The 72,089-nt window shown below is 41.6% G+C and overlaps 1 protein-coding gene across 2 annotated transcripts; it reads right to left on the bottom strand.

Annotated features, from left to right (window-relative positions):
- Nucleotides 1-22,912: 22,912 nt before the first annotated feature.
- LOC101677732 (solute carrier family 22 member 9) lies at nucleotides 22,913-56,690 on the bottom strand. 2 transcript variants are annotated; one of them, XM_004770235.2, is made up of 11 exons: nucleotides 56,528-56,690; nucleotides 55,983-56,389; nucleotides 55,170-55,273; nucleotides 44,639-44,793; nucleotides 44,372-44,540; nucleotides 43,291-43,414; nucleotides 29,991-30,106; nucleotides 28,659-28,873; nucleotides 27,165-27,273; nucleotides 26,262-26,465; nucleotides 22,913-23,857 (listed from the first exon to the last, which is right to left on the bottom strand). In XM_004770235.2, the coding sequence occupies exons 2-11, from the start codon at nucleotides 56,382-56,384 to the stop codon at nucleotides 23,797-23,799; spliced, it is 1,659 nt and encodes a 552-aa protein (XP_004770292.1). In that variant the 5' UTR covers nucleotides 56,385-56,389; nucleotides 56,528-56,690; the 3' UTR covers nucleotides 22,913-23,796. The 2 variants fall into 2 exon arrangements, with proteins under 2 accessions (XP_004770292.1, XP_004770291.1); XM_004770234.2 differs by having other exon boundaries at nucleotides 55,983-56,688.
- Nucleotides 56,691-72,089: the final 15,399 nt, after the last annotated feature.

Raw genomic sequence — 72,089 nt, 5'->3', positions numbered from 1 at the left:
CCCAGCGCAAGTGAAGCCATCCGTCAGTTAGGCAGAGCCTGTAATGAGAAGACAACTGGGCCCCATGGCTTCTCCCCGGCGCAGAAGAAGTGGTTTTGGTTTCGGGTTTGTTTTTTGTTTTTTGTTTTTGTTTTTGTTTTTGTTTTTGCTTTTTTATGGTGGGTATTTTTTAATCTTTTGGTTGACTCAAATTGTTCAGCTTGCTAGGTTTAATGTAAAAGATTTTTATATTTGCTTTCAGACAGATATGCTTAAAGTTCAACCCCAGGGTAAAGCATATCTGAGTCTGTGGCCACGTGGGGGATGCTTTGTGAATGAATACTTTTGGGTACTTCTGCTTCTGCTTCAAAAGAAACGCTTTCCAGGAAATCAGGAGAGGCCACATACCCTTGTTTTCTCGCCTCGATGAAAGATGGTTTCCTTCACCTTTCCCAGAACCTCAGAGCAGGGGTTAGGGTGGCAGTAAGGAGTCGTGAGTCAGAAAAGTCCACTGTGGCTCCCATGTCACAGCCCAGAACCTTCTCTTCAGGCATGATGTCATCAAGCTGCTGGTGTTTACCAGGAATAGAAATGGGGCAGCTCTGGGTGAGGCGGGGAGAGCTCTCTATAGGCAGCAGGGGACAGGAGGTGGAGGGCAGCATCTGTTGGGTGGGAAGCCTCTCAGACGTGCTCTGCCAACCATTGGTAAGAATTCCACACTAGGGACAGACAACAGTAGTAATAGTGGCATTCACGGAGCGTGCACACCGTTCTATTTTAAATGCTTTAGGACCTCCCTTGACCGTATGTTTCTTACCTTCTCTGCAGACCCTGTGGCCCCTCAAACAGCTGCCCCCGCTCGACCCACTTAATCCAGGGCTTTACGTGGGTACATGTTCATAGCAGTAATGACTCTGCTTGGTGAAGTAAGGACATTGAGTGGCTTTACTTTATTTTTTTTTAAGAGCTGCTTGATAATGAACCCAGAGATAACTAGGGGAAGAGAGTACTTAAGGCTCAAAGATGCAGGACAGTGTGGGCAGAACCAAGGAGTGCATTCTCCGCAGGGCCCACCAAGCAGAGGCAAGGTCCGCACATGAACCCAACGGCGGGTCTCTGGCTCCTGGCTGAGCAGGAGTAGAGATTAGTCGGGAGGATGAACTTTTGAGGCTGATCTGTGCCACCTTTGGGATGGACGTGTTCTGCAGGATTCCGGCACTGAGCTGTGTTTGCCCACACACAGTCACGATCCACAGAGCCGAAGCAACACGGTGCCATCATCTTTATGGGAGGTGGAGAAAAACTCAGTCTGGGGAGGGACGAAGGAGTCACAGGACATCAGGGTCTCTTTGATACGAATCAACATTTCAGGACTGATATGGCAAAGAGCATCAACTGGAAGATTAGTCTGTAAGGTTGGGCTTGGAAGGGGTGGGGTGGGCGGGGCGGGAAGGCTTACCCACCCTTGTCACTCAAGATCTCTCTCTCTTTTTTTTTTTTTAATGACTATCATCTTTTTTAAAAAAATATTTTATTTATTTGAGAGAGAGAGAGAGAGAGAGATCACAAGTCGGCAGAGAGGCAGGCAGAGAGAGAGAGGGGGGAAGCAGGCTCCCCGCTGAGCAGAGAGCCCGATGCGGGGCTCGATATCATGACCTGAGCCGAAGGCAGAGGCTTTAACCCACTGAGCCACCCGGGCGCCCCGTCACTCAAGATCTTATACCCACATGGCAAGCATGAGGATCCTGGCAGATCCATAAGAAAAATGTGGGAAGATACGTATGTATCATGACTGATCTGTCATTCTCCAAATATGGGGAATTATTCTGGGAGACACTTCTTGAATTCTTCTTGTCTAGATATTCCCAGAGTTGCAGGCGGACCTGTCTTAGGGCCCTCTTAGTTGCAAAGGTTGGAAAATTCAACAAAATAACAAAGTGAGGAATTTATTGGTGTAAGTGACTGTCAAATCCCGGAGTAGATGAGGACCGCTGCATTGAGGGCTTCATGACATCTGCTTGAAAATAACGTAATGGGCCGGTTTTGCAGAACCATGTGATTCTTGTGGATTAGGAAGTCAAGGACTGGGAGAGACAGAAAGAGCAAAGGACTGCAGGACGTCTTGGCTTGTTTTCTTCCTGTTGGACCAAGAACATGTTCTGATGCCCAAAAGGTGATCCTTCCGTCCAGACTCATGGGACAGACGCCGGGACCCAGAGTCTGAGACAGAGATTTGCTGTAGGAAGTTCACTGGGGGAGGAGGAGGCAGCAGGACCAGGCAGAGAGAGTCTGGCAAAAGCCTGAGCCAACCTACAGGCGACCTCGGGAGACTCAATGGACCCTCCGGGCTGTCCTTCAATAGTGGGCCTCTCTACTTATCCGCTGGTGGCTGCAGGCTGTCGAGGATGAGGGGGACTCTCCCAGAGAGCGTCTCAGTTGGGAGCTGGGAGCCATCAACACTGTCAGCAGGTGGGAACGTGGGAAATTCATCCTTCGGTCCTGAAGCAGGTGGCGAATGGACAGGACACCACATGCGTAGGCCACCCACAACAGTTTCTACTATACTTAACATTTTCTGGGCACCCTGATGGTTTCTGGGGAGTCGACAATTTAAAAAGGCCCCCTGAGAAGTTCCGCGAGTGGAGGAGATGTCCACGGCCGGGGGGGGGGGGTGTAGGGGGGATGGGGGAGTTGGGGAGCGGGGGTGGGGGGACCGCCCTGTTGCCTGCCCTTTGCTATCGATGCGGTTCTGTCTGCAAATACGAAAACCATCTCTGTTTGGGGGATGTTTGGATTTTACTCAACACCGGTGTCAGAGTTGCAGATCAGATTTCCTCTAAAGCCACGTAACTAGGCTCTGCGCAAATATAACTTCGAAAAAAAAGAACGTTCCGTCTGTTTAAAGTCCCAGCTCCGCCTGATGGCGGACTTACTCAGCCATTTCAGGTTTAAACCGAGCCATTTCCCTGTATTTTCTTTTCTTTCTTTTGCCCACGGATGATACTGAGGTGACACGGAAGAGGGTCGAGTGCGGTCTCTTTCCTCTCCCGCATGGCTCGCATCTGCGGTGGGTGAACTGTTCCACCCGCGGTGCGACCATCCCCAACGCCTGGCGGAGCATTTCCCGTGGGTGCAGTTCACACCGCTGTCCACCGGGGGGAACCGCCCTCCAGCTATCAGTTAGCTCCGGCTGTTCTCGCCGCCGGGCCGCGGCGCCACTTCCTGGCGTGCAGCCAGCCATCCATACTCCGCTGCTTCCTTGCCTTTGTGGCAGGGAAACTTCTAGAGTGTTGTCAAGTGACAGGAGTTTCCTCTGGGAGTTGGACACGAGTTCATCTATTCTCAGTAACCCTATTGCGGGGGCAGGGAAGGGGCAGCACCTTGCATAATCGTCACCGGGAATAGCTCATACTTTAAGCCCTCCATCCTCTATATGGCAAAATTGTTTTCAGTAATAATCATGAAATAAGCAAATAATACTCACAGCCGGAATAGACAGGGAAAATTTTTAAATTGAATTTCGAATATATAACCAAGCAAGTAAAACAATCAGATAAAAGAAAACAACTAACACAAGTACCACTACTGCAATGCACCTCCTTATACCTTTGCTCCACAGTTTTTATTCTGCCTTGTCGTTTGAATTTGACCCTCTGGTTACAGCCTGATATGATATTTTTTGTAAATAATTGTCCAGTAAGTAAATTAAAACAAAAACCACACACAACAGGATGGAGACCTCAGCAAAAGGTACAATAGAAGCGACCACTACTGTACCTAATGCTTTGTTTTCCTGTTTTGTTCTTTAGTTTTAAAAGAGGTGTGCGCTTCAAAAAATGTAGATTCCAGCTGGAAAATGCTAGTCAAGTTCAATGCAATATTTCGTTACATGAAATCAAACGTTCACCTGCCAAACAAAAAAGTGTGGCATCTCACGATTGGCACTATGTTTTACTGGTGTAAATTTTAAACACTGATAAGACTCCAGATGGCAACGGAAAATGACATAATTTAAGTAATTCAAGTTCAAGTTTGTTTTCTTTCCAATCACTGCACTTTCATCATTTGTTTGAAACCACTAAGGGAAGGCAGGAATATGTCACACCACAGGATTGAAGACACACACGTTAGTGCCCAGAGTGAGCTGGTGTGATTCTGAATCCTCAAGGACTTCTTCTTGAATGAGAAGTGAGTGAGTCCACAGTGCGTGTGTGTGTCTGAGTGTGAGTGTGGCTGGGTCCACAGATACCTAGAATAAACTGCGGAACAGGCAGTGCCCCCAAATCAATGTCCATGTGGATACAATATTGATAAGTAACAAAACTGTACTCACTTAAAGCTTACAGATATATTATTAAAATTTAGCAGTCATCACATCAATTATTTTGAACTTGGACTGACAAAGTATTTTTGGGATGGGTGGGAAGAGTTTATCACTTATATTATTTTGAATGGCTGATGGATGGTGATAATAAAACAGAGATTGACTTGGAAAGTTTTATTGATTGTTTTCAAATTCTCTCCATGAATGCATCTCCTTATACCCTTGACTTCCTGCTAAGTGGGAGAGCTCATTCTTTCTATTTTGGATGGTGGGGCATATACTCTGACCAGAGTCCTGGATAAGCTCCTATTCTCCTGTTGCTTCCTCTCAGACAGTCCTTCCCCAGCTCAGAAGGTCTTTACTAATCTTTGGGATGAAGGGGTGGTATGGAGGACAAGACTAACTAAATAAGTTGTCTCCCTAACTCTTTCCTATACTTGGACGAAGATTTCTGAACCCAAGGTAAATAATTTGCTTGTTTATCTTAACACGTTCCCTGCCATGACATGGTAATTCATGTCTAGTTTAATGACTCATTTCTAGCTGTTTGACCTGAAAAAAAAAAAAAGGTCTTAGGTAGGATGATCATAAAAACAAAACTGAGGCACTTTTGGAAGTAAAAGGGGACACTGAGTAATTACGCCAGGATAACAGGTGTGAGTTGGACAAACCAGGATGTACGATCACTCTAGTGCATGCATGAAGATGTTAACTGAAGATTGGTGTGTGTGTGTGTGTGTGTGTGTAGAAAAAATAGAACATGAGTTATTACTTAAAAATAATATCTTATGTTGCATAAAAATATAACACTGGTTAAATACCCCAGGCCTTTTAAAGATTTTATTTATTTATTTGACAGAATGAGAGAGAGTGAGAACATGAGACGGAAGAAGGTCAGAGGGAGCAGGATTCGATCCCGGGACTCCAGGATCAGGACCCGAGCCGAAGGCAGCCACCCAACCAACTGAGCCACCCAAGCGCCCCCTGCCCCAGGCCTTTTAAATACATTTTTGATGATATAGTTCTAGCATTCCATGTATTTTTTATTTAAAAAATTTTTTATTTTAGAGAAAGAGAGAGTATAGGGGGGGAGAGGCAGAGGGGGAGGGAGAGAGAATCTCAACCAGACTTCCTGCTGAGCATGGAGCCTGATGTGGGGCTCAATCCCACCACCCTGAGATCATGACCTGAGCCAAAATCAAGAGCTGGTTGCTCAACTGAATGTGCCACCCAGATGCCCCTTAAAGTCTTTATCTAGTAAGTTCATCCTCTGGGCTTAGGACTGGCTTTTGTTGATTTATATTATTCCTTGAATGGGTCAAACTTTCCTGTTTCTTTGTGTCTCTTGTGATTTTTTTTTTCTGTAAATCTAACATTTGAATCTTAATATGGTAACGCTAGAAGTCAGATTTTCTGTCTTAAAAAAAAAAAAAAAGAACAAAAACTGTTATGGGGTGTTTCTGATAGAGATCAGTCCAAGGTGAAATTTTAAGGTCTTTTTGGTTCTTTTCTGAGCTTGAAATTTACTTGGGCATGAGTGGTGATGTCTAGATTTCTCTGTATATTTGGTGGGTTTTCTTAAAATAAGATTTAAAACATTTTTTTAAAAAGTAATCTCTACAGCCAACGTGGGACTCAAACTCACAAACCATGACCAAGAGTCGCACGCCCTACTGACTGAGCCAGCTGGGAACCCTTATGTGGTTGCTTTTGATTGTCCTAGTTCTTAAATGTATAGCTCCCAAAAGGGGCAAATGGGGAAAAAGAAAAAAGAGAAAAATAATAGGTTCTCTCTCTTTAAATCTCTTGGGAGCTGTTTCAGGCTGTAGGGTCTGTGCTGATGGCAGCCTGCCTCTATGTATGCACCTTTTTGATCAGACGTAGCAAGGGAACACAGATCCTTGATGTCTGAAGGACCAGGTCCTCTTTGCCCATCCTGGCTCCTGTAGCCTGTTCCAGAAATGTGAGCATGGCTGCCTACCAGGATGGGTGTTCTGGATGGTGGCCAATGCTGTGCTAGTGACTGAAATTGACTAAAATGAAAAACAATTGATCAACCAAGACTTCATCTGGAAGCCATAAACTTTGAATAGACTCTATACTTTCTATAGATTTTATTTATTTGAGAGAGTGGGGGGAACAAGTGGTGGGGAGGGGCAGAGGGAGGGCGAGAGAGAGAAGCAGACTCCCCACTGAACAGGAAACATGATTTGGGGATCAATCCCAGGACCCAGAGATCACGATCTGAGCCAGTACTTTTGTTGTCCAGATGAAAAGATGGATTCCTAGTGCTTCCTCCTCTCCCATCTTTCACAGTGCCACTTCCTACCTAATTCTTCTTTTTTTTAAAATTTTTTAAAAAAATTTATTTGACAGACAGAGATCACAAGCAGGCAGAGAGAGGAGGAAACAGTCTCCCCACTGAGCAGAGCCCCGACACGGGGCTCGATCCCAGGACCCTGGGATCATGACCTGAGCTGAAAGCAAGGCCTTAACCCACTGAGCCACCCAGGCGCCCCCCTAGTTCTTTTTCAATCTTTGTACCACTGACAAATGCTCATGAAGAATGGGAGGGCACTCTCCTTTGGAAACCTCAGAACCCATGGACTGGCCATCATCCTTCAAGGTGAACAGCAATAGGTTCTGTATGTTTTTTCTCACAATAGGACCCCAAACATCTCATTAGGAGGCAGGATGTAGCTGGATAAGCCAATAATATTAAGGATGATTTCTTTGGAATTTCCTTTGTGTCTTTCCCACATTCCTATGGCTTATCCTATCTGTGCTTTTTCTGTTTTGTTTTGTCTCTCGGAAGGCATTTTCCAGATGAAAAATGGAAGAAGCTTGTTAAGACTGGTTGGCTTTGCTTTCAAAACCTAAAGTCCCCAAGGAACACTAGAGATTCTCTGGAAGAGATCAGGAGAGAGAGGAAAGAAGTTGAGTGCTTGGGAAGGGTGGAAAGTGGGGCAGGGTCTGCAGGTTGTGGGGGGCAAGGATTCAGTCCTGAGGTCTGGTAGCACCCCCAGGGAAGCAGCAGGCCCATAACAGAGTGGCTCTTAGGAAGGGGAGCAGCCAGACTGGAAGCCCTATTTCCAAGGCCTTGTGTGGTGGTGAATGTCAACATCGTAGCAGCCAAGAGTGTCCAGGGCCAGTAGTAACCTGGTGGTCTTTTTAAACAGATAACTAATAATCCCTGGCTTTTCCCCACCCCATCCCTGTAGTATACCACCCATGTCCATGGGTTGCAGATAGCTCTGGTAGGGAAGCGTCATAAAAAGAATCCACAAAACTAACCAACCTGTGATTTACTGCCAACTTGGAGGAAATGGGGACTTAAATTAAAATTATGTTGCCATAGAGAAAATCGAACTATGAGACTGCACCTGCCTGTACTTATGCACTGAGCTATATACCATTCCCTCTGTTGAGGCCTCTGTTTTCATCCATCTTCGTCTGGGGAGTGCTTACCCCTCTGCTTGGTAGTCACTATGTGCTCTGTGAATGGCTGCTGGATTATGAAGACTCATTTCAAAGTTCTCGATAATGACGCCAAATTGCGTTTTTAGCAGCCTTCTAGCAGAAACTCTCTTACGATTCTGCTATTGGTTCATGAATTTCTATTTAACTGCCCTCTCACTGGCCTTGATAATGAGCACTCTTTAATTTTTGGTCTTTTGCTTTTATTTATTTATTTATTTATTTTTCTAGTTTTATTTGTACATGAACAGTGAATATTGGAACACTGCATCAAAAACTAGTGATGTGCTTTGGTGAGTGCTGTGAAGTGTGTAAACCTGGTGATTCACAGACCTGTACCCCTGGGGATAAAAATAAATGTTTATAAAAAATAAAAAATTTAAAAAAAATGTCTACATTGGGGTGCCTGGGTGGCTCAGAGGGTGATCTGCCTTCAGCTTGGATCAGGGTCTCAGGGTCCTGGGATCGGGCCCCGCATTGGGCTCTCTGCTCAGTGGGGAGCCTGCTTCTCCCTCTCTCTCTCTGCCTGCCTCTTTGCCTACTTGTGATCTCTCTTTCTGTGTCAAATAAACAAATAAAATCTTTTAAAAAAAAGTCAACATTTAGAACTCTTTCCCCTCTTTTCTCAACAGTTGCATTCCCAGCGGAAACCAGCTGGTCTGGCTCTCACAGGCAGCCCAATGGGACTCTTCCCCTGAGATGCGCTGTCATCTGGGGGACAGGCTCCTGTCCTCTTTCTTCAGTGACCAAGCCAGTCCTTACATCTCATGGTGCTTGATTTTATACATCAATCTGGCTAGGCTATGGTATTCAGGTGTTGGATAAAACACCAATCTAGATGTTTTTGTGAAGGTAGTTTTTAGATATTATTAATACATAAACCAGTCGATTTGGGGCAAAGCACATTACCCTCCATAACGTGTATGTGTGTGTATGTGGGGGGGAAGCTTATCCAGTCCATTGAAGACCTCAAAGGAAAAAGACAGGTTCCCTTGGAAGAAGAAGGAACTTGGCCTCCAGACTGCCTTCAGACCGAGAAACTCATCTCTTCTTTCAACTCCTCTCTGGGTCTCCAGGCTGCTCCCCATTCACAGATTTCAAATGTGCCAGCCGCCACAGTCTCATGAGCCAATGCCTTAAAATAAATGTCTCTCTGTATATGTACACATCCTACTGGTTCTCTTTCTCTGGAAAATTGGAATCAGAGTCATGCAGGCTCACAGGAATCCGCAGCCCCATAAGGCTGATTTCACTCCCTGAGCTGGGGGCTGCCAGGGTCTGAGGGATGAGAGCCTGGTGTTTGGATCTGGGAGTGTTTGTGAAATACCTTCAAGGTGTGTTTGTCACCCTAAGGCACCCAATTTTGACCTCATCACCCCTAAATCTATGGTGCAGGCTGGGAAGAGGTAGTCTGCGTGACCTGGGGAGTCTGAGGTCAGTGTGCGGAGAGATGAGATTGTGGCTAAATCAAAGACAATGACCACATGGAATAGTCTGGCTCGGAGACTGGGGTGGGTGGTCTCAACTCATGTTTTGTCTTCCTCATCAGAGATCAGACCAGGGCAGCCAGGAGGTCTGCTCATTCCTTCTCCGCATCCTAGATGGAGTCAACCAGAGGCTGATTCCTGGTTTCAGCAAAGAGTTGGACGGCAAGACCAGGGAGTCTGGGGATGCCTCCATGCACAATCCAGGCCGGGCGGGGAGAACACACAGTTAGGATCATCTAGAGGGGAGCCCGGGCCGTTCCAGTATTAGCAGCAATTCCCAAGATTCCTGTGGCTATTGCTCTTGGGGGTACAAACAATAATATAAAATAACAAGTGAATTTCCACACATATAATTTGTAGTTTATTCTTTGCTTTGTTTATGGAAGATGGCATATCAGTATGTTTAGATGCATGGGAGGTTGATGACATCCTCTTTCTTTGGAAATCTCTCTTCTTTGCTAACCATGTTTTTTTTTTTTCAAGTTTAATTGAGCATTAAGAAAATTCGATCATTAAAAAAATACTGTTAATCATAGTGTCTACCCTTTGTGGGATTCAGAAGATCACACGGGATGTTACATTAAACAGCTTAATCCAGGGCCAGGCAAAACCTCAGCTTTCAATAAAATTTAGGTATAATTTTTATTGTCATCACTATTAATCACTATTATAATCACTATTATCATCACTATATGATGCTTTTGGCAACCAACTCATCCTGGTTCTCTTATCCTAGTAAGTGTCAATTCACTGGGAAATGTCTGTTTTGATCAAGAAAGAGCATCATGAGATTTAGACCCAATTATGGAGGGCATGAATTCACTTCCATGAGTGGAAACAGTGGTGACAGCGGTGGGAGAAACTCCTCACCAAAGCTACCCAAACCCCGCCTCAGAATCTGCATTTCTGGAGAGAAGGAGACCCGTGAGACTCAAAACACCTGAGCTGGAAGAATCAGAATCCATCACATTACAAGCCAAAAAGGTCTTTTTTGGAGATGCTTTTGCGCTTCTAAAATACACTGTAGAGAAATCGTGCAGAGGAGAGCATGTGTGGTGGCTAGTCTGCTGAGTAGCGCGATTGACCTTCATAATCTGGCTGCAGTGAATAAAAGGGTCTGCGTTATTTCATCCACTCTTCTTGTGTATCTGAGATTTGCCAGAAAAGGAGGGAGGGGAAGCTGAGTCCGACAGGAGCTGCTTTCATTATTCTGTCCAGGGTCTCCTCTGCCCTTCCTGTAGACTGTAGGAGTCCGTATGAACCTAGGAGCTTATGCAGTGTTGGCATGGGACTAGCACTGCAGAAGAGAGAATAATAAAATAGCAACTCCTGGGAGCCTGGGTAGCTCAGACGGTTGAGTGTCTGACTCTTGATTTCGGTTCAGGTTATGATCTACAGGCTCTCTCTACCTCTCTCTCTCTCTCTCTTTTTAAAATATTTTACTTATTTATTTTGACAGAGAGAGGGAGAGAGATCACAAGTAGGCAGAACAGCAGGCAGAGAGAGAGAGAGGGTGAAGCAGGCTCCCTGCTGAGCAGAGAGTCTGATGCGGGACTGGATCCCAGGACCTGGAGATCATGACCTGAGCCGAAAGCAGAGGCTTAAGCCACTGAGCCACCCAGGCATGCATGATCTAGGCTCTTAAGACTGAGTCCCATGATGGGCTCTGCACTGGGTGTGGAGGCTGCTTAAGAGTCTCCCTCTCCCTCTGTCTCTCCCCTCAGCTCTGTCTCTCAATCTCTAAATATAAAAGAGAGTGTTGCAACATTGGAGTGGGCTGTGTTGTAAGACAGCAAGCTTGCATCATTGCTGACATTCAGGAGGAGACGTGGAACCACCGATCAGGGATCCTATGAAATGCACAACTGTCCTGGGAGTTAGGTGGAGCCTGGGGACCACCCTGGTTGCCCCACTTATTACATATAATCATTCCACTTAGTAAGAGACCTAAGGGATCTTCTTAACGACTCGATGCCTTGTTCCTACCGTGCACTCCTCTCCTGGAAGACAAGGAATTTTTATTTTCTTGCTGTCAGGATGACATCCCTAAACCAGAGTTGCAGTTAAGGTGACGTGAATGGCTACGGACTTACCAGAGGGTATATGTTTTCCAAAGCTGTAGTAATAAAAAAAAGAGCCCAGACAGAGGAAGTGAGGGTATTGTGTTCTCACATGGGATACGATGACAAGACCCATATCTTCCACGTTTACTATAGAGAGTTACCAGCCAAAACACAAGTGATCAATTTCTGTCCTAGAGAACCTGCTAGCAAGGGGTGGCACCAGTTTCCGGATACTTCCAGGATGTGATGAAGGCAATCATATATCTGAGCTGACCTTTGCTCACCTGTGGTTCCCTTCCCAGCAATGTAATGGCAGAAACTGTGCTCACCCCAAGAAGGGTTCCAGGAAATCCTTGGAACACCATCTTCCCTTTCCTTCTGGCTTCAGACCAGAAGGTCAGACCAGTGATCCACACAATCCTGGAGGAACACGGAGAAGCTATTTTCCACCCTGTGCTTTTTTCTCACCTGGAGGCACAAATGTGATGGCTAAAACGGAGAGATTCCCAGCAGGAACTTAAAAGTCATCTGGCTCACTCAGCCCGGGGGACTCATTGCCAAAAATCCAGCCCAGTTGCCTGGAAGGTTGACGAAGCCAAGGAGAATCTGGGCCCAGAAAATCATTTCCCCCGTGGGCTGGAGGTGGAGAGTCAGGCCATAAGCAACTGTGAGGCTGTGGTGAACAAAAGAGGAAAGACTAAGGCCGTAAGGGTTAGATTCTCTGTCCTAAACATGATGATTCGAGCCAGGAAGCCGAGGTTGGTGTTAAAATATAAAGGTACGATTTGATTTGTAGAATATTTATGTTGACTATCTTTTCCTATTTTCCATATTTTTGAAACTCTGACATTTAGGCTCTTGACCTTGGAGAGATTGCCTCTCCCAGGGTTAGCTAAGTCATAGGCATAAAACTCCCCGTAAGTGTGCCTTTGACACACAAACCACCAACCCAGAGTTCCAACCCCAACCATTTCCTTTATCAAGCTTACATACCACACGAACATTCCTGAACCCTTGCCTAAACCACCCCAGGGCCAGGTTCTGGACAACTAGGGGTCACTGCTATAGCCCAGAGCCTATACTGACCTTACTGGGGGACCTACCCTCTCCTGTTCCCACCAAAACTGCAAAAAAAAAAAAAAAAGGTGCTGGGCTATGCTTTCTTCTCTCTGCCTCCGGACTGACCCTGGTGCTCTCCACATAGCCCTCTCCGGCATGCCATGCCTTCTCTTTCTAAGGATCCGTGAGTATAAACCTCCTTCATGATAATTATCTCCAAGTGTGCATGTCTTGCAACACCTGATTAAAGCTAATCTCTGGGTACGTTTTAAACACAGTTTCTTTGCAAGGTAATGATTTAAAAGTTATCCTAAATAATGATATGATCATGGAGGTTATAATCATTGTTAAGTTTATTGGGGGGTGGAAGACACATAATGGGACCTTCTAGAGTTTGAGAGTTTTCCCCTATATCTTTATCTGGGTGGTGGTTATATATTCACACATAGAAATATTGATTGAGCTGCACTTTACTGTTTATACTTTTACCTCAGTTGAAATAGAAAACAAACAAGTAAAGGAACTTAAAGCGAAGCCTGTCCATGATTGAAGATGTCAGCATCATCTCCAGTGATGAGCCTTGTGGGGCCATGTGATAAAACTCCTCATGACACAATTTGTTTTGCTTTGGTTTTTTCATCTCTTCCAAACAGCAATTATCTTTGTAGCTTCCTCAGATTTTATTTCAAATCTATCTCTAAAGCGTGTTGTATCCTCTGAAATAACAAACAGAAAAATATCCCTAGTATTTTAATATTTTTCATGAACTGTGTGTAAAGTCTACCTCACAAAGGACAGAGCACAGATTCCTTTATGCAGGTTGGGCATGCAGACTGAGTCACACACAGAAGGGTTTTTTTCTGTGCTGCTTCCAGCTCCTCCTGCATCTCACAACCTTCAACAACAACAGCAAGAAATCGCTGAGTTTCCCCAAAATGTAGGCATCGTATGGTCCATAATGGAGGACGAGATAGATGGCTTGTTTTTCTGTATACTGGAAAATACAGCCATTAAAGATGCATTGGCAAGTGTAGAAGTACCATGTGAATTGGGGGGCTAGGGGGACTGAGGGAAATTACGTAGCGACAATGACATTTTAATGTGAGACTCAACTGGGTTGCAGGGTCTCAGAAGGGGTGCGTAGTCTAGAGATTTAGATTTGGATGGGGACTAAATGAAGAGTAACTAGAGTTATGTTCCAATGCTTCATTTTTATCTGATGGGAATGACAGTTTTGGCAATTGAGCTTGGTTCCTAGTTGGCCCCTCTTAGTTAAAAAAAAAAAATGTTTATTTTGGGAAAGAGGATAATTTCCTGAGAGCCTATATTATGGTTCTTGGATTTACCTCTTTCAGAAAAATCTTGGCATGCTGTGCTGCATGAATGAGATGGTTCTCAATCTGAGAATGAGATCAGGGGAGAGCTTGGTGTAGTATGATTTACACCCAGATTTTATAACCTGGCCTTATATGATGGCTCTGCAACATGCTAGGTATATACCTTGAGGAAAGTAACAGGACATCTCTAAGCCTCAATCTCTTTGTCACTAAAGAGATGAAAGAATGGTTTCATATCCCCCAAATCAATCAGCATGACACATCACTTTAACAAAGTGAAGGATACAAACCATGTGATCATCTCAGTAGATGCAGAAAAAACATTTGACAAAATTCAACATTCATTCATGACAAAAAGTCATAGCAAAAAATTCACAGCTGGGGCGCCTGGGTGGCTCGGTGGGTTAAAGCCTCTGCCTTCAGCTCAGGTCGTGATCCCAGGGTTCTGGGATTGAGCCCGGCATTGGGCTCTCTGCTCAGCAGGGAGCCTGCTTCCTCTTCTCTGCCTGATTCCTCCTCTCTGCCTTCTTGTGATCTCCGTCTGTCAAATAAATACATAAAAAATCTAAAAAAAAAATTCACAGCTAACATCTGTTGCATTTCTGTACCCTAATAATGAAGTAGCAGAAAGAGATATTTAAAAAACAATCCATTTACAATTGCACCAAAAGGAACAAAATACCTTGGGATAAATTTGATAAAGGAAGTGAAAAACCTATATTCTGAAATCTATAGGATATTGATGAAAGAAATTGAAGATGACACAAATGGCAGGATGTATCATGTTCACAGATTGGAAGAATTAATATTATTAAAATGTCCATACTACCCAAAGCAATCTACAGATTCAATGCAGACCCTATCAAAATACCAGCCATTTTTCACAGAACTAGGACAAATAATCCTAAAACTCATATAGAACCACAAAAGATCCTAAATAGCCAAAGCAATCTTGAGAAAGAAGAACAAAGCTGGAGGTATCACAATCTCAGATTTTTCAAGATATATTACAAAGATATATTAACCTGGCTGCTTCTGGCTTTTTTCTCATAGTAGGCCCTCAATAAATGTTTGTTGAGTGAAAAAACCAAAAAACAAACAAACAAACAAACAAAAACGGTATAGCACAAAAATAGATACATAGATCAGTAGAACAAAATAGAGAGCGAGAAATAAACCTATGCTTGTCTGGTGAATTAATCTATGATAGATGAGGCAAGAATATACAGTGGGGAAAAGAGAGTCTTTTCAATAAATGGTGTTGGGAAAATATATATAGGATTCCTACAACTCAACATCAAAAAAGCCCCACAAATAATCCAATTAAAAATGGGTAGAAGACATGAACAGATATGTCTCCAAAGAAGACATCCAAACGGCCAAAAGACACATGACAAGATGTTCAACATCACTTATCACCAGGGAAATGCAAATCAAAATCACAGTGAGATACCAGCTCACACCAGTCAGAATCGCTGGTATCAAAAAGATAAGAAATAACAAGTGTTGGCTAGGATGTAGAGAAAACAGAACCCCATGCAGTCTTGGTGGGAATGTAAATTGGTGCAACTACTGAGGGAGACAGTGTGGAGTTTCCTCAAAAAATGACAAATAGAAATACCGTATGATCCAGTAATTCCACTACTGGGTATTTACCCAAAGAAAGCAAAAGCACTAATCTGAAAAAATATATGTGCTCCTATGCTCATTGAAGCATTATTTACAACAGGCTAGATATGGAAGCAGCCCAAGTGTCCATTGATAGATGAATGGATAAAGAAGATGTGGTATATATGAATAATGGAATATTACATATTTCCAGAGATAGAACAAAACCTGCCACAGGTAGACGCTCACTACATCCCCCATAAATGAATGCGTGTGGATGAATGAATGAATAGGAAACTCTTCTTATGCTGTCTTCTACACGGTCACTAATTTTTCTACTTGCTTTACTCTTCTGAAAAATGGCTGCCATAAAATTCGCTGGACAGGCATAGATTAGTTTTTATTACTTTTCCTTAGACAGAGTGAGACCAGTACACACTTTTTACAATTGTTAATACTCAGTGCTTCCTGCCTCCATTGAGCAAAATATGAGTTTAATACTTTTAACAACAACATATTCCCTTCTAACTTGGCCCAAATGATCTTGAAACCCATTAAGAACCAGGAAAGTGAGCTCGGAAGACCTGTAATCTTACCTTCCATTCCTGTTATGGATACTAACTAATAAAGATATCAGATTATGTCTTCCCCATGTCCCTATCCGGCTCCCTTCCTCCTCACTCTCATGGCTAGGGCATCGCCAACATTCTTTCTGTTCCCGTGTGCAGCCTTTCTAAGCTTAAGTCCTCCTCAAGTTCATTGGTGATAATCAGCCACAGAGTAGACTCTGTCATCCACCTGATCAAAGAAGACAGAGGTGCAGCCAAGTCTCATGTGCCCATATTTCATGCATTCTTTGTCTTGAGATGTGGAGATGCTCAGAAGGTACCTCCCCAAATAGGCTGTTCTGCCCTACTGATTATTTTGAGCTGAAGGCACGTGAGAAACAGCAGATGCAGGAAGAGTTCCAACCTGTCTTTCTACCTGAAAGTAGGTAATGAAATTTCCTATGACAAAGATGTCTTTTCTGTGCCAGGAAGAGAACATTCTTTTTTTTTTTTATCTTTATTTTTTTTTAATTTTTTTTATAAACATATAAGGTATTTTTATCCCCAGGGGTACAGGTCTGTGAATTGCCAGGAAGAGAACATTCCTATCAGTAGAGACTGGGAGTTGATGCCAAAAAGGACTTATACAAACTTAAAAAAAAAAAAACCCTCATAATAAAATAACTTTTACCCTTAATTTCCCCACATATTTTCTACTCACTGTCTCACAAATTACCACCCCCAGCCCCAGTCTCTTTGTTTCATCTCATTGCCATGATTTACTGCTTGTGTGTGTGCGTGTGTAGTCAAAAGGTATATATGCCTTTAGGGCTATTGGATTTTTGAAGCTTCATTTTCCTTCCCCTTTGCTTTTTTCTCCTTTTCCCCTCTTTTCTCTTAATTTTCTTTCCTGTTTTTCCCATTCTTCTTCTGAAGACTCCCATGTACCTATAAAAATATAGATAAATTTGTGTGTATTTCTCCTACTACTCTGTCTTATGTCAGTTTAATTCTCAGGCCACCCACAGAATCTAAAAAGGTACAAGGAAGTTTTCTTTCCCAGCAGCTACATGTTTTTCCTCTCCATCGAATACCCACCCCTTTTCAGTTATGCTGGAAAATATTTGATTTACTTCTTGCTGTACCATAACTAGAAAAATATGACAACGACCCCTCCATGCAGTGCAACTTCACTGCTTAGGATAAAGACTTGGAGTTGTATTGGCTCCCCTTTTATTCAGGGGAGGTGTCAATTTTAGTGAAAATAAGTGCAGTGTGCCTAGTTAAATTTGTGTTCAAATGAACAGTGAATAACTTTAGTAAAACTATTTTCTATGCACTACTTTGGACATACTTATACTAAAATATTATTTGTTGTGTACCAGAAATTTGAATTGAATGGGACATCTTGTATTTTATCCAGGTAGAACACAAGAATACAGAACCTCAAACAAATAGAAATGTCACACAAGCAAAGAATAATTTTCAGAGTATCTATGTGCCATGAAACATTTGAGGTATTATTATTTTAGAAAATTGTTGTTTGTCTGAAATTCAAATTTAATTTAGTGTCCAACCTGACAACCTTGTCTGTTCAGCTTTTCAAATCACAGATTAGTAAAGAACATGCTCAAGTATTTATCAAACAGAATCCACATACGCTGATTCCATGCATCTTTCATTCCAGGATCCTCTAAGACTAAGAGAAAGCTTATTCCTTAAAGACAGAAAGATGACAAATAATGGCACAGAAACCACCAGCTGGAAAGTACACCAACCTTGAATGGCAAAAGCCAGACCTCGTAAGATTTTACATCCAAAACTACTGATGCAGATTACCAGAGTCACTTCCGTGCTTGGAACAGGGGCACTGTCCATTCTGTAACCGAAATAAAACAGACAGGGTTTGAAGTTCAAGCAAAGGCGGGATGTCAAAGTCAGAGTCAAGGCTTGGAAAGTGCCCAAGGCCAAAAGTATTGACTTACTGAGCATAACACTGTTTGCAAAGATGGTCATGATAGAAAGTCCAGCCAAGAACCACAGTGAGCAGGAAACGAGGCAGCCGAGCTGGCAGAAACACTTGTTTTGTGTCCTAATATATGGTCTATGCTGAAGAGCATTCCATATGTGCTTGAGAAGAATATATTTTCTGCTGCTGTTGATGGGATGTTCCCCACATGTCTATAGAACACTTAGGTCCATTTAGCATAAAGTATACTCTGAATTCATTATTTCTGTATTGATTTTCTGTTTGGATGATCAATCCATTGTTGAAAACGGGGTATTTAAATCCCCTACTATTGGGGCGCCTGGTGGCTCAGTGGGTTAAAGCCTCTGCCTTCGGCTCAGGTCCTGATCCTAGGGTCCTGGGATCGAGCCCCACATCGGGCTCTCTGCTTAGCGGGGAGCCTGCTTCCTCCTCTCTCTCTGCCTACTTGTGATATCTGTCTGTCAAAATGAATAAATAAAATCTTTAAAAAAATTATTAAAAAAATAAATAAAAAATAAAAAATAAATAAATCCCCTACTATTATTGTTTTGCTGTCTATTTCTCCCTTTATATCTGTTATATTTGCTTAATTTATTTAGGTACTATGATGATGGATGCATATTTTTTCATAATTTTATTGAGATATAATTGGCACACAGCACTCTGTAAGTTTAAGACATATAACATAGAGACTTGAATTACATGTATTGTGAAATTACCGCAATAAATTTAGTTAACGGCAGTCGCTTCATAGAGACACAAAAAGAAAAAAAAATTTCTTGTGATGAAGACTATTTTCTTAGCAATTTTTAAATATATCATACAGCAGAATTAACTATAGCCACCCTGTTGTATTTATTTATCCCCGGTATTTATTTATCTTACAACTGGAAATTATTGCATTTGACCACCTCCATCCAATCCCTCCCACTGCCCCACATCTGGTAACCATAAATGTGATTTCTTTTTCTATGTGTGTTTTTTGTTTTGTTTTGAGTCTACATTAAGTGAGATCATACAGTATTTGTCTTTCCCTGTCTGACTTAGTTCACTCAGCACAATGTTCTCAACATCCATTTATGTTGTTGCCAATGGTGGGGTTTCCTTCTTTTTTTCTGGCTGAATGGTATTTCATGCTACTTCTTTATCCATTCATCCGACGATAGACACTTAGGTTGTTTCCATGTTTTGGCTGTTGTAAATAATGCTGTAGTAAACGTGCAGGTACAGATGCCTCTTCAACACAGTGTTCCTTGTTTCCTTTAGGTATATATCCAGAAGTAGAATTTTTGTATTGTATAGTAGTTTTATTTTTAATTTTTTGAGGAATCTCTTCTGCCTCTCCATATAAACTTCAGAATTAATTGTTGATATTTACAAAATAATCTGCATAGATTTTGATTTTGATGCATTGGATCTATAGATCAAGTTGGGAAGAACTGACGTCTTGAGAGTCCTTTTAATATTGTGTAGGAATAAGGACGGTATCATGCAGAGTCTCCAGGAAGCAGTTTCTAATCTGTGACAGTGAGCACGGCTCATTATTTTCTTCTTTTTACCCAATCATTTATTGCTTCTATGATCCCAAAGGAGGCTTGGGCGATAATAATCTGGATGACATTGTATATGACTCAAGGTCAGTGTCTCAGATCAGGGTTCATGATAAAATTTTTAATCATCATCAAAAGGCTTGAATGCATTACCAATGATTTCCTTTCTCCAAACTCTTAGATGTAGTCTCTTTCCAGTCAGGAATATGTAGAGTGACCCTAAAGTTTTCATACTCAGTGGGATACTTTTGACATCAAAAGTGGATGTTATTATTAGGCAAATAGTTAGGCAAACAGGATTACTGGTTACTCAAGGAATAAAGGAATTTGAGCTATTGCATTAGATATGCAAAGAGAAAGGATTCAAGGAACCAATGCTGAGCAGGTTTGTCTAGGCTTGGACTGGTGTTTAAATGGCAAAACTGTGATCACTGTGGTAGTTGTCTGAGTCCCAGAAGCCCATGTCCACACCCTGAGTCACCCCCCACCAGGGTGTTTTAAAACTTATTTCTACAAGGGCACCAGCATGGGTGTTGTACCAGCAGTGGACTGAAGTTGGGGTCTGGTTTGTTCAAGAGATTTAAAGCATGAAATTTTTAATTGCCTTGTTTATATCTATACATTTAGATATTCAACATTTTAAAGAAATGAGAAAAATATGAGACTACACATCTTTGAATATTGGATGAAAGGGATGTAGTCTGCTGCTGTTGGGTGGAATGCTCTGGTCTACTAAGTCCATTTGTTGTAGAGTGCATTTCAATTTCAGTATTTTCTTATTGATTGGCTGGCTGGCTGTTCTATCCATTGCTGATAGTAAGTCATTAAAATCTCTTATTGTTATTGTATTGTCTGTTTCTCCCTTAAGTTCTGGGTTTTTTTTTTTTAATTTGTCAGAGAGAGAGAGTGAATGAGTGCACAGGCAGAGAGAGTGGCAGAGGGAGAAGCAGACTCCCCGCTGAGCAAGAGCCGGATGTGGGACTCCATCCCAGGATGCTGGGATCATGACCTGAGCCAAAGGCAACCACTTAACCAACTGAGACACCCAGGTGTCCCCCTTTAAGTTCTGTTATTAATTGCTTAATATATTTCAATGCTTAGGTATTAGAAGCATATATATTTGTGATAACTATATCTTCTTGATGTATTGATCTCTTTGATATCATATAATAACCTTTCTTTGGTCTTCTTTTACCCTTTTTGGCTTGAGGTCTATCTTATCTGATGTAAGTGAGGCTATGCCTGCCTTGTCGTTTCCACTTGCTTGGAATTTATTCTTCCATGCTTTCACTGTCTTGCAAGCAGTATATATTCAGGTAATTTTTAAGTCATTCAGCCACTCTGTGCCTTTTGATTTGTGAGTTCAAGCCATTTCATCTAGGGTAATTATTAATATGTAAGAATTTACTACTGCTATTCCATCTTTTGCTTTCTGTTAACTTTGTTTTTCCCATGTTTCTCTTTCTTGTTTTTTGTCTAGTTTAGTAAATTGGTGGTTTTCCATGGTGATTTTCTCAGTCTCCCCCTTTATTATGTTTTGTGTCTCTGCTCTAGATTTTTGCCTGGTGGTTACAATGAGGTCTACAGAAAACATCTCATGAAATAATCCTTTTTCCGCTGATAGCAATTTATCTTCATTCACTTATCAAGTATCCTTCCTTTTACCCTTCCCCTTTTATATCTTTGATGTCATGATCTTTTTTTTTTTTTTTTTTTTTTTTTTTGAGAAGGGGAGGGGAAGAGGGAGAGAATCTTAAGCAGGCTCCATGTCCATCATGGAGTCTGATGCTGGGTTCGATCTCATGACCTGAAGATCATCACTTGAGCTGAAAAAGAGTCTGACGCTTAACCGACTGAGCTACCCAGGCACCCCTCATTTCCTCTTTGTATCCAAGGTTCCCAGCATACTGCTTGATGACTATTATATGCCAAACAAATGATTGCTGGATTAATTAAAGATTTTTAGAGTTCTATATAATGACACTATCCAGTGTTTTAAGCAGTTCCATAGTAAGTGTTATTTTATAATCCTGCCATCAATTAACAAATTTCTATTTACAAATCTTTGGTCTTTTGGAAAATAAAAGTTGTTTTTTTAAATTTAATTTTATTTTTTCAGTGTTCCAAGATTCACTGTTTATGCACCACACCCAGTGCTTCATGCAATACGTGCCCTCATTAATACCCACCACCAGGCTCAGCCATACCCCACTCCCCTGCCCTCCAAAACCCTCAGTTTGTTTCTCAGAGTCCACAGTCTCTCTTGGTTCTTCAGTGTTTTATTTTCGCTTGAACGTCTTTAAATTCCAGTGGTTTTGTACAGGTTTGCATTATTATGAGACCTTTTTCTTTTTTTTTTTTTAATTATGTTCAGCTAGCCACTGTATAACACATCATTAGTTTTTGATGTAGTGTTCAATGATCCATTAGTTGCAAGACTTTTTTCTTTGAAAATTATATGCTTTGGGTTTTTAAAAAAATATTTTATTTACTTATTTGACAGAGAGAGAGCGATCACAAGTAGGCAGAGAGGCAGGCAGAGAGAGAGGGGGAAGCAGGTTCCCCACTGAGCAGAGAGCCCAATGTGGGGCTCGATCCCAGGACCCTGAGATCATGATCTGAGCTGAAGGCAGAGACTTAACCCACTGAACCACCCAGGCACCCCTGCTTTTTCTTTTTTGACTATTTAATCTTGAATTGTGTACTTTTCATGAATATTTATTAGATATACATATTAATATAGAACCATTTTGAAAATTTTTAATTTGTCTTTTGCAATTTTTTAGTGGGGGGAGCAGAAGGAGAAGGAGAATGTTAAGAAGCCTCCACACCTAGCTTGGAGCTTGACCCAGGGCTCAATCTCACAACCTTGAGATCATGGCCTGAGCTGAAATCAAAAGTCGGACACTTAAGTGACTGAGCCACACAGGTGCCTCTGAAATTTATTTTTGATAATTCCTTATAATATTTTTAAATGGTGCATTATCCTTTTTAAACTTAGAATACAGAGACTTACAAAAAAAGAAAATAAAAATCTCATAAAGGTACACCACTAGAGATTTACAGCTTTTTATAATTTTTATGAGTATTATTCTAGATTTCTCTTATATCTCTAGGGCTGGACCAACAGAGGTTTTAAACGAGTATTTAGGCATTTAGATTTCTGGCATTTGCTTTACTATGCAGAACACTTTTGTAACCCCAAGATTTTGTAGCCAGGTTTTGTATTGAATAACATGGTTTAATTGTTCTATATATCTTTTTAATCACATGGAGTATTCTTTTGGTTTAGGGAATGAAGTTTAAAAATTAGGCATTTATTTATTTATTTTTAATTTATTTTTAAAATTTTATTTATTTATTTGACAGAGAGAGACACAGCAAGAGAGGGAACATAAGCAGACGGAGAGGGAGAGGGAGAAGCAGGTTCCTCGCTGAGCAAGGAGCCTGATGCAGGGCTTGATCCCAGGACCCTGGGATCATGACCTGAGCCGAAGGCAGATGCTTAACAACTGAGCCACCCAGGCGCCCCAGGCATTTATTTATAAAATCATATAATGGTAATTATTATGTAATTACTTATTTCTGTCAGTGATTTATGATACCCTTAATCATCATAAATCATTGATAATGATTTGTTGATAATGATAATGATCAATGAATCATTGATAATGAAATCACTGATAATGATCAAACTTCAAGTGTCAACTATGCTACCTTATCATTCTGGACTTCTTTGGATTTGTAAAGGCATCTGCTATTGTGTTTTTGACCTATTGCGTCTCATTCCAGCATATGTTGCCCCCAAAACCTACCTCATCCTCCCTCCATGAGCCTCATTTTTCTGAATCATTTTGCCTATTATTGATTTGTAGATACATATGGAACTCTTTTTGGAGTTGTCCCCAAAGATGGAGTTTTCCATTGTAATTACTCCAGCAATTACTCTACCAATTAACTGGGGCAAAATCTAAGTTTTTAAATTCTATTCTACCTCTCTGTCCAGAAAGATGCTGGATGTCTATAATTTTGCACATATTTTACTATGATTCCTTTAAAAGATATTATGACTTTGAATGTATAGAATTGTCAAATCACTAAGTGGTGTACCTGAAACTAATAGAACATTGTATATCTACGAGACATCAAGAATAAAAAAACCTTTTCAAGTATTAGGGCTTTCCCCAAACTTCTCATTATGATTAACTGTAGCTATTGCATAGTTACTTAGTTCTGCAATTATAAAAGGGATCCATGTTTCCTTTATAGCTTTTTGTTTTGTTTATTTTACAGATCTTTCCAGTATCTGGGGATGATCTTGACTTTCCTTCCTCTGTCTTGTTCCTTTATTAAGCAGTTCATTACTGGAACTCCTTAAAACTGTGTCACTTTCATGAAGGTATCTTCCTTCTTTGTTTTTCTTAGGCCTTCTCTCCTGGTAAAAATACAATGAAACCAACAAAGAAGCACAAAAATGAGAAGACATCAAGTCAACATATAGGTCCTGCATTCTTTAAAGCAAACTGATTCTTGATCCATCAATTTTGATTAAAACCAGGACCCCTGCCCAAAGGATCTGAGTAAATTCTGGGAAGGCAGCTTCCATAGTTTCAACTCCCACTCTCACCTTTGGAGGCCAAGGGATCTGGAGGCCAAAGGGATTTGAAAGAGGTAAGGGCGATATACAAAAGTTTAAAAATCCTTTCCGATTTTTTTTTTTTTTAAGATTTGATTTATTTATTTGACAGACAGAGATCATAAGCAGGCGGCGAGGCAGGCAGATAGAGAGGAGGAAGCAGGCTCCCTGCTGAGCAGAGAGCCCGATGTGGGGCACAATCCCAGGACCCTGGGACCATGACCTGAGTTGAAGGCAGAGGCTTTAACCCACGGAGCCACCCAGGCGCCCGTTTTCCAATTCTTGATCATTTAAAAAATTTTTAATTTTTTAAACTTTTAAAAATTTTTAAAAATTTAAAAAATTCTGGGCGCCTGGGTGGCTCAGTGGGTTAAGCCGCTGCCTTCGGCTCAGGTCACGATCTCAGGGTCCTGGGATCGAGTCCCGCATTGGGCTCTCTGCTCAGCAGGGAGCCTGCTTCCTCCTCTCCTCTCTCTGCCTGCCTCTCTGCCTACTTGTGATCTCTCTCTGTCAAATAAATAAATAAATAATCTTAAAAAAATTTTTTTTTAAATTCTTCAAAATTTTAAAAGTTTAAAAATTTTTGATCAATTAAAATGCCTATATTTTATTTTATTTTTGAGTAGGCTCCATGCACAGCATGGAGCCCATTTAAGCCCATGGGCTAAACTCATGATCCTGAAATCAAGACCTGACCTGAGATTGAGAGTCAGATATGTAACTAACTAAGCCACTCAGGCACCCCTTTCTTCCTTCTTTCCTTCCTTCCTTTTTTAGTGGGCCCCATGACCAAAAAAATGCCTATATTTTAAGTTGGGTTTTCTTCAGTATCCCAAAAGGATAAGGACCCAAAAAGAAATATATCTCGCATGTGCCATATCTCCAAATATGTTTTTGAGAGCATCTGAAATTTTGTTTGTACATGTATCTTAGTCATTTGTGAAGCTACTACGATCCATAAAGCAAGAAAATTCATGGTCTTACCATTTTTAAAAACTCAAAAATTAAGATGCCCATATGAAAATTTCAAAGTTAGATAGTACCATGTATATGAAAGAACAAAGAAAACAAAATCTAATACTAACAATTTTTTTCACTCTGTTTTCCATTTAACCTTACAGGTCAAAGACTTTGGTTGAACTTCATAACAACTGTTAAAGTAAAAATGTCAAGTAAAAAGGAAGCCCTCCATCTGAAAGAAGACGGAACAATTATGCCTTCAACCTTTAAAGGGTTGAAACCTTCCCAGAAATCTGCCATGGTATATGAGGTTTCCCTCTGATTAATTAAACTTGTTATTTGTTTGAATGCACCAGCATTCAAGATAATAAAATTTCTTGTTCTGTGTAAAACCAACCAACCAACCAACCAACCAACCAATATTTACTCCTCCTTTCCCACTTTTCTCAACAGTTGCATTCCCAGCAGAAACCAGCAGCTGGTCTGGATCTCACAGGCAGCCCAACAAGACTCTTTCCCTGAGGTAGATTCAGATTCTTCAGTGACCAGGGCAGTCCTCAGACACTCGGGGGAGCTCACTGCACTCCCCCAGCTGGGGGCTGCTGGGGTCTGAGGGATGAGATCCTGGTGTCTGGATCTGTGTGTGTCTATGAAATACCTTCAGGGTGTGTTTGTCACCCTAAGGCACCTAATTTTGGCCTCTGGGCAGAGCCAGTCTGTGTGACCTGGGGAGCCACGGGGTGTCTAAAGTCAGTGTGAAGAGGTATGGAGCTGTAGCTAAACCAAAGGCACTGACCAGATGACATATGTCTAGGTCTAAATCTTTCCCTGGGAGGGGCAGCTGGTTGGATCAGTTGCTGGGCAGGTGACTTGGTCTTGGGATCATGAGTTCAAGTCCCATTTGGGCATATAGCTCACTAAAAATAAAATAAAATAAAACTCATAGGGGCACCTGGGTGGCTCAGATGGTTGGGTGTCTGCTTTCAGCTCAGGTCATGATCTTGGAATCTTGGGATCAAGCCCTACGATGGGCTCCCAGCTGGGCAGGGAGTCTGCTTCTCCTTCTCCCTCTGCCTCTCCCACTGCTTGTGCTCTTTCTCTCTTTAATGAATAAATCAAAAAGATTTTTTTTTAATTCATAAATCTTTCCCAGGGGACAGTGATCCTGAATGGTGTCTTGCCTTCCTCGTCACAGACCTAGAGCACACGGTTTCCCTAAGTGGCAGCCAGGGGGTCTACTCACTCCTTTTCCACATCCTGGATGAAGTCAGGCAGAGGCCGATTCCTGGTTTCAGGAAGGAGGAGAACAGCAAGTCCAGAGAGGATGGGGAAGACTCCATACATGATCCAGGGCAGGTGGGGAGAATACACAGTTAGGATCATCAAGAGGGGAGCCATGGCTGCTCCAAAGTTAGAAGCAATTCCCAGGATTCCTGTCGCTGTTGCCCTTGGAGTGCAAACAATACAAACACAGGTATAAATCCACGCAGGTAATTTGTGATTTATTATTTTGTCTAAATTATGGGAGATATCATAATAGTGTTTAGATACATGAAGGTTGACGATATACTCTTATATTTCAAATATGCTGTCATGTTTGCTAGCAATTTTTTTCAAGTGCATAAGTGCATTAGCACATACTTTCATCATTTAAAAAATACTCTTATCCATACCATCTACCATTGAGTGGTTCTGTAGATTATTTGGGATGGTATGTTAAAAAAGAACACAGTGCCTTGCCAAAGTCAAATTTTAATAAATTTTAGTTTAAATTTAGGTTGTAATTTTTGTTACTATTAATACTATTATGGTCGCTTGGGTAGTTCAGTTGTTAAGTGTCTGCCTTGAGCTCAGGTCATGATCCCAGGGTCCTGGAATCGAATTCTACATCAGGCTCCCAGCTCAGCAGGAAACCTGCTTCTCCATCTCCCTCTCCCACTACCCCCGCTTGTATTTCTCCTCTCTCTCTCTCTCCCTCTCTCTCTGTCAAATAAATAAATAAATAAATAAATAAATATAATCTTTTTTAAAAAAAGCTATTATAATTGATGCTTCTGATAACTCACCAGTGTTCTTTCCACTATAAATGTTAATTAGCTGGGGAAGGTCTGTTTTGACCCTGCTAGAGCTTCCATGAGATTTGTACCTGATTATGGTAGGGATTAGTTCATTTCCATGGGCAGAAGAACTCATGAGAGCTGCAGAAGAAACTCCTACTCCCAAAGTTGACAAAGTAACACGCAGAGTCTGCATTTCTGGAGAGGAAGACCAGCGAGACTCAGGAAATCAGAGCTAAAAGAGTCACCATCCACCAAATAACAAATGAAAAAGATAATTGGACATGTTTGCATGTGTTAAATACATTGTAGAAAAAGTGCACAGAGGCAGAGAACGTGGAGTGACTAGTAGCTGAGAAATGTGACTTATCTGTATGTTACAACTTAAACAGAGAATAAAAAACCCGAGTTATTTTATTACCTCTCCCTTACACATCAGAGATTTGCCAAAGATGGAGAGGGGAACATGAGTTCACTTTCATTTATTTTGTCCAGTGTCTTCTCTGCCTTTCATGTATAAAGTGGGTCTCCATATGAACAATTACTGAGGAACGTAAAACTCATCAATGCCCTTGAGGAGTTTAAAACCTGGGTGCACACATGATATTAACGTGGGGCTAGTATTGCGGCAGAGAGTAATAAGACATTTGTATCATGTTCTGGATAAGCTGGAGACTAGCTTGATCTAGAGCAATATTTGAAGATTTAAGAATAAAGACCTGTGTTAGGGGAACAATTGTTGGACTTTGGAAACCTCTGAAAGGAAATCTCAGAGTCCATTTTCTACTCAATAATTTAAAAAGATATATCATGAGAGTGTTACAACATTGGAGTACACTTGTGGTCAAGCAGCAAACATGCATCAGTGCACACATCCAAGATGAGGGTAGAGCTACCAGTCTGGGATCCTGTAACATACACAGTTATGCTGGGAATTAGGCAAAGCACGGGACCACCACCGTTCCTCTATTCATTACATAAGATCATTTAATTTAGTAAAATAGATTCTAAGAGAGGCTTTAACTGCTTCACTCCTTGTTCCTAAAGCCTGCTTCTCTGCTTGAAAACAAGATACTTTTATTTTCTTGAAATCAAAAGTCTTCCCTAAACCATGATTGCAGTGATGGTGACCTAATACAAGACACACAAGTGAATATAGGTAGACATCAGGGAGTAAATTGTCACCGAAGCTGTAGTAATAAGAAAATAACCAGACAGCAGAAATGAGGGTATTGTGTGCTCATATGAGATAAAATTAATATATATTGGACATGATACTGTCATTTACAATTACAAGTGTGATCGGTCAAAGCCAAAAGGGCAAGTGATTAATTGGTCTCCTAGAGAAACTTTAAGGAAGATACAGTACCAGATACTTCTCAAATGTGATAAGGATAGCCATACGTCTGCACCAGCTCTTACTGAGCTATGACTCTTTCCCAGCTGCATAATGGTAGAATCTGTCCTAAATCCTCAGATCAGTTTTGGGGAATCATTAGAGCCATATTCTCCCTTTCCTTGTGTGAGTCTAGTCCCTAAGTCCCTGAGATATTTCTTTTCTCCAACCTGTGCTCTTTTCTCACCTTCAGGCAGAAACGTGGTGGTTAGAATGAAGATTCCAAGTAAGAACCCGAAAATCATCTGGCTTACTCGACGGCCCATATGATTCAGGGCCAAAAGGGCAATGTAATTGGCAGGGAGGCTGACCATGCCAAAGAGAACCTGGAACAGGAAAACATTGTTCCCAATGTGCTGGAGGTGGAGAATCAGGCCATAAAAGGGCATGTAGGTTGCAAATCTGCAGGGAACAAAAGAAGAAAGATAGATGTCATTACGTTTAGACCCTAGGTTCTACAGACCACAATCATAAATATCATCAGACAGGCAGCCAGTGGTTGGTATTCAAGCACAAAGGTACGGTCTGTTTTGTAGAATATTCTACGTGGTGGTGATTTTAAAACTATCACAAAATATTGCATAAATTGGAGGTCATAATGGTTACTTTTTGGTAACAATTGGTGGGTGAGGGTATTCTTAAGAATATACAATGAGGGAAGCCCCTGGGTAGTTCAGTCAGTTAAGCATCTGCCTTTGGCTCAGGTCATGATCTAGGAGTCCTGCTCAGCAGGGAGTCTGCTTCTCCTTCTGCCCCTCACCCTGTTTGTATTCTCTCTCTCTCTCAAATAAATAAATAAAATCTTTTTTTTTTTTTTAAAGAAAGAATACTGGGGCGCCTGGATGGTTCAGTGGGTTAAAGCCTCTGCCTTCGGTTCAGGTCATGATCCCAGAGTCCTGGGATCAAGCTCCACATAGGGCTCTCTGCTCAGCGGGAAGCCTGCTTCCTCCTCTCTCTCCCTACCTGCCTCTATGCCTACTTGTGATCTCTGTCTGTCAAATAAATAAATAAAATCTTAAAAAAAAAAAAGAAAGAATACATAATTCTTATGAGGCACTCAAGGGTTTTAGAGTTTTTTCTATATCCTAATTTGAGTGATGGTTGCACATTTACATATTCAAATATCCATCAAGCTATATACATTGGTGCACTGAAGAATTTTTTTAAAGTTTATTTAAGTGATCTCTACACCCAGTGTGGGGCTCAAGCCAGACATCCCAACTCTTTGTGATTTTATCTCCATTGACATGGAAACTAATAAGTGAAGAAACTTAAAGCTAAAATCTCTACTGTGATTGAAGTTCACAGCTTTCATTTCCATTGGTAAGTTGACCTAATAAACAAAACTCATTGCACAATTAGTTCTGGGTCAGTCTTTCTGTAACTAAAAAACACAATTATCTTTGGCTTCCTCACGTTTTATCTCCAAATCTGTCCCTACAGCCTGTTGTATCCTTTGATAGGAATAGATTCATGTCTCCACTATTTTAATATTCTTCATGCACAGTGTGAAACCTACCTCACGAAGGACAATAAACAGATCCTTCTGCGCAGGATGGGCGTGCGGAACAAGTCAGGCACGGAAGGTTTTTCCTGTGCTATCTCCAGCTCCTCCTTCATGGTGGATCTCAAAACCTTCAACAACAACCGCCACAAGAAACTGTTCAGTTGTCACACAATGTGAGCATTAGGAGCCCCCCCCTACCCCCCTACAGAGGATAAGCTAGACCACTTGCTGTTATATTTAGGAGGAAATCAAGACCTCAGAAAGACACTGACATGTGAAAGGTGAATTAGGGAGTTGAAGGAGCCTCGGGAAAATAAAAGAATTTTTAAACACAAGATCTGAGTGGGCTGTCAGGCATCAGAAAGGGTGTGTATGTTAGATATTCAGATCAGGAAGGGAATCAAATGTGAGTTACTTGGATTAAGGTCCAAAGCTCCATTTATGCTAGATGGGCATGAAAGACCTGGACGTTACGTTTGGTTCTCAGCCAGCCATCCTTTGCAAAGAAGCTGTTTACCTCAGGAAAAATGACATTTCCTGAGAGCCTTTATTTTGGTTCTTCATTCAGTATCTTTGAGGGAATTCCTGGCATATTGTGCTTCCATGAAGGTGATGCCTAGAATTAAATCTGAGAATGAAACCAGGGTGGCATCTTGATGTAGAATAACTCATACCCAAGTTGGTTATAATCTGGAGTTGCTTAATGGCCCTGCAGCATGCTAGGTGTATACCTTGCAGGTTATTAAGTATTTCTAAACCCCGATCTCTCTGTCATGAAGAAGGAGGAGGAGGAGGAGGAAAAGGAGGAGGGGGGAAGGGAGGAGAGGAGGAGGACAGGAGGGAGGAGGAGGGGAGGAGAGGAGGAGGAGGAGATGGAGAGGGAGAAGAAATAGGTAGAGAAAAATAATAGCACCTTTTCATGAAGACTTTCTACCCATACATTAGGTTATAAATATGTAGATGGAATTATATCCAGCAAACCTCAAATACTTACTTACTAATTATTCCAATAATATTGACTTAATTCTCATCCTGCCTTTACAAGTGAAACAATACCATGAAGTCCATTGGAAAAATTCCATGAGGAAGGGAATTTAGAGAAATGTAAGATCATCTAAGTGAGGACCTACCAGATTAAGAATGTCTTTTTCTTTTTCTTTTTTTTTTTTTTAAGATTTTATTTATTTATTTGAGAGAGAGACAGTGAGAGAGAGCATGAGCGAGGAGAAGGTCAGAGAGCGAAGCAGACTCCCCATGGAGCTGGGAGCCTGATGTGGGACTCCAGGATCATGACCTGAGCTGAAGGCAGTCGTCCAACCAACTGAGCCACCCAGGCATCCCAAGAATGTCTTTTTCAATTGCAGAGCTAGTTCAAGCAGCAAAATGCTGGCTTTGTGCTTTTGGAAGAGAAGAGTCAAGACAGCATCTCCTTCCTGCAACTAACACCAGAAACTCATGAACACAGGTCATTGTCATAGGCAGTACTCTAAGGATGGGCTCCAAGCATACCTTAAACTTGGGCCAGATGAGGGCTGCCATGCCTGTGAGACTGGCCTAAATCATATCCAGTATCAGAGTAAACGTCTGGGAGATGCTGATGGGTTATTTCACACTGGCCATTCACTTTTGGTGAGCAGAGATGTGAGTTGTATTTCCAGAAGAATTTAGGGAGGTGATGTCAGGTCATTTATGGGAAGTCAAGGAGCAACTCGTACCTGGTAAAATTCTTAATTAAGAAAGAGGAAGCCTATATTCAAATGGGAGCCTGCTGGATCTTTGTTTTTTTAAATTAATCTTTTCTTTTTCTCTGATTGTCCTTTGCTAGTTAAAAAAAAACACAACTATTTGTGCCCATCATAACACCATGTGGGGGTGAAAAGCATGAAACTGCCCATTGTTGTCCTGGAATTAGCAGGTACAAATACACAAAAGCCCTTCGTTAAATTTTTAGATAGTTTGTAAAACAATCACCATGATGCTGGTGGCTTTTGTTGACAATGGTGGTAGTATTCATACTACAGAAATTGATGATCACCACAAATTTGAGATCTATGGCTTTTTTCTCCCCTCCTATAATGTTAGGTGTTAAACATTTACTAGCACACCACTGGGTTGGCCCCTCTGCCGCCATTTGGACTGCTCTCAATTGGAAATTTAGTCATATCCCTGCTTGGTTTAAACCTGGCTAGTTTTACCTCAACCTGTAAGGCCCATTTCAAATGTAACTACATTCAAGTAGCTTTCAGCTCCTGCACATCTGTAATCCAGGCTATGTCCTTCTCTCGCTATTCACATTCCACCCTTGCTTTACTTCAGAGAGGCTTTAGCAAGCCCACAACCTGGCCCACCTCTTCATGAAGCTGGCAGTGGATCTACCTGCAGACCCTGGCAAAAGGTTCACACATCCATGAGCCCAAGGAGCAGACCCACTGATCAACCCTGCTAACTGGCTTACCCAGAATCTCCAGCCAAGGTGAGTGGTGAAAGGCTTTTCCTGCTAAGCAGACTGTAAAGACTGGAAGACGCTACTGCTTCTTCAAATGCACAAATACCCTGGGATGATGGGTATTAAGGAGGCCACATGGTGAGAGGAGCATGGGTGTTACATGCAACTGATGAATCATTGAACACTACATCAAAATCTAATGAAAATTTTCAATTTTCCAAACCCCAATGAGATATCAACTCACACCTGTCAGAATGACTAAAATTAATAACACAAGAACCAGGTGTTGGCAAGGATGTGAAGAAAGGGGAATTCTCTTACATTGTTAGTGGGAATGCAAACTATTGCAGCCACTCTAGAGAATAGTATGGTGGTTCCTCAAAAAGCTAAGAATAGAATTACCCTATGATCCAGCAATTGCACTACTAGGTATTTACCCAAAGTGTACAAAAATACACATTCAAAGGAGTACATGCCCCCTGATGTTTATAGCAGCATTATCAACAACAACCGAACTAGGGAAAGAGCCCAAATGCCCATCAACTGATGAATAGATAAGGAAAATGTGGTATATAGGTATGTATGTGTGTGTGTATGTGTATGTATGTGTATATATATATATATATATATATATATTTAGAAATACTACTTGGCCATCAACAGAATGAATTCTTGCCATTTGCTATGATATGGATGGAGTTAAAGTGTACTATGCTAAGGAAAATAAGTCAATCAGAGAAAGACAAATGCTATATGATTTCACTCTTTTGTGGAATTTAAGAAACAAAATGGATGAACATTTGGGAGGAGGAAAGGAGAGAGAGAGGGAAACAAATCATGAGACTCTTAAGTATAGAGAACAGGGTTGATGGAGGGAAGTGGTTGGAAGATGAGAGGGATGGGTAATGGGTATTAAGGAAGACATGTGTTATTATGAGCACTGGATATTATATATAAATGATGAGCCAATGAACTCTTCTCCTGAAACCAATATTGAACTGTATGTCAACTAACTAGAAATTTTTTTAAAATGTAGTCCAGAAATAAAAGCCTGACACCAGATGGCTTCACAGGTGAATTCTACCAAACATGTAAGTTATGAACACTGATCCTCCTCATTCTTTTCCAAAAAATAGAGTAAATACTAACAGATTTGTTTTATGAGTGCAGTATGACTCTGAAACCAAAGTCAGACAAAGACGCCATAAGGAAAGAAAACTACAGGGTAGTATCCCCAATGAACATAAGTGAAAAAATTATCAGCAACGTATTAGCCAGCCAACTTCAACAGCACACACAGGCTGCACACATGACTCAGTTGGATTTATTCCTGGGATGCAAGGATAATTCAACATATGCATATTTTTAAAATTGTGATACACCACATTAACAGAATGAAGGTTAGAAAACATTGAAGGTTAGAAAATATATGATCATCCCAATAGATGTAAAAAAGCATCTGACACCATTCAATCCACATCCATGATTTTAAAAACTTTCAAGAAATAAGGAACTTACCTTAAAGGTCATATATGAAAAGCCCACAGCTAACATTATACTCAATGGTGGAAAACTTAGAGCTTTTCCTCTAAGATCTGGAACCAGACAAGAATGATGCTTTAATTCAACATAGGATTGAGAAGTCCTAGCCAGAGCAATTAGATAAGAAAAAGAAACAGAAGGCATTCAAACCAGAAAGGAAGAAAAAAGATTATCTCTGGTGGCAGATGACATGATCTTTTATGCAGAAAACCCTAAAGACATCTCCAAATTTTGTTAGAAACAATACATGAATTCAGTTTCAGGACACAAGAGCAAAATACAAAAATCGGTTGCATTTCTATACACCAGCAACAGACTATCTGAAAATGAAATTAAGAAAACAATCCTGTTCAGGGCACCTGGGTGGTTCAGTCAGTTAAGCATCCAACTCCTGATCTCAGCTTAAGTTTTGATCTCAGGATCGTGAGTTCAGGCCCTACACGGGGCTCCACCCTGGGTGTGGTATTTTTTTAAAATCCTGTTTACAATAAATTCAAAAGTAATAGAGTCTTTAGAAATGAACTTAACCAGAGATGAAAAACTTGTATATTAAAAATTATAAACACTGAAGAAACAAATTAAAGCAGGCAAATAAAAAATGGAAAGATATCCCATATTCATGGATTGAAAGAGTTAATACTGTTAAAATACCCATAATACCCAAAGTGATCTATAGATTTAATAAAATCCCTATCAAAATCCTAATGGTATTCTTTACAGAAATAGAGAAAACAATCCTGAATTGATGGAAAGGATTTAAAATAGGCGGGATTCAGGAATCTCCAAAGTTCTAGGAGCAGGAAGTCCAGGAAGAAGAGTCTTGTAGTAGGTATGGCCAGGTCTGGGTACTTGCCTCTTGGATCAATCAACTTTAACCAACTTTTACCTCTGTCAGTTGACTCATTCTCAGATCATCTATTGGCCTTGTTCTTAAAATATGTTGGCAAAAAAAAAAAAAAAAAAAAAGCTTGCCCCATGCCTAGGAAAAGACAGGCCACCAGACTGAGGGTTCCACCAGACTGTTTTATCCAAAGGTAAAGAGGTGATTCCCTAAAAGAAAACTAGGTTGCAATCAGGAAGTACAAATAGTTAATGGGCAGCTCAAAATCAACAGTGGCTGATAGAAGTTGTCAGCACCAAACCACAAAAGGCTTAGTGGGTCATATGGAGGGACGTTGACTTTTATCCTAAATTCAAGAGAGAACCTATAGATGTTGTTAGGCAGGAGAAGGTGGTTTAGAGGATCAGGCTTATGTTTCTAAAGTATCCTCTGGCTGTTTTCGGTTCCCCCCCCCCTAAAAATTTAATTTATTTGAGAGAGAGCATGCACAAGTGGGGGGAGGGGCAGAGGGAGATAATCTCCAGCAGACTCCCCACTGAGCACAGAGCCTGATGGGGATTGAGTTGGACTCGATCTCAGGATCTTGAGATCATGACCTGAGCCAAAACCAAGAGTTGAATGCTTAACGGAATGAGCCATTAAGGTGCGCCACTCTAGCTACTTTCTGAGCAAGGGATGAGTAGAGAGCAACAGTGGAGGTGGGAGAGAAACTAGGCCAGAGGGAAGAAGGATGTGGACTATAGAGGTAGCAGTGGAGTTGAAAAATGGCTGGATGGATTCAAAATACATGTGGAGAATATATATATATATATATATATATATATATATATATATATAGTCTATGCGTTAGTGTTATTCTCTTTTTTTTAGGATTTTATTTCTTTTTTTGACAGAGAGAGATCACAAGTAGGCAGAGAGGCAGGCAGAGAGAGAGAGGAGGAAGCAGGCTCCCCACTTGAGCAGAGAGCCCGATGTGGGGCTTGATCCCAGGACCCTGAGATCATGACCTGAGCCGAAGGCAGAGGCTTAACCCACTGAGCCATCCAGGCGCCCCTAGTGTTATTCTTTATACAGTCTTAATGTTTTTTAAATTTTGATTTCTGTTTTCCTCACAAGTGATTCACATATGTGAATGCTATAAAATGCATCAAATCCTTTAGAATGAAGTATCAAATAAATGTTTTTAAAAGAACAAAAAAAAGAAAGAACCAATCCTGAGTAGTCCAGGGTGGCAACATAGGAAGACCCTGAACTCACCTCCCTCATAGAACACACCGATCTATATCTCTTTATAGAGCAATTAATCCTGGAGAAGATCTGAGGGATGACTGAACAGCTTCTGCACAAGAAAAGATAGACCACGCAGAGAATGGCAAGAGAAATGGAGACACAATAACAAAGGGAGTTCCCACCTCAGACACTGCAAACTGCAGTGGGACTATGAGCAGACTTGTTGCCCTGGGGCACAGAAAAAAAAAGCCAGTTTAAAAGAGCATATGAAATATAAAAGGTTAAGCCCTACAACTTTGCCAAATGGCAGGGGAGCTACTGGAACTCTTTCCAGGTCAGAGAAGTTGGCAAGCACCAGGGTTTACATTTCCTTACAACCTTGACAGTGCAGATGGAGCAGGGTCCAGGCAGCTTCACCAGTCTACTGTCTCAGTAAGCCCTGGACCCCTAGCCCACACCAGCCTGCTATCCCACCAAGGTGGCCCAGTGTGGTGCACACCAAGACACCTCTGACCAACACTCATTAGTGCTCCAGCTGTCTCATCTATATGACACAGGTGCAAAGCCCTTTAGAACCCTCCAGGCCAGCACCACTCTGTTTCCAGATGACTTGCCAGGGAATCCCCAGTGTAGAGCACCCCAGGACCTCCCACTCTAACCCCCCCTTTGTCCCAAATGATTTTCCAGGGCATCTCCTGAGTGAACTTCCCTGGACCACCTCTTCATCTGCACTGAACTCACGTCAGTTTCCACTGGCCTTCCACAGTGTCCCCTGCACAGAGTGTCCTGGGACTCCCTAGCCTGCACCCACTTCAGCTTCAGAACTCACAGAGAGAACCAATGAGAGAATGTGCAGAGAGACCAGAGAATACCCCAGCTTGTCACCGCTTAAGATTCAGCTATCCTGCTAGGATGTCTTCTGCATGGAGAGCCCCCCAAGAACCCCAGGCTTGCATTCACTTCAGCTCAGCTGTCCTTACAGGGAGCCCTCTGCATGGAGAACCCTGGGACACCCTGGCCCATGCCCACTTCAGCGCCAGGCAACCCACCAAGGACAGTCCCAAAACAGAATCCCTTGGGTCCCTAGCCCACACCAGCCACAGCTCTAGCCATACAGCACAAGTCACCAGGTACAGAGAGTCTACACAGGCAATAAGCATACACAGGATGATTCCTTCAAGTTTAGGAGAAGTAGGTGTTCCACATAATTCATAAAAACAAACACAAAAATCCAAGAAAAATTAGGAGACAAAGGAATATGCTCCAAATGAAAGAATAAGATAAAACCTCAGAAGAGGAACTAAATGAAATGGAGATAACCAATCTACCTGATAAGTTCAAAGTAGTGGTCATAAAGATGCTCATCAGACTGGAGAGAAGTGTGGATGAATTCAGTGAGAACTTTGACAAAGAGATAGAAAAAATATATATATAAAAAGAACTAATCGGGGATAAAGAATATAAGAACTGAAATGAAAAAGACACTAGAGGGAATAAACAGTAGATTAGAGGATGTAGAAGAACATGTCAGTGATCTGGAAGACAGGATAATGGAAAACACACTGAAAGCAACAATAAAAAAGAATTTTTCAAAAATGAGGATAAGTTATGGGATCTCTTGAATAACACCAAGTGAACAAACATTCACATTATAGGGGCCCCAGAAGAAGAAAAGAGAGGAAGGGGCAAAAAAAAAAAAAAAACCCACATTTATTTGAAGAAATAATTGCTGAGAAACTCCCTAACCTGGGAAAAGAAACACATATCCAAATTAAGGAAGCCAGAGAACCCCAATTAAGATGAACCCAAGGAGTTCCACACAATGATACAATAATTAAAATACCAGAGATTAAAGATAAAGAGAGAATTTTTAAAGTAGCAAGAGAGAAGCTACTAGTTACATACCAGGAGGAACCCCATAAGACTATCAGCTGATTTTTAAGTAGAAACTTTGCAGGCCAGAGGGGAGTGGCATGATGGCATGATAGAGTCAAAGTGTTGAAAAGAAAAAAAAACCCTACAACCAAGAATACTCTACCCAGCAAGATTACCATTCAAAAGGGAAGGAAAGAAAAGGAGTTTCCCAGACAAACAAAAGTTTTATAAGCTCATCAGCACCAGGGGCACCTAGTTTAAGTATCTGACTCTTCGTTTCAGCTTAGATCGTGATCTTAGGGTCACGAGATTGAGCCCTGTGTGAGGCTCTGTGCTTAGCACAGAGTCTGCTTAAAATTTATCTCCACACGGGTGCCTGGGTGGCTCAGTGGGTTAAGCCTCTGCCTTCAGCTCAGATCATGATCTCAGGGTACTGGGATGGAGCCCCGCATCAGGCTCTCTGCTCAGCGGGAAGCCTTCTTCCCTCTCTTTCTCTGCCTGCCTCTCTGCCTACCTGTGATCTCTGTCTGTCAAATAAATAAATAAAATCTTTAAAAAAATAAAAAAGGATTTCTCTCCCTCTCCTTCTGCATCAGCCACCACACATGTGCACATGCTCTCTCTATTAAATAAATAAATAATCTTTTTTAAAAAGCTCATCACCTGTGAAGTGTGTAAACCTGGTGATTCACAGACCTGTACCCCTGGGGATAAAAATATATGTTTATAAAAAATAAAAAATAAATTTAAAAAAAAAGGCTCATCACCAATAAATTGGCCTTGTGAGAAGTGTTAAAGGGACTTCTTCTTTTTTTTTTTTTAAGATTTTATTTATTTATTTGACAGAGAGAGATCACAAGTAGGCAGAGAGGCAGGCAGAGAGAGAGAGGGAAGCAGGCTCCCTGCTGAGACTCGATCCCAGGACTCTGAGATCATGACCTGAGCCGAAGACAGCGGCTTAACCCACTGAGCCACCCAGGCGCCCCTTAAAGAGACTTCTTTACATGGAAAAGAAAGGACCATAATTAGAGGTGAGAAGATTCTGGAAGGAAAAAATCTCATGTGTAAAAGCAAACATACAGTAAAGGTAGAGGGCAATTACTTACAAAGCTAGTATGAATGTTAAAAGATAAAAGTAGTATGTGCCTTGGTGAGTGCTGTGAAGTGTGTAAACCTGGAGATTCACAGACCTGTACCCCTGGGGATAAAAATATGTGTTTATAAAAAATAAAATTTTTTTTTAAAAAGATAAAAGTAGTAAAATCAATTACATGTAAAGAATTGGCACTGGGTGTCCGTGCCAAGTGTCATATGCAAACAGCGAATCATGGAACACTACATCAAAAACTAATGACATACTGTATGGTTACTAACATAACATAATTTTTAAAAAGAATTAGTTATGGGGGCTCACACAGTAATTAGATGTAAAACACGGTGCTATATACATAAAATATGGAGAAGGAAATAAAAAGGAAGTTCTTTTAGAATGTGTCCAAACTTAAGTGGTCATCAACTTAATATAGACTACTATATATTTAGGATGCTATATATGAACCTCATGAAAACCATAAACCAAAACCTGTAATAGATACACAAAAAAATAAAGAGAAAGAAAGCCAAGCACAACATTAAAGAAAGTCATCTATTACAGGAAAAGAGAACAAAAGAAGAAGAAAGGAACAGAGAAAGACAATAAAACAACCAGAAAACAATAAACAAAATGGCAAGAAATACATCTAGATCAACAATTACTTTAAGTGTAAATCATCTAAAGTCTCCAATCAAAAGACATATGGTGGAAGAATGGATTTTAAAAGACAAGACCAAAAATAAATAAATAAATAAAAGACAAGACCCCCCCCCTCCATATGCTGCTTCCAAGACACTCACCTCAGACCTAAAGAAACATACAGACTGAAAGTGAAAGAATGGAAAAAGATATTCCATGCAAATGGAAGCAAAAAGAAAAAAAGGGGGGCCAGGTAGCAATACTTATGTCAGACAAAATAGACTTTTAAAAAAGATGGTAACAAGAGGTAGAGAGGGCATTACCTAATGATAAAGGGAACAGTTCAATAAGAGGATATAACACTGTTGATGGGAATGTAAATTGGTGCAGAAACAGCATGGAGGGTTCCTTCCAAATTAAAAATAGAGGGGCACCATGGGGGCTCAGTCAGTTGAGAATCTGACTCTTGATTTCAGTTCAGGTCATGATCTCAGGGTCCCTGGATTAAGACCCACATTTGGCTCCATGTTCAGCAGGAAGTCTGCTTGAGGATTTCCCTCCCTCTTCCTCTGCCCCGACCTCTCCCTGACTCACCATGCATGTTCACGCTTTCTCTAAAATAAATAAATAAATCTTTAAAAAATTTAAAAATAGAAATAGCATGAGATCCAGTAATTCCACTACTAAACATTTACCCAAAGAAAACCCCTGTGTTTATTGCAGTGTTATTGCAATAGCCATGATATGGAAGCAGTGTAATGTCCACTGATAGATGAATGGATAAAGAAGGTGTGTTTATGCATAATACATATGTATGTATATGACATATATATTAATGGAATATTACTCAGCCATAAAAATAGAATGAGATTTTGCCATTTGTGGCGATCTGGATGGACCTGGGGGGATATTATGGTAAGTGAAATAAGTCAGACAAAGACAAATACCATACATTTTCACTTATGTTTGGAATCTAAAAAATTAAAACAAAAAGGTGAAACAGATGAATAAATATAGAAAACAAACCAGTGGTTGTCAGAGGGATGGGAGGTGAAGAGATGGGCAAAATGGATGAAGTGGAGTGGAGGGTATAGGCTTTCAGTTATGGGATGAATAAGTCATGAAGTAGGGAAGTACAGCATGGAGAATATAGCCAATGGTGGGGTGCTAGCACTGTATGGGGACAACAGCTAAACTTGTGAGCATAGTATAACGTAGAGCTGTTGACTCACTATGCCATATACCTGAAACCAATGCAATGTTGTATGTCAGCTGTTCCTCACTAGAAGAAAGAAAACACAAGCACTGATAAATTATTGACTACTACATCTGAAACTAACGATGTACTGTATGTGGGCTAATTGAATTTAAATTTAAAAAAGAAAAAAAAGCAATCCTAAAATTCATATGGAAACACAGAGGACCCTTAACAATCAAAGAACTTATGAACAGAAACAAAACCGGAGGCATCACATGTTTTGATGTCAAAATATATTACAAAGCTACAGTATGGTACTAGTATAAAAACAAACATATAGCCCAATGGAACAGAATAGCATTAGACTAAGCATACACAGTCACTTGATCTCGGACAGTGGTGACAAGAATTCACACTGGGGACAGAATAGTGTTTTCCATGAATGGTGTTGTGGAAAACAGATACTGACATGCAAAAGATTGAAACCGGAAACATCTTACATTGTACACAAAAATCAACTCACAAAGGGTTAGAGACTAAGATGTAAGATCTGAAACAAAGAAGCAGAGAACAGAATAGTATTTGCCAGATGCTGGGGGGCGTGGAAAACCAGGACATACTTGTCAAAGGGTACAAAGTTTCACTTATGTGAGATCAGTTCTAAGGATTCACTGTATAGCATAGTGTCTCTAGTTACAGTGCTATACTATATATTGAAAATTTGCTATTAGGAGGTCTTGCATTGAGTTTTATCACAAAAATAATGAATAAAAAGGGCAGGAGAAAGTTTCAGGCGATGATGGATATGTTTATTGCATGGGTTGTGGTGTCGACATTTGGATGTATACTTATTAGTTTCATCAACTTGTATATATTAAATACATGCAGCTCTTTGTATGTTAGTCATACCTCCATAAAGTTGGGTTTTTATAAAAGATTTTATTTAAATTCAAGTTAGTTAACATATCATATTATTAGTTTCAGGGGTAGAATCTCGCTATTCATCACTCGCATAAAGTGGTTTTAAGAAAAATCCTTCAGATGTGCCATTGAACATGTCTTCAAACATGTTTTATTGCTCCTCTTTGACTGTCAAGACCCTAACCCTTTCCTTTTCCAATTAAACAGGGGACGATGATGGTTCCTTGTCTCTAGGAGAATCCTTTCCATTCCCCTACCATCGCAAACAGAAAGGTTAAAGTTAAGCCCCAAAGAATTATAAACAGGATCTTGAGATATTTGCACACATATGTTCACTGCAGCACTATTCACAATAGCCAAACCAAGGAAACCAACTGAATGTCCACCAGTGGATAAATGGGTAAAGAAAATGTGATGCATACATAAAAAAAGAATATGATTCATTCATAAACAGAGGAAGTCCTGCTAGGTGCTACAATAGGTGAATCTCAAGGAAGTTTTGTTAAATGAAATAAGGCAGTCCCAGAAGGAAAAATACTGCACAATTCCACTTATATGAAGTATATAAAATATTAAAATAAATAAAACAATAAATAGAATTGTGGTTATCAGGGAGCAGGGAGAAGGAACATGGGAGATTGCTATTCAATGGGTATAGAGTTTTAGTCATGCAAGACAAAAAAGTTTGAGAGATCATTGTATTTACAATTACAACACTGTTATTATACAGTTAAAAGTTTAAGAAGCCAGATCTCATAATATGTGTTAATTTTAAGATGTCCTGATTTTTCTCTTATTAATACTAAACTAATAAATACTAATACTAATAAAAATGGAATTCCGTCCCATACTGCAATTTAGGATCAAGCACCATGACTAGCACATTATAATTTTCTGATAAATAATGTACATGTTCATGATAGGCTGAAGGGTTTACTTAATGATCCATAACAATAACTGTCATCCAGGCCCGCAGTGGCCGGGGGAGACTTCTCTGGAACTTGTCATGCTCTTGGAACTTGTAATAAATAGAATGTAAACTCCACAAAGCAGAGGTATGGACTATTGTGGCCAATGCCATGTTTCCTGGAGAGAACAGAGGGGTCCATAGAGGCACGGGGTAACTACCATGGGTGAAAGAGTGTATGACCAAGTTGCCATGTTCTATTTTGCATGGTCACTAAGCCTCCCTTCTACTGGTCTTACTTTCCTCAAAAAAAGGCCATCAGAATATGAATGGAAAGAAATGGTTTCATTTGTATTACTTTCTTTAACAAATACACAATCTTTATGATTATAAACACTAAGAGCTATCTGCTCTTATTGAGTAAAAATATCTTGTGTTCAGTTCCCAGCAACAGGATATTCTCTTTATATCAACTCAGACAACGTGGATGGCCACTGAGAACCAGGACAATGAGGTAAGAGGACCCGAAGCCAGAACTGTGTCCCCACCTTTTATTCACCCTATAGACACCAAGGTCACAGGTTTCCTATACCCCATAACCCACTTCTCTTCCTATTCACCTCCACGGTGAGGGCTTCTCCAGCATTCTTCCTTCCGTTCCTCTGTGCAGCTTTTCTCAGTGCCTTTAAGCCCTCCTCGAATTTGTTGGTGATAACCAGCCACCGAGCAGACTCTACCAGCCACCTGATCAAAGAAGACAGAGGTGCAGCCATATGTGTCCATATGCTTTGTCCTGAAATGCCTCTCCCTTCCCATCTAATATCTACCTCTTGTTCTGTTATACCAGGAAACACAAACTTACGTTCCTCTTTACCATAACTAGAAAACTGGGAGGATGACCTCTCCATGCAGTACCTTTTCACTACCGGCAATATAAAGCAGGAGTCATATTACCCCCTCACTCTTATTCTCGGGAATATTTTCAGGTTTGGCAAATAAAAATAGTGTGTCTAGTTAAATCTGAATTGAGATAAATAGTGACTATGAATAATTCTTGAGTATAACCATCTCCCGTGCAATATTTTGGACCTACTCATCCTGAAAAGTATTTGTTGTTTATGTGAAATTTTACTTGAATAAAACACCCTATATTCTATCAGGCTGAGAAATAGAAATACAGAACTCTCAGATAAAGAGAAATTTCATGGGGTACCTGGGTGGCTCCGTGGGTTAAAGCCTCTGCCTTCGGCTCAGGTCATGATCCCAGGATTCTGGGATGGAGCCCCATATCGGGCTCTCTGCTCAGCAGGGAGCCTGCTTCCTTCCTCTCTCTCTCTGCCTGCCTCTCTGCCTACTGTGATCTCTCTCTGTCAAATAAATAAATAAAATCTTTAAAACAAGAGAAAGAGAGAGAAATTTCACATAAACTGTGAATAATTTTTAGTGTAGCTATGCTCCATGCAATATTTGGAATATTCTACAAAAAGATTTTGTTGTTTACCTGAAATTCAAACTTAACTGAATGTCCTTGAAATTATCTGGCAACTCTACCCATTCAGTTCCTTGAAATGTGCATAGGCCTTACTAAGAGAGCATGTGCTCGAGTTCTTAACTAAGAACCAAACAGAATTCACAGGACCTGATTCCATGTATCTTGCACCCCAGGATCCTCTAAGACAAAGGGAAAAATAAAGCCTTTACCTTGAGAAAAGAAAAGAGACAAATAATGGTGCAGAGACCACCAGCTGAAGGGTGTACCAGTCTCGAATGGCAAAAGCCAGTCCTCCCAGGATCATCTGTCCTATGCAAGGCGTGCAGACTGCCACCGTTATTCCCAAGGCTTGGAATCGGGGCACTGTCCATTCTACAACTGACAGAAAACACAAACAGGATTTTGAATTCCAAGATGGAGTCTCAAAGTCGAAGTCCAGGCTTGGAAAATGTCAAAGACGCCACGTGTTTACTTACGCAGCATAATATTATTCATCATGATGCTCACGGTAGAGCAGCCAGCCAGGAAGCGTAGCACACAGTAAATGACAAAGGTGGGCGCAAAGGCTACGCAAGTGTCAGCAACAGCCAGCTGGAGGAAACACCACTTGAGAATTAACTTCCTCCCAAACCTGAGGAAGGGGAACAGGTTAGATGGGGGAATAAGAGCAACCTGTGGGGAAAATTAACAAAAAAGAAGGCACACATTGAAATTTAGTGCATGTTTTGATAAGTGAAACTTTGCCCTTGGAACTTGAAAAGATCAAGAGCTAGTTAGTCATCAGGAGATCATCCCAGAAGTAACCCTCCTGTTGGTAAATAGATACTGAGTGTAACAAAGCTTCTTCCCCAGTCTGTTACCAGAACTTTGAGACCCACTGAAGTCATATGAGACCGATTGCAATCCTGGAAATTTTAACACATCACAAAGGTCCCTTGTACTAACAGAGACAGATGACACACTAGACTCTGTGCAGTTTCTAGAACATGAGGAGCTGCATGGACTGAGTTGCATCCCCTGCCTCCACCCCAGTTCATATATTGAAGACCTAATACCCAGTGAAATAGTATTTGGGGATGTGCTTTGTGGTAGCTAATTAGGTTTCTATGAGGTCATGAGAGGGGGGTTCTTATGATGGAGTTAGTGCCCTTATAAGAAGAGAGATTGCTGTCCTCTTTCTGCCATGTGAGGCTAAAGCAAGAAGGCAGCTGTCTTGAAGTCAGGAAGACAGCTCTCACCAGGGACCAAATCTCTCTGCACCTAGATCTTGGACTTCACAGCTTCTGGAATTTGAGAAAATAAATTTATGTTGTCTAAGCCGCCTGGTTGCTGGTGTTTTATTGTGGTAGCTTGAGCTCACTAAGACAAGATCTAAATCTATACTTGGGGACTCTGGGACCATGCACGTCATAAACACACTATATGAAAGGATCATCCAGGGAACAATGCAGTAAACTTGCTGATGGGTTGTGTTAGAGCCTGTCTCTGCTCAGTCTGGCTTTATAGGCCTAGAACATGTTTCTCTAAAGAAGGGAGCCACAACTCAGAGAACTTAGTTTAGAGTGAATTGTCAGAGGAAAAGATTAGGTAAGATGAGGGAAAGAAACAGAGAAGAAGAAAGTATTTTTATTTTATTTATTTTTAAAAAGATTTTATTTACTTATTTGAGAGAGAGCACAAGCGGGGGGGGGGGTGGCAGGCAGAGAGAGAGGGAGAAGCAGACTCCCTGCTAAGCAGGGAGCCCAATGTGGGGCTCAATCCCAAGACTCTGGGATCATGACCTGAGTCAAAGGCAGACATTTAACCAACTGAGCCACCCCAAGAAGGTATTTTTAAAAAGGAAGGAGAATTCAGTGTTTCAGTTTTCTGGGAGAGAGGACCTTTCTCTGGACAATGTAGACGAGACACCTGTGCTGGTTCTGTATGACCAGGAATGGACAAACAGTGGGATTGCACAAAAACCCTGAAATCCTTGCTATGCTTACAGAATATTTCCATTATAACATAGTGTTAAATCTTTTATATTCTGAGTATTTATATTATATACACTCACATTTCCATTTGAAATGGAATAAAATCTAGATAAAGAAATGCTACGGTTAATGAAACTATGTAATGACAACTATTGGAAAGTTTGGTCAGTCAAAATGAAAAGCAGCTGTATTAAAGATATATCATGTAGTGGTATCTAGGGGCGCCTGGGCGGCTCAGTTGGTTAAGTGTCTGCCTTCTGCTCAGGTCACGATCCCAGGATCCTGGGATCAAGCCCCATGTCCAGCTCCTTGCTCAGGAGGGAGTCTGCTTCTCTCTCTTCCCCTGCTCATGCACACTCTCTCTCTCAAATAAATAAACAAAACAAAAAACCTTTAAAATACAGTGATATTTAGAGCAGCAGGCATTTGGTAACAGTGTGGTTGTCCATCACCAAAAAATGGATAAGGAACGTCATCATGGATCTTCACTGTAGAGCACAGGGCGCCAATTAGAGGAATGAACTAGAAATATACATAGGAATGTGCATGTACCTCAAAAAACATAGCAATGGGTACAAAAGAGAAAGTATAAGATAATAACACATTTACAGAGGTGCCTGGGTGGCTCAGTGGGTTAAGCCTCTACCTCCAGCTCAGGTCATGATCTCAGGGTCCTTGGATCGAGTCCCACATCAGGCGCTCTGCTCAGCAGAGCCCACCCCTCTGCCTCTCTGCCTACTTGTGATCTCTCTGCCTGTCAAATCAATACATAAAATCTTTTAAAAAACACATTTACATACCTCTGTGAATTAAAATATATGTAAACCAATATCATTTATTTTGGCAAAAAGCACATATGAATTTAAAGAAATACAGTTAATGCATTATAATAACCCCTGTTGGGAAGAAGGAACTGGGATTGGGACATAAGGGAAGAAATGAAACACATATATACAAACATGAAAGGAATTCATGGCCAAACTAATGATGACACTGTCTCATGAAATGAGTATAATTCAACTGTCTGTAATTGATAGTCAAAGGAAGAACAATTTGTGCCATGCAAAATAGAAAGATGATTGTTTCATTAATTATTGATTATGCAATTTGGTTGTATGTACACCAATTTTTTTTCTTCCCAGATGTTGAGGAAGATGACTCTTCCTGGCCTTCTATTTAAGTTAGAGTCACAGGTCTGCATTCTGACCATGGATTGTGGAGAGAAGTGACCAAGGCCACTTCCAGGCCTGTTCATACAAGGTCCACTTGGGTCCTGCTCATTCTCTTGGACAGCATGGCTGGAAACAAAAAAGGTGCAGATGAAAAAGTCACACAATGGAAGATGCTGGTTCCCTGAGCCACTGCTCAGAGGATGGGGGAGCCACATGACCCATACCACGCTGTGAGGACAGTGAGAATCATGATTTTATTAAAATCCCAATTTTGATTCTAGGGTTCTTACTGTAACTAGCTACGTTGGCTAACACAGTAATGTTAGAATAATTGTGTTTGATGACGTAACTAGAGAAGTTTTAGATGTGTATATTGTTTTTGGTATAGTTTTCTCTACTTTATTTGAAAAAAATATTTTATTTGAGGAGTGCCAGAGTGACTCAGTCAGTTAAATGTCCCACTCTTGGTTCTGGCTCAGGTCATGATCTCAGAGTCGAGAGATTGAGCCCCAAGTCAGGCTCTACACAGGGTGTGGAGTTTACTTAAGATTCTTTTTATCCCTCTTCCTCTGTCCCTCCCCCCAAGACTCTGTCTAAAATTTTTTTTTAATTGGAAAAGAAAACATGATGTAGAACTGTAAACATATGCGTTAAAAGAGGTTACAAAATTATGTATACATTTTTACCAATTTTATTTAAAACATATATTTCTGATGTATGTGGCTCCCAGTTGAGTGGACTTGTTCATAGCTCTTTATTTTGAACATTGTCAGATATGAAAGTTTAAATGAATACTGCAATGAACACTGCTGTAAATCTCAAGCGGATTCACCACTAGAGAACATTTTGCTATATTTGCTGTATTTCTTTGCCTTTGTGAATACACACACACACACACACACACACACACACACACTTTCTTTTTCTGTTGAACCATCTGAATGGCAGTTACAAACCACGTGACACATCACTCCTAGTTTTTTTTTTAGCATGCATGTATTAAAAAACACAAGTAGTTTCTAAGGATGCCTGGCTGGCTCAGTTGGTTAAGTGTCCGACTTGATTTTGGCTCAGTTCATGATCTCAGGTTCTTAAGATCAAGCCTCTTGGCGGGCTCCCTACTCAGCAGGAAATCGGCCTGAGATTCATTCTCTCTCTCTCTCTCTCTCCCTCTGCCCCTCCCCTGCCACTTACCTCTCTCAAATAAATAAAACTTTAGAATCTCCTTGGTTGGCCATATATTCCCCTTTAATGGGACAGTCATGGGAAGATGGCAGCTTGGGTATTTATTAGATGAATGTAATCTTGGCCAGGGCTTATATTTGGGACAGAATGTTTTCAAGCAAGTCCATACTCAGCACTGTTTTCCTCTACTTGAAATCTCCATGACTAATAGGCACTTCCAATTTATTACACCCCAAACAGAAGTCTTAACTTTCTACTCTTATATGAGTCATTTCCTATTTTCCTTCATTTCATGATATTAGCATGTATCCATTTGCTCTGGCTGAAGATACAGATACAATCCTTGATCTTCTTTTTGCCACACCAAAGCCTCCTTCTTAAAAACCAGAAACCATCAGGAAACTGTTGCATCTCCCTACCAAGTATGTTCCAAAGAGAGCTACTTGTTACCATTTCCAAGACACCTTCCTAATTGAAACTCCCATCATCTTTCCTAAGGATTATTTTGATAGCCTCTTAAATGTTTTCTCTACCCCCCACTCTGGCTCTCCCACTTAATTATCAATGGAGCATCAAGAATGATATTTTATAAATACTCTATCATAATAATTCTCTTAAAAGGCTCTGATGGGTACCTTTCAGGTTACAGGAATAAGGTCTTAAACCCTACTGCTTGTCTTTCACTCCTTCAGAAAAGACACATGTACAGAGCACAAAAAGTAACTACCTGAGCTTAGTTGAGAGTGAACAGAAGCAGGTAGATTGTGGTGGGGAGTGTTTGCTCTTGTCGAAGAGGGCAGATGGAGACCAATACAAGGAAGATCCTATTTCCAGAGCTATTAGCCTGGAATAAGGGGCAACCCACACAGTGAGAGAAGTGAATGGCATGCATTTTGTGATCTGGGGAACCAGGTCACAGAAGGTGGGAAACTGGGAACATCAAAGGGAGTGAGGGTCCCAGCAAGGGAAAGTGGCAAAGAGAGGATCCTTCAATTGTGTCTACCACACATCCCCTAAATAGCCCCGAGAGTAAGTACATGCAGAATAAGCTCAAAGCAAGTCAACTACAGACAAAGATCTGAACTGAGGTTGGAACTTCTGCATAAGAAATAGATTTTAGTGGTGTCTGGGTGGCTCAGTTGGTTAAGCCTCTGCCTCTGGCTCAGGTCATGATCTCAGCGTTCTGGGATCATGCCCCATGTTCGGATCTCTACTCAGCAGGAGTCTGTTTCTCTCCCCCCCCACCACCCTTTTTCTCTCAAATAAATAAATAAAATCTTTTTTTTAAAAAAAGGAAAAACCTTAAAAAAAAAAAAAAAAAAGGAGCGCCCTGGGTGGCTCAGTGGCTTAAGCTTCTGCCTTCAGCTCAGGTCATGATCTTGGGGTCCTGGGATCAAGTTCCTCATCGGGCTCACTGCTCAGCGGGAGTCTGCTTCCTCCCACCCGCCACTTGCCTCTCTGTCTACTTGTGATCTGTCTTCTGTCTGGGTCAAATAAATAAATAAAATCTTCAAAAAGAAAGGAAATAGATTTTAGTTCAGTCTGAGGCTTGAAAATTTTCTGCTAAAATAAAGGAATCAGTATTACTGGTGAGTAATAATGGAAAATAGAATCTTTGCAACTTAATATTTATAATATTCAAGATATTATTTATAATATCCTACTATGTGAAGAATGAAGAAAATGGAACTCCATTCCCTAGAGAATGGAAATCTTTTGGATTTCTGCTGAAAGTAGAGAAAATTTAGGACTAACCAACAAGGATTTTAAAGTGGTCATAGAACAATTCTCAAAGAGAAATAATCTATGATTTTAGCCTATGAAATGCAAAGCTTAGAAAGAGACATTCTCATAGGGGCAGCAATATAGGTAAGCCAAAGTTATTGAAATTCAAGAGCTGAAAAAGAAGTTTCTAATACAAAAAATTCCCTGGATGGATTTAACAATCATGTGGACACAGGAGAGAGACTATGTGAAGATGGATCGATAGGGTTTATAGAAGGGAACGAGCAGAGAGAAATAACGATTTGAGAGAATGAGCAAAGAGCCTCAGTGCTATTACTCCAGGAAGCAGTAAACAGTTCCTGTAAAAAGCCAGATAATTATCATTTTAGGCTTTGTGATCCACATTTTCTTATTTTTTCTTTTCTTTATTAAAATACTTTTTGTATTTCTTTTTTAAAGATGGACTATTTTTTTTTTTTTGGTATAAGCTATAATTCTTTTTTTCTTCCATCTTGTTTTATTTTTTTAGTGTTCCAAGATTCATTATTTATGCACCACGCCCAGTGCTCCATGCAACACATACCCTCCTTAATACCCACCACAAGGCTCACCTAACCCCCCACCTCCTCCCCTCCGAAAACCTCAGTTTGTTTCTCAGAGTCCACAGTCTCTCACGGTTCATCTCCCCCTCTGATTTCTCCCAATTAACTTTCCACTCCTTCTCCTAATGTCCTCCATGTTATTCCTTATGATAGACTATTTTTAGAGCAGTTTTAAGTTGGCTGCAACACTGAGCAGAAAGTACAGAGATTTCCCATATATCCTGTCCCATTGCACACACAGCTTCCCTACCCATCAATATCCTGCACCAAGTGAGACATTTGATATAATTGAGCCTACATTGATGCATCATTATTTCCCAAAGTCCATAGTTTACATTGGGGTACAGTCTTAGTGTTGTACATTCTATGGCTTTCGACAAATGTATACTAACAGGTACCCACCATTACAGTCTCCTGTAGAGTAGTTTCACTGATCTAAACCTCTGTAATGTGCCTATTTATTTCTTTGTCCCCTGCCCACCACTCATCTTTTTACTGCCTCTACAGTTTTTCCTTTTCCAGAATGTCACAGAGTTGAAATCATACAGTGTATAGCCTTTTCAGATCGGCTTTCACTTCGTTTTATGCAACCAAGACTCCTCCATGTCTTCTCATAGCTAGACTGTTCATTTGCTTTTAGGACTGAATAATATTGCATTGTTAGATGTATTATGGTTTATTTATGCATTCACCTACTGAAAGGAATGGTGGTTGCTTCCAAGGTTTGACAATTATGAAGAAATCTAAGCCTCTGCACAGCAAAGGAAACAGTCAACAAAACAAAGAGGAAACCCACAGAATGGGAGAAGATACTTGCAAATGACACTACAGATAAAGGGCTGATATCCAAGATCTATAAAGAACTTCTCAAACTCAACACCCGAAAAACAGATAATCAAGTCAAAAAATGCACAGAAGGTTTGAGCAGACACCTCTCCAAAGAAGACCTACAAATGGCTAACAGACATATGAAAAAGTGTTCACATCATAAGCCATCAGGGAAATTCAAACCGAAACTACATTGAGATACCACCATATACCAGTTAGAATGGCAAAAATCAACAAGGCAAGAAACAACAAAGCTCCAACAAACGTTAGAGGAGCTGTGGAGAAAGGGGAATCCACTTACACTGCTGGTGAGAATGCAAATTGGTGGAGCCATTTTGGAAAACAGTGTGAAGATTCCTTAAAAAACTAAAAATAGAACTACCCTGGGACCCAGAAATTGCACTACTGGGTATTTACCCCAAAGATACAGATGTGAAAAGAAGGGGCCCTGCACCCCAGTGTTCATAGCAGCAATGTCCACAATAGACAGACTTTGGAGAGCTGAGATGACCTTCAACAGACAAATGGATAAAGATGTGGTATATATGTACAATAGAATATTGTGCCTCCCTCAGAAGGATGAATACCCACCATTTGCACCAACATGGATGGGACTGGAGGAGATTATGCTGAGTGAAATAAGTCAAACGAGGTTAATTATCATATGGTTTCACTTCCTTGTGGAAAATAAGAAATAGCATGGAGGACATTAGGAGAAGGAAGAGAAAAATGAAGGAGGAGAAATTGGGGTGGGAGCTGAACCATCAGAAACTATGGACTCCAGGAAACGAACTGAGGCTTTTAGAAGGGAGGAGGTGGGGGATAGGTGAGCCGGGTGATGGGTATTAAAGAGGCATGGATTGCATTGAGCACTGGGTGTTATACACAAATAATGAATCATGGAACACTACATCAAAAACTAATGATGGACTGTAGTGACTAACATAACACAATAAAAAAAGATTATATTTTGGATTAAAACCCCTTTTTCAGATAAATCTCTTGCAAGTATTCTTCTTCCTGGCCTGTGACTTGTCATCTTATTCTCTTGATTTTGTTCCTTTTTCATTGCAATATAATATGTAAAAAATATAATTTGCCATTTTCACCACTTTAAAGTTATAAATTACTGGGATTAGTTAGATTCACAATGTTGTGTAACCACTATCCACTGCCAGAAATTTTCAAAATCTTCAGCAGAAACTCTGTGTCCATTAGGCAATAACGTCCCAGTCCTCTTTTCGCCACCCTCTGGTATCTCTAACCTACCTTTTCTCTATGTATCTGCCTATTCTAGTTATTTCATAGAAGTGAAAACAGTATCTGTCCTCTTGTGCCTGTCTTATTTTGCTTTGTATAATATTTTCATGGTTCATCTGTATTACAGTATGGACCAAAAATTTATTTCTTTTTATGGCTGAAAAGCATTCCATTGGATATACACATCCCCTTTTATCCCTTCAGCCATTGATGGATTCTTGGGTTGTTTCTGCTTTCTGGCTGTTGTGAATAATGCTGCAATGACATTGTTGTGTAAATACTTGTTTGAGTCGCTTTTTCAATTCTTTTGGTTTTATACCTAGCAATGGAATTGCTAGGTCATATGGTTTCTCTGCATTTAACTTTTTAAAGAATTTCCAAAGTATTTTTCACAGTGGCTGTACTATCTTACCTTCCTGTCAGCAGACTTCCAATTTCTCTATATCCTTGTGAATGCATGATGTTTTCCATCTTGGTTTTGTTGTTGTTGTTTTAAGGATTTTATTTATTTATGACAGAGAGAGATAGCAAGAGAGGGAACACAGGTACAGGGGAGCTGGAGAGGGAGAAGCAGGCTCCCTGCTGAGCAGAGAGCCCAATACGAGACTCCATCCCAGGACCCAGGATCATGATCTGAGCGGAAGGTAGAGGCTTAACCGACTGAGCCACTCAGAAGCCCCCCCCATCTTGTTTTATTATATTATAGCCATTCTAGTAGGTATGAAGTGTATTTCACTGTGGTTTTGACTTACATTGTTTTCAATATCATGATGTTGAACACTTTTTTCATGTGCTTATGCACCATTTGTACATCTTTTTTTAAAGAAATGTATAATCAAGTCCTTTGTTCATTTAAAATGTGGGGTTTTTGTCTTTTTGTTTTTTAGCGTAGGAGTTCTTCATATATGCCAAATACTTAACCCATTCCATTGGTCTGTTTCCTATTTTTATGGCGTACATATGATTTACAAAAATATTTTCTCCCATTACATAGGTTATCATTTCACTTTCTTGATAATGTGCTTTGAGGTGCAAAAAGTTTTAATTTTTGATGATGACCAGTCTATCGATAGTTTTCATCACTCATGCTTTTGGTGCCATAACAAAGAATTCATGGCCAAACCCAAGGTCATATAGATTCACTGCCCCCATTTTCTTTTAAGAGTTTTATGGTTTTTAGCTCTTGTATTTAAGTCATTAACCCATTTTTTGTTAATATTTATTATGGCTTTAGGTAAGGATCTAGCTTTATTATTTTGCATGTGGATATCTATTTGTCACGGAGCCATTTGTTGAAAGGGCTGTATTTTACCAACTGAATGATCTTGGAATTCTTTTTAAAAAATGAATCAACCACAGAGATATGGTTTTATTTTTATTTCTGTAACTGGGTGGTTCTGTGTTATGGAACCATTAGAAATGGACACTCTGACTTGGAACACTATTAAAAGCTACATTTACTGTCATACCCTCAGAGTTCACAGTTTCCAACTGACGTAACAGATGACATCGTGTTGGTAAGTAGTAAGGGGAATCTTAATTCTCCATAACCCCCAGAGGAGACATGCCTGGTGCTAACATGCATGGCTGTCTAACTCAGAAGTGGTACTGTCAGTCACAGGATTCTCCAATTTCTAACACCACAAATGGTGACAGCAGTTGTCATTAGATTAAATACATAGTTGAAAACTTACCTTTAAAACACAGTTTTTGCAAAAACAAAAATCAAGGCCACTGGACACATGTTTTCTGTACACCATCAAGACATATTTTTATGGACACAACAAGTTTAGTAGGAATGCCTATCCATCACCCGTGGGAAACAGGGACATGGTGACCATGTTCTGGAAATCCATAAGCATTCAGTTCATAGCGTCCAGGAGGCACTGAACACGCCTTCCTGGCCAAAGTCTGGGACATCGTTTTACGTATCTGTGTCTTCAAATAGCCCAAATCTTATGTCATGATACATCCCCTCTGTTCCCATAGGTAACTTTTCCCCATCCTCCTAAAACACATGTTGTGTCACCTCCTCTCTAAACTCTGTCCGAAAATGTCCCTATGTCTGACGGAGATGCTGTTTCTGTGTCCTGTATGTGGGAATCACAGCTGACAGCACCTGCTACACTGAACCCCCATGGGTTTCTATATCCCTGGAGACCACAGAAGCCCCCAGGCCAGTGTGATTGACAATAAGTGTGTCTTCATGGAAGAATGATGTGTTGGTTCAACAAAATACTCCCTTGATCCAGAGACACTCACCTGTCTGATAAATGACCAAATATGATGCCTCCCACCAGCATTCCAGCCATGAATAAGAATTTGGCCATTGATTTCAGTGACTGCGATTCACATATCAGGTCCCACTAGAAGAGAAGGAGACCGGCAAAAGAGCACTGCATAGCACCTCATAACCCCTCAGTGGAAACCTGATGGAAGCTACTCGAATGACTTTTATGTTTCTTTATATCAGGCAGGCTTCTTCCTTTCCAGCTTCCTTTTTTCTTTTTCTTTTTCTTTCTTTCGTTCTTTTTTTTTTTTTTTTTTTGCCTCAGCTGATCTTTATCATTCAAGTGTCAGCCTAAATACAACTTCCTCTAGAAGGATTCATCTAAATTTGTTGGCTACATTAATGCCTTGTTTCATTTCATACTCAGTGATTCAAACTCGGCCGCAGAATGCAATCATTGGAGAAGCTTTAAACTTTCACCGATGGCAGAGTTTTACTGCAGATCTCACATGGCTGCTCCCGGGCACAGTCCGTGCTCCGAGGTTTTGATCAATATCCTGATGTTTCTAATTCACGAGCGTAACAAGTTTAACCCATTACATAAACTCCTTGCTTAAACTTTGGTCTTCCTAAGAATAAAAGCCATATAATTGCAAGGTCACATCTACTCTTTAGTCCTGAGACTCATTAAATACGTAATTAGTGGCATTTAATAAAGAATACTTCCTGAAATAATGAAGAATGAACACCTATATGGCGATTAAAGGCTTGAAGCATGTTCATTATTTGTGCTGCTTCGAAACACCCAGACTGTGTACTCACAAAAGGTAAACGGGATGTCTTACCTTAGTCACAATGGTGGAGGGGAAGGAGCTTTGGTCGTACACCCAGCCGTCCACACAGGGCTCTGTGTCCGACTCACTCGTGTTGGCGAAGGTCCTGTTCAGGTGAAGGAGATGCCACTGGGGATGGATGAAGCGACGACATTTCTCTGGCCTCAGGTTTGAGTCCAGCGGGATGGAGATTCTCAGGAGGGACTCTTGGCTCAGGATCCCAGTGCCGTTAGCAGAGACAGTGTCATTGTCGATGATGTGGACCCAACAGCGGTGACCAGGGACGGCTGCTGTGAAGTTCTCCAACGAAACATGAGGGTACGCTATGAGGCTGGAGAGACTAAGGAAAACCATCTGAAGGATCTGGAATCTTCCCAGGCCTCCAACTTGATCCAAGAGGTCCTGAAAGGCCATCGAGGCTGAACAAGTGATCCCCCGTGGAAGGCAAAAGGACTTTATTTAGAAAAATTCAAAGGGAGAAGGGTCTCCATTCACTACGTCACACCAAGCCTGTGTTGATCCTGACCCCACTTTTTCCTCAATGGGCCCCGCTTTACCTCCACCAGGGCCACGGAAGCTGATTCTCCAAATTGTTTGGGGATCAGGTGGGTAGCCGTTTTCTTTAAAGTCCCAGAGAAGTATTTTTGCTGAGATGCCTCCAACAGCTGACCATTAGCACTGTTTAAAGGTGCACTTTGTGAAAAGTCTTTTCGTCAGCAGTGCCCTGAAATGTCACTGGACTTTGATCCCCACATCTGTAAATAACACAGAATAAACCTACTACAAGGATCCCAGTTCTTTGCAGAATGTGTCCCTTGAGAGCCCCAAAAGGGAACCTTTTTTGATTTTCCTGTGAAAAGTCCTAAAGGTTTAGTGTAGTACTGATTTTGATTAAAAGAGTTAATGAAAATAACCCCGAGTAAACAAAAGCACGTGGAGTATGGTGCAATCCTTCCCTGGTGGAAAGTGACCCTCTGCTTCACTTCAAATCGGACCACGAATTCACACTAATAATAAGTTAACTCGAAAGGTGGGCAGAGTGGAGAGTGACAGAGGGCAGAGGCTAAGGCAGTGATAAGTTCCTAAAGAGGTTGACTTCCACAGGCTTGTTGATTCCTTCAGATAACTTTTGTGAGGGCCTTTTCTGTGCTGGGAACACAGCAGTGGATAAGACACGGTCTCTAAGGGTCTCTTCCTGTAGTCGGTGACAGAAGAACAGAAATAACAACCCTCCGATATTACAAAACATTCATGTGGCTAACACGCAATGGGCTATGGAGGAACTGAACAGAAAATACAGGAACAGTCATGCTTCTTGGTATTTACCCAAATAAAATGGAAACTTACGTCCACTCAAAATCCCGCACAGGGATGTGTGCATCCCTGCAGCAGCTATCTCCATCACTGCCAAAATCTGGCTGCAACTGTGATGTCCGTTCGGGGGGTGAAGGGGTAAATAAACTGTGGTCTACCCAGACAAGGGGTTATCACCCTAAAAAAGAAGAAAAGAAAAAAAATGAGCTATCAAGTCAGGAAAAGACATGGATGAGCCACCAATGTAAATTATTAAATCAAAGAATCCAATCTGAAAAGGCTACATTCTGTTCCTCAAAGGCCATTACGCCATCTTGGAGAATTCGCCAGTGTCTTTTCTTTCTGCTCTTCGTGTGACATAACGCTAGCCTCTTGCCCCAGCCTCACGTTCGATGATTCTGTTTTGCTACCATTTTGATCAACCTTTGAGGCAATTGGTGGGTTTAACACTTCAGCAACTGTACCTTCCAAGTCATGCGTTCTCTTTACTGACATATCCTCTGAGGTCATTGTTCCCATGTCTGTCTTTCGTTCTCAAAGGTATTTTGTGAACATATTTAATAGCTGCTTTGGAGTATTTTTTTCTGCTAAGTCTAAAATCTGGGAAAACTCAGAAACCATAACGATTACTTCATTTTAGAACATTTTCATCACCTCCCGAAAGAAACCGTTCTATTGACTTAACATGCAATCCTGGTTACCTGCCCCCGAACTCTGGCAACAATGATACAATTTCTACCTGGATACGTGTGTCTCTTTTTGAAAGAAATCAATCTCCTTTGGGCCACTGATTTCGATGCGGTGTTTGTCCTTAATTTGGGAAGATGCTCAGCCATGGTTACTTTCAAGTTTCCGCTGGTCCTTTCCCTCCTTCTTCTCTCCTGATATTCCCATTACAAGATTATTACAGTTTGCTGCTGTCTCACAATTACCGATTCTGTTAAATTTTAAAATTCTATTTTCACTTTGCATTTAAGTTTGGAAGTTTCCCAAAAACTAGCTGTCAAGCTTACAGATACTTTTTTTTTATCCAATTAACTAACATATCACATATTATTACTTTCGGGGATAGAGGTCAGTGACTCCTCAGTTGCATATAACCCCCAGTGCTCATTCCATCACGTGCCCTCCTTAATGCCCATCCCCCAGTTACCCCCTCCCCCCACCTACTTCCCCTCCAGCAACCCCTAGTTTGTTTCCTGGAGTTAAGAGTCTCTTATGGTTTACCTTCCTCTCTGATTTCATCTTATTTTATTCTTCTCTTCGCCATGAGGCTGCTGTTGAGCCCATCAAAGGCATCCATCTTTTCCATTACAGAGTTTCTGATTTCCAGCATTTCCATTCTACTGCTTCTTAGAGTTTCTAGTTCTCTGCTGGTATTACCCAACTGTTCTAACATATTGCCCACTTTTTCCATTAGAGCCCTTAGCATGTTAATCTCAGTTATTTTATTTATTTTTTCAGTGTTCCAGAATTCATTGTTTATGCACCACACCCAGTGCTCCATGCAATACGTGCCCTCCTTAATACACACCACCAGGCTCACACATATCCCTACCCCTCTCCCCTCCAAAACCCTCAGTTTGTTTCTCAGAGTCCACAGTCTCTCATGCTTTGTCTCAGTCATTTTAAGTTCCTGGTCTGTTAATTCCAAAAATCTATGCCTTATCTGAGACCATCTGTTGTTCGCTTTGTGTCTGATGCATCGGGTGGTCAGATGGAGACAAACAGGCTTTTAGTGTGAGGTTTAAAGTCAATCTGGCTAGATGACAGGCTGTATTTAATTTAATTTAATGTCTTCTGTATCTGTATATGCCAGAGGCTTCAATCTCCTCTAGCGTACTTGGTTTTATTTAGCTTTGTTCTTCTCTCTTATTGCATTTGGTCTTCTTACATGGAATCTCCTAGAAATCCCTTATATAGAATCTGGGTCATGCAGCTCTTTCCCTGGTAATCCACTGTTTTTTGTCCCAGAGCCCTGTCAATGTGATGGTTGAATACTGGGGAGGGAGAACATTATATAATATGAATATCTTTCTTTATTTATTTTTCTTTGGGAGATGAGGGTAAGAGTCCGTGTGCTGTGATGTTCAAATGAGAGGAGAGAGGTCAGCAGGAGAAGCAGACACCATGTCAAACAGGAAGCCCAATGTGGGACTCGATCCTGGGATTCCAAGATCATGACCTGAACCGAAGGCAGTCGCTTAACCAACTTTTTGTTCTTTTTAAAACACGTTTGACTCTTCACAAACGTCTGTAACTGAGGCACAGAATAAGCCATTGCAACCCCACATTGACCGATTATTGGATACAGGCAGTGCCCCTGGGATGTAACATTGAACCACTTCCTTTGGCCGAGAGCAATTCCAAGGGCTAAATCCTGCCATGAGCCACCATCTGTCAAAACTCCCAGTGGTTAGGTGTATCTAGGGGTGTACAGGAACTACCCACACAGTCCACCTCTCATGCTGGGTCAACGCATATGATTTATGTAATAAATTCAATCACCATGGAATAACTTCTTTCAGGGAAAACTTACAAGAGGAAATTAGTCTGTGAACTACAGATCCCATCATTGCAGCTAATCTAAGATCTACAAGTATTATTTATTCTCTCTCTCCCTCCCTCTCTCTGCTATAACATATTCTAGGTACCCCTCACAGTCCTGGTCTACGAGTCATACCAGGAGCAGTGGCCTACTCTTTGGGGGGTCAGACTTTCTACACACCATGCTCTTTCCAGGGGCTGGCAAGTTCCCATGTCTCTTTACCATTGGAGTTGGACAGGGAGGTACCACAAGATGGTCCCCCCTCATCCTGCAAGTGGAACAACTCTGGAGGAAAAGAATATGTAGATATACTAGAAAGATCATCTGTACCTCCCGCTGACATTGAGGGTTTATTAATCCAGTCCAATTGGTGACTCCTTTCCTTGAATTCTGGCCTCTTAGCCCAGGAAAAGGACATGACAGTGGGGTAGGCATAATTAAATATATGATGCTCTTCCTGTGTTTCCTGGTAGAGAGGTTCCCATTCTGGATACCAGGACTTCTATGCTCATATACATAGCCTGATTTGCAAGGACAAAGGGAACAAAATCCCCAAGTGGAGTACTAGGAGTTTGGTAAATGGGGCTATTTCAACTTGTACCATTTTGTTCTCAGAACTATTTATTCTACCAATGGGGAATGAAGAACTATAGAGTGGCCATTGATTAAGAGTATGTAATTTAATTTGGAAATAATTTCCAGTTTTTGCATACTATCGTCTGCTAGCTGGCTCCCCAGTGCCCTTTAAATTTAACAAAGCCATCCCATCACTCTATGATGCTGGCAGCTTCCATGTGATAGAGTGTGAATTTCAACCAGGCGATCAGGGATGTGGTGGTCATGAACCCATTGACAGGCCTTTTTTTCACACCCCATGTCTTCTTCGGCTCGATGAAGTGTAATGAATATGTTTATGTTGGTGAATCAGTGCTCCTCTGTGCCTTTGAACAGTTATTCTAGCTGAGTCGTAAAGGCAAGAAAGAGAAATACTTAGTCTGGGTTGATTCCAGTTAAGACGAATCACTCCCCTTTGGTCTTGAGAAAGATCTAATATGACCAGTTCAGTGTCCATGTTCTAGTTGGTCTCCTGGAGAAATGACATGGTGTTGTTGGTCCAACATTGACATATTAATCGACCCAACATTTTGACACTGAGCTGTGGCAGTAGCTAATTCAGACATGTGAGTGGGAGCCTGTCTTGTTGGCTTAATGTATAGCTTCTATCCCTACTGTTCCTTGTCCTGGGTATTGCTACAGATTTTGGTACTGTCATATGGAGTTTTACCTCTTGGTAACAAATACCTAAAAACATAGAAGTAAGTGGCCTTAAAATTTGGTAATGCGGAGAAGCTAGAAATGTTTTAAAGTGCATGATAGAAAATGCCTAGATTGCCCTGAAGAAACTGTTGGTAGAAATATGCATGTTAATGGTAATTCTTTTGAGTGATCAGGAAGAAAAAAAGAGAGAGCTTTAGAGAAAGTTTTTTGTTTTTTATTTTTTTATCTTAGAGAAGGCGTACACCATCTTGAGTAGAATATCTGTAGACACGTGACTATTAAAGATGGCTGTAGTGAGGTTTCAGATGGACAGAACATGTTACTGGAAATTGGAGGAGGAAAAAAAAACCTTGTTTTTTCAAATAAATTTGGTTGCATTGTGTTCTAGTGTTTTGTGAAAAGTAGAATTAGTAAGTGATGAACTTGAATATTTAACTGAAGAGGTTTCTTTTTTTTAAAGATTTTATTTATTTATTTGACAGAGAAAGATCACAAGTAGGAAGTGAGGCAGGCAGAGAGAGAGGGGGAAGCAGGCTCCCCTCTGAGCAGAGAGCCCTATGCAGGGCTCAATCCCAGGGCCCTGGAATCATGATCTGAGCGAAGGGAGAGGCCCAACCCACTGAGCCACCCAGGTGCCCCAAACTGAGGAGATTTCTAAGCAAAGCGTTGAAAGTATGACCTGGCTTCTCCTTCCTTCTCATTGTAAGATGGAAGAGGAGAGAGATACATAGAAGTAGTAAGCAAACCAGAACTTGAATATTTTGAAAATTCTTAGCGTAAACATGTTGCAAAAAAATGAGAAAGAATGTTCTGGAGAAAACATCCGAAATGTGGCTGGGCCATCACTTGCTAAAGTGATTTCAGGTGATTTCATTATGCCAGCAGAAACACTGCCAGCCTGGACTGAAGACAAGTGAAAAAGGGAGAGAAAAAAAGGAAAGTGGTTACACTTTTGGGATTCTACAGGGTAGGTCAATGAAACTACCTGGTTGTGAACATGCATTATCCTTAAATGAAAGGGAAGAATGCCCTGAACTCAGTTCAGGGTGGTGGGTGTGTGGTGGTGGGTGGGTGTGTCTTCTGCTTGCTAATGCCCACAGAGGGTGAATTACCCCCGCAGGGAATAGACTTTGAGTGTATTTCACAACTCTAAGTAGAGCCAACTGTTAGGTAAATTAGCTATGATTTTTCTCAAGGCCTTGTTGCATTAGTTCATGGCTGGGACATGGGAGTAGCGACCGGCATCCAAGTGTAGGCCTGCTGTATAAAGGTACCAGGCAGGGCCCTTAGCGTTGGGGAAGGCTTGGCTCCTCGCAAAGGCAAGTGAAGACTGGGTCTGCAGTCCCTCTATTGCTGTATACCTGGCTGCCGTCACACCTCACTCCCCACCCCAGCCCTATGGGGTATCATGGGCCCCACTTCTGAGGCATGGTGGTATAAGATCTAATGTCCCGAGCTGTGCATAGCTTGAACACCCGGTGCTGGTATCTAAAACACCTAAGGAAGTTATCATGCTCCCCACTAAATGTAAACCTCACATCCCTTTGTCATGGTTGTCACTGCAAAGGCTCCACATCAACAGAAGACACTAGATGAAGCCCAACTCCTTCTCCCTAAGATTGGTATGGTCCAATGGGTTTCTCATCTTTTTGAACATAGCAACCCAGATGATCTGGACTATATACCTAATTCTAAAGAGGCCCCAAATCGACCCCAAATCCAGAGAATTCTTCTAATAGGGACCCCTGTAAGCCCCTTCTTACAGTGACTCCCCCCAATTACAAGTCTGGACTTATTTACTTCATGAGGCCTCCTATGCTATTCAGGAGTCCTGGAGGGAACATACATGGTGTTCTGCCAGGAAGGAGACACACAGATTCCCAGAGTTTACAGGGCACACAGAGACAGCCCACAACCCCAATGCCAGCCCTTGGGGTCCAGGCCTTGCAACGCTCCTTGCAGAATACCCTTCCCACTTCCTGGTCCCAAAGCCCCATGCTAACCCTACTGGGAAGCAATGCTTAAGATGATTCTAAACAGGAGAGTGCCTTATATGAACAGCTCTGCCAGTTAGGGTTTCTAATGACCTTATATCTGGATGGCCCTGGTGCAAACTCCTCTCCCTAAAACAAGCAGTTACCTCGCCACAGAGCCCAGATTTGGTGGCCCAAGTTCTCAAGGTCCCCTCTGTCCCCCAAAACTTCCCTTCCCCAACTGCAGCTTAGCAGTGTCCCCTAGAGCATTACCCTGAGGGACTCAGTGGCTCCCTGGAACTTGTCCCACCTTCTAGGGACAAACATCCATTTACAGTCCTGGTGGTCCTGTTAGACATAGAAGCTCAGTCAGGATAACTCCAAATAACCCTTCTCAACTCCTCGAGGAAACTTCCCACAGTCTACAAGACGTGGCGGGTAAAACTGTAAAGGGAGTGAATATTAGTCTTGACGTGTCTAGTGGCACTGTATTTCTAGAACAGTTGCCGGTGGTGGTGGCCGCCTAGCTCTCTTTCTTCCTAGGAGAGGTATGAAGACCCTCACTCAGTGACATGTCTGGGAATAAATCCAAATTCCTGGTTTTCCTCTTGGAAGCTGCCCATGAGAACCCATCCAGTTGCCTCCTCTAGAGAAAATGTTAAATACACCAAAATGTTGGCTGAAACAAAGTACAGAAGGCCTTTGGACCTTCATTAGAGACCTGGGATCATCAGGCCTACCATCTCACCCTTTAAGAGTTCCAGACAATGTTAAAACCGACCACCAATGAATGGAGACTAACAATCGACTATACGAACTTAAATGCACAGGTTCCTGCCCTTGAGGCCCCATTCCCAGTATTGTAGACATAACAGATGGTATGCAAAGGCTCAGGACCTCTCTCTGCTTCCTGGCTGTTGCCAACATGTCTTATTGGGTTCCACTGACCAAAGACTCTTGGCCTCAATTTGCATTCACTTTTGAGGCCGCCCAATATACATTTCCTCGGCTGCCCACAGGGATCTGAGTAGCCCCCCCCCTTGCACATAGTTTCTGCAGACAAGATCCAAATCCACTCAAACTAACCCGCTGCCCCCTTCACCATCATATAGATGACATTCCATCATGGGGGCCTCTGAGGATGCCACACAGGGATATTTACTTCTGGTGACACAACATTTATAGCAGAGAGAATGCATCATTGCCCATTGTAAGAGCCAAGGCCTGGCCACTCCTGTCGGGTTTCTGGGCAGAGGGTGACCAGCTGAGAGCCACGGAGTCCCTCTTTCTGGAACACAACGATCCCAAACCATCAAGCCTCCTGCTTCAGCAGGCACAACACGTGTGAGGTCTCCTCACCCTTGGGGGCAACACATGTCATACATATCCATTCTACTGAGGCCCACTGATGCTGTTGCAAGCAAATCAGCCTCTTTCCATCAGGAAGAACCTTCCTCAGGTGACTTAGAGCAGGCCCTGCCTTTAGTCCATCTGAGCTCAGACTTTTGTGTAGAATTACTGTCAACACCTGATTATAACCGGTGGCATTCCTGGTCTAAACTTGGCTCCATCTGGTTGCCCATGGGTTTCGGACCAACCATCTGCCCTAGACAGCAGCCTTGTACACACAATGTGAACACCAAATCTTGGCAGACTACAGGGCCCTTTTAAAAAGGCAATAATGAGCTCACAGTGTCTACTGCTTCCCACATAGTGTTATCCTGCTTTGGTCAGAGATTCAACCCAGCAGAGGCTTGACATCGCCCCAGAGGCCCCTCTGGGTCCTTCAGGAAGGGCTAAACCTCATGTTAAGGGCCTTTCCAAATTATAAGAGGATGTGGCTTCCCCCATGCTGAGCCCCTTGCCCACTGGTACTGAGGTGCAGCTAGCAGCACCCCCAATGCCAGCCTCTCTGGTGGTCCAGGGAGCCCACTGGAGCCAACTGTCTAAAATGGAAAGGGAGGGGTGTCTGGATGGCTCAGTCGGTTAAGCATCTGCCTTCCACTCAGGTCATGATCTCAGGGTCTGGGGATCGAGCTCTCTATTCATCGGGGAGTCTGCTTCTCCCTGTCACTCCCCCTGAGTGCTTTCCCTCTATCTCTCAAGTAAATAAATGAAATCTTTAAAAAAAAAAAATAAGTGGAAAGGGAATTGTATTTCTCACTGATAACAGCAGCATCCTTGTATGCGAGGCAGCCTGCTGGGACACTGCAGCGTATCATCCTGCTACTGGCCTGTCCCTGGTCAGGAGGGCTCTCCTGGCTCCGTCCCACAAGCAGAATCGGTAAGGATGTGCCTGGCCACACAAATGAGACTTCCAAGGACGCTCATTTTTACCGACTTCTGGGAAGTAGCCGAGGGGCTCATCGTCTGGCCTAGACAATGGCAAAAGGGTACTTTCATGATTCAGAGAAAGCCGACCTGGGGTGCCTCCACTTGGAGAGAAACAGCCAACTTACACATGCTGGTTATGGTCATTCGTGCCTGCACACACACGCACACACACATCGGCAGACACCAGAAACATTATAACTACACTGCAGATCCTTATCCAAAAGACATGTATGTCTCAAGACCCCACACGAATGACTTCCCAGAGTACCAGACGTTGCCCCAGACACGACTATTCCTTCCAAGATGCCGTACCCACTAGTGCTGAGTGGGCCCATATTACATCAGGCCGCTGGGGAGTGACAGCCCTCACTGACTGGGTGTACAGACACGGCCATGGGGAGCCCTCACCCAGGCTCTAGCCAAATTGGTGATAGATAACTACCTCCTTTGTTCCCAAACAAAACCCTGAAAGTCTCCCAGGGGGAGACTTGGGCCCCAGGGTGACAGACCCCTCTAGGGCTGACAAATGTGTTTCATCGGGCCACTGCTGCCCCCTGCTGGTGCTATTAGGTATGTATGCATCCACCATCCCCTGTAGCTTACCTGGACTCTGGCCGGTAGCTCTCTCCAGCCAGCTCTCTCCCATCACAGGATCTCCCTCTTAACCAGATGTATGTTCATCCCCTTCGACCCACCAGACATTATGGATTCAGATCGAGGTGCCCATTTCACCTCCCAAGTGTTCAATCATGAGCTGCAGAACATGGGATCTCATGGAATTTCTACCTAGATTATGCCCCCCCCATGGCCAGACCGAGAGAAACATAATGGTCTACTCAGAGACATGGTCCTCAAGCTTTTATTGTATTTTACTTTTTAAAAGATTTTGTTTATTTATTTGAGATAGAGAGAGAGAGAGAGCATGAGCACGGGGAGGGCAGAGGAAGAGGGAAAAGCAGACTCCCCACTGATCAGGGAGCCTGATGCAGGGCTCAATCCCAGGACCCTGAGATCAGGACCTGAGCCAGTCAGACACTTAATTGACTCAAGCATAGGTTAAGTCAGACACTTAACCTCAAGCTTTTAAACAATAAGTTGTTTCTCCAAATGGGCAGAAATTTTACCCCACTCTCTAATGCTAATTCCTGGCCCTAGAGTCTCCAAACACTCACCCCACAGTAACTACCAAGTCTCCTCGAAATAAGACCCACCCATGGGCCTTATTACCAAAACCCTACTGTTTTGGTCTGCACTGACCAATGTAGCCCTAGCTCAGGGAAACTCAAAGCACACCACCCACACCCCCTAATAAGGGCATGGGCCCCAAGTCTTGTTGCTCTTTCTGTCTGCACCTGCCTTGCTCTCCCCAAGTTGCCCTTCAAGGTATGACCTCAAGTCGTAAACTTCTCTATGTTAGTTTCTCCTGTGGTCTTTTACTGAACCACAGGGTACCACCCAGTGTCCTGTGCTCCACTCACCAAATGCTAATTTAACAAAATTGTAAGAGGGCTACAGGAAAATGCAGAGCATATTAATGGGAATTGGGTGAAGAGGAGCCTTGTTACGTAGCATTAGACAAGACTTACAGAACTACAGAGGTGGAGTTAAGGAGCTATGCTTGATGGCCCCATCTGTGTCTGTGTCTCATGTACATGATAAGATTGGCTACTTTGAACGGTTGCTACCATAAAAAATGAGGACTTTGGGAATACTGAAAGGAATAAAAATGTGGCTCAGAAAGAGAGGGCTGACAGAACCTTCTTTAAGTGACTGTCTGTGGCCGTATCCAGGAAGAAGCTCTAAAACTACAATTAAGACAGAGAATTTACCATAATTTCTAGCATCTCTTCATTGTTTTCTGATGTCACCATCCATTCCCCCAAATTGTTTTTCTTTTTATAAGAATCCTTTCAAGAATGACACCTAGGTGTCTCAGTTGGTGAAGTTGGTGTCTCAGTTGGTGAAGCGTCTGCTTTCGACTAAGGTCATGATCCCAGAGTCCTGGGATTGAGTCCCGAGTCGGGCTCCCTACTCAGTGGGGAGACTGCATCTCCCTCTGCTTCTGCTGTTCCCCATGCTTATGCTCTCTCTCTCAAATAAATAAATAAAATCTTAAAAAAAAAAGAATGACTACAAAACACAAAGTAAATGAAATGTGTTCACTGGTAACCCTATTGCAAAAGGAGCATCGTGGGAAAACATGGCGGGGAGTCTTCAGGATAATTCTACTGCTCCATATCAAACTGGAAGGAAACTGACCCAACTCTCTCTCCACAGCATTACTTTGTGTTATTTCAATCCTTGACGGTGTCTAAGGGCTTCTTTAATAGGCCAATCTGTAATCCATTCTGGAGAATGCTTTGTGTGAGAAGCATTTTGACGAGAAGAATATTGTGATGTGCTGTCGGGGAAAGTGTTCTGTATTTGTTAGGTCTGGTGGGTTTATGGTATTAAGTCTTCTATGTCCCTGCTGATAGTCAGCCTTAGTGTTCTCTCTGTTTCATAAAGTGGGTTATGGAAAGTTCCAATTATTATTGTTGCATTTTCCACATCTGCCTTCGCTTCTGTTGATTTTTGCTTCATGTGTTTTAGGGTTCATGCTGATTAATATTCATGCTTATTATATCTTTCTAATGAATTGACCTGTTTATCATCCTTAAATGTCCCTCTTTTTCCTTTGTTGTTGTCTTTTTCTTTTTTTAAGATTTTATTTATTTGACAGGGAGAGACACAGCGAGAGAGGGAACACAAAAAGGAGGAGCAGGAGAGGGAGGAGTAGACTCCCTGCTGAGCAAAGAGCCTGATGCGGCGGTGCTCGATCCTAGAACCCTAGGATCATGACCTGAGCCAAAGGCAGACACTTAACAACTGAGCCACAGAAGCGTCCTGCCTTAGTTGTTATCTTAAAGTCTATTTTTGTGATATTTGTACAAGCACACTAGCTGTCTTGTGGCTGCTGTTTGAATGGTATGTCTTTTTTATAACCTGTTACTTCCCATTAATCTGTATCATTGAATCAAAAGTATATTTTCTGAAGACAGCATGCAGCTGGGTATTGCTTTTATCCACTTTGATTGGATTGTAGATGTTATTGATATGGTTGGCATCACATCGATTGTTTTGCTTTTTTTTTTTCCTTTATGCGTCCTAACTATTTTGTTCCTCTGGTCTTCTTTCAAAATCACCTTTTGTTTCAAGTGACTATTTCTAGGGTATCATTAAGTTCATTTAAGGATTTTTAACTGGTTTTTTTTTTTTTTTCCTCAGCGGTCGCTCTAGAGCTGAGAGCACATGTCATAACTTATCAGAAACAATTTTATGTTTGGATTCCAATATGACATAGAAACTTCACTCTGTTGTAGCTCTATTTCTTCCCTTAACCATTTTTGTGCTATTATTATTAGGCACACTAATGTGGGGTTTTTAAAGATTTTATTTATTTATTTATTTATTTATTTGACAGACAGAGATCACAAGTAGGCAGAGAGGCAGGCGGGGGTGGGGTGGGGGGTAAGAGGCTCTCTGCTGAGCAGAGATCCTGATGCGGGGCTTGATCCCAGGACCCCGGGATCACTACCTGAGCCGAAGGCAAAGGCTTAACCCACTGAGTCACCCAGGTGCCCCACACTAATGTGTTTTTGTAAGATTTTATTTATGTATTTTTGGGGGAAAGGGGCAGTGGAGGGAGTAAGAGAATCTCAAGCAGGGTCCACGCCCAGCGCAGAGCCCCGAGCAGGGCTCGATCTCACAACCATGAGATTATGACCTGCACCAAAATCAAGAGTTGGACACCTGAGTGAGCCACCCATACTAATATGTTAATAGGATATACTTTTCACAGTCTAAAATAGTCACCCCTTGCCTTCTTTCTTGTTTTTAAGATGCATTCGGTTAAAGAGAGCAGATGCAGTCCATCTTCCCCAGGATCAGAACCCTCTTCCTTTCTTAAGGAAAGCTCTGTACCAACACCGCCCAGCAAACAGGCAATATCTGTTTCATTTTGGTGGTGTACATATGAATGCCTCTTTAAAACTGTCTTCTGTGGAGAGCCATGAAATAGATGCAAGGAGTCACGTATGCGGAGGTGCCCGGGGATTGAGGAAGCGAGACTGATTGGCTGGCTGCAAGCATGGGTGAGCCCGTGCTCGCAGCGCGATCAGGGAGAGGGGCGTGGACTAGATCGGTGATTGGCCGAGGTAAAGGATATAAAGCGGAGAGACTGTCGGGACAGAGAGAGAACTAATAAAGAAGCTTGCCACCCCTCACGTTTGCGGGTCGTTCTTGCCAGCGAGAGCGACAGTCTTCTGTCCATAAATAAGTTCCATAGTTAAGAATTTTTAAATAAAAGAATGGGACAGGAGGGAGAACACGAAGCAGAATGACTCATGAGAGTTTTGTAACAAAAGAAAGATGATGGGAGTCAAGTCGTTGAGCAGATATGAGGAAGCGAGACCCCTTGTGAACATGAAGGGGTTGGCTTTGGGCAGGAGAAGGCCATGCTGAGCAACAGGAGAAAGGCAGAGTTTGGGGGTAAAGGTCAGAGTAAGAAGTGAGGTTCTCCTCTGCCACTTTCCCCTCACTGACGTAAGTAGCTGGGTTCTCAGCGGCGAGTACACACACATGAGAGGCAGTGTTCTAAGTTGGAGGAGAGACGACTGGATATGGAACCTGGACCTCCTCTAAAGCCAGACTGTACACTTACCTAGAAAGATAGCAAGATGGCCAGTGAGTCAAAAGGATTCACTTGGCATTTCCACTTTCACATTTCCTGAGAAAGTGAGCAACCACATTCATTGACTTGAGTCCCAAGCACAGCATGGAGAAAAGTTGCTTCACACAACATGGCCAAGTCAGTTTCAAAAGGGGGCACGCAGCAGTTTCAAAAGGCACAGACAAAATGGGATCGGCATCCTACTCGGTATCCTACGGTTCCTACCCCTGACTCTGTGGAGTTTCCAGTCCAACAGAGCAGAACCTCATGTGGGTGAGGCCAGTGTAGTCAGAATTTTTTCATGGTGGGAGGTGAAATTCGGGGAGCCTTTGGGTGATCCCTGTCCTTAGCTCTGGTGTCCCCAAAAGGATACCTCGGCAGGCACAACAGCTTGCTTGAAGGAAGGATCTAAGGAGAGGAGGGCCAGAGGCACGAGGGGTCAGAGTTGGGGATACTGTTGGGCTTCCACAAATTGAAGTGAGGAGACCTTGAGGAGCGAAGTGAGCAGTGCCTGCAAAGAAATAAGAAACTAGGATCCGGGGTGCCTGGGTGGTGTCTGCCTTCGGCTCAGGTCATGATCCCAGGGTAGGCAGAGAGTATCACAAGTAGGCAGAGAGGCAGGCAGAGAGAGAGGAGGAAGCAGGCTCCCTGCCGAGCAGAGAGCCCAATGGGGCACTTGATCCCAGGACCCTGGGATCATGACCTGAGCCGAAGGCAGAGGCTTTAACCCACTGAGCCACCTAGGCACCCCTGAAGAGTATGGACATTTTAATATGTATTTTTCTAATCCATGAACATGAAATGTCTTTCCATTTCTTTGTGTCATCTTGAATTTCTTTCATCAGTGTTTTATAGTTTTCAGAGTACAGATCTGTTGCCTCTTTAGTTAGGTTTATTCCTCAATATTTTATTCTTGGTGCATTTGTAAATGTGATGGATTTCTTAATTTTACTCTCTGTTTCATTATTAGTGTATAGGAATTGAACAGATTTCTGTACATCAATTTCGTATCCTGTGACTTTATTGAATTCATTTATCAGTTCTAGTAGTTTTTTTGGCAGTCTTTGGGGTTTTCTATACATCGTATCATACCATCCACAAATAGTGACATTTTGACTTCTTCCTGGCCAATTCAAATGTCTTTTATTTCTTTTTGTTGTCTAATTGATGTGGCTAGAACTTCTAGGATGATGTTGAATAAAAGTTGTAAGAGTGGACATCCTTGTCTTGTTCCTGACCTTAGGAGAAAAGTTCTCATTTTTTACCATTGAGTGTGATGTTGGCTGTATGTTTTTCATATAAGGCTTTTAGTAGGTTGAGATATGTTCCCTCTAGACCTGCTTTGCAGAGGGTTTTTATATGAATGGATGTTGTACTTTGTCAAACACTTTTTCTGCATCTATTGAAATGTTCATATGGTTTCTATTCTTTCTCTTATTGATTTGCAAATATTGAATCACCCTTGAATCCTGGGAATAAACCCCACTTGATCGTGATGTATGATTTTTTTTTTAATGCATTGTTGGATTTGATTTGATTTGCTACTATTTAATCTCTATATTCATCAGATTAAATCCCTGGCAGTCGTTTCTTCCTCTTCTTTCTTTTGGGGGTGAGTTCCTCCATCTTGTCATTCTGTCTGGGTCACTGTGTGTGTTAGGAAAGCCTATTGTATTCCCGCTCCTGAGAGTGATGGTTGCATTAAGAAGAGGTCAGATACATTCTTGGGCCTCGTGTTTCAGGAAGTGTTTCAGAGTATGCAATCTGAGGTTGCGTTTTGCCTGCTTCTTCCCTTGAGTCAGTCCCCTGCAGAGTTTCTCTTTGCCTGTAGGGGGAGTGTTTAAAACTTGTCCTCCGCGGAAAATTGGACAGCCACATGCAGAAAAATGAAATTGGACCATTCCCTTACACCACACACAAAAATAGACTCAAAATGGATGAAGGACCTCAATGTACGAAAG

The sequence above is a fragment of the Mustela putorius genome, unplaced genomic scaffold (assembly GCF_011764305.1).
Source record: "Mustela putorius furo isolate JIRA1106 unplaced genomic scaffold, ASM1176430v1.1 tig00000127_pilon_pilon_pilon, whole genome shotgun sequence".
Taxonomy (NCBI): domain Eukaryota; kingdom Metazoa; phylum Chordata; class Mammalia; order Carnivora; family Mustelidae; genus Mustela; species Mustela putorius.
The sequence above is the reverse complement of the archived record's forward strand: the minus strand, read 5'-3'. Positions and strand labels throughout refer to the sequence as shown.

Bases quoted from the DNA above. Each gene is read 5' to 3' on its own strand.
- LOC101677732 (XM_004770235.2), bottom strand. From the start codon at position 56,384: ATGGCCTTTCAGGACCTCTTGGATCAAGTTGGAGGCCTGGGAAGATTC. The intron at 44,794-55,169 runs GTGAGTGTCTCT...CCCCTTCCTCAG, and splicing joins TTTGGTCATTTATCAGACAG to GTTTGGGAGGAAGTTAATTC. The intron at 23,858-26,261 runs GTGAGTAGACCC...TATTTTTACCAG, and splicing joins ATCCAGGATGTGGAAAAGGA to GAGAGAAGGCCTAAGAAAAA.